The 72089-nt window shown below is 41.6% G+C and overlaps 2 protein-coding genes and 1 pseudogene across 2 annotated transcripts; 2 read left to right on the top strand and 1 right to left on the bottom strand.

Annotated features, from left to right (window-relative positions):
- The first annotated feature begins 13100 nt into the window (after positions 1-13100).
- On the top strand, positions 13101-22123 carry LOC140531375 (keratin, type II microfibrillar, component 7C). Its single transcript, XM_072650339.1, has 9 exons — positions 13101-13484; positions 17451-17659; positions 18149-18209; positions 18361-18456; positions 18755-18919; positions 19149-19274; positions 19586-19806; positions 21260-21291; positions 21883-22123. The coding sequence occupies exons 1-9, from the start codon at positions 13101-13103 to the stop codon at positions 22047-22049; spliced, it is 1461 nt and encodes a 486-aa protein (XP_072506440.1). The 3' UTR covers positions 22050-22123.
- A 17980-nt stretch (positions 22124-40103) lies between these two features.
- On the bottom strand, positions 40104-65706 carry LOC140534093 (keratin, type II cuticular Hb6-like). Its single transcript, XM_072654733.1, has 11 exons — positions 65499-65706; positions 63463-63690; positions 47052-47463; positions 45905-46113; positions 45138-45198; positions 44287-44382; positions 43312-43476; positions 42940-43065; positions 42564-42784; positions 41208-41239; positions 40104-41068 (listed from the first exon to the last, which is right to left on the bottom strand). Exons 3-11 carry the CDS (start codon positions 47421-47423, stop codon positions 40860-40862), a joined length of 1491 nt encoding a protein of 496 aa, XP_072510834.1. The 5' UTR covers positions 47424-47463; positions 63463-63690; positions 65499-65706; the 3' UTR covers positions 40104-40859.
- Positions 57089-65316, top strand: LOC140531971 (keratin, type II microfibrillar, component 7C-like; annotated as a pseudogene).
- Positions 65707-72089: the final 6383 nt, after the last annotated feature.

Below are 72089 nucleotides of genomic sequence, written 5' to 3'. Positions count from 1 at the left end.
CAGCCTTAGGGCTTTTGGCGGGGGCAGGGCTGCTATTCAGTGTGAGATTAAGTTCAGGTGGTCAGGTCGAGGCAGGGCCACCTCTCAGGCTCAGTTCCCTCAGGGGGTTTATGCACAGACCTTCCACAATGGATCCAGGCTCCTGCCCGCTTGGGGAGCCCCTGTCTGTAGCCACCTCTCAGCTTCTACCTCCCCGGGGGGGCCCGAATCATGGGGGCACCCCACTCCCCTCTCGACCCGCCAAAGAGACTCTCTCACCGACCCCCGTCACCTGTGGGCGGAGGGACTTGTGCGGCCGCTGGAGATCCCGTCCCTGAAGCCTGCTCAGGTCTGTTTCTCTTGGTGCCATGGCCGCAGCAGGTCTGGGCTGGGCTGGGCTCCGCATCTGCAGCGCAACGGACCTTTTGCGAGAGGTTTGCAGGTCCCTCTGTGGGTGGAGGGACCCACGTGGCCTCTGGAGATCCCGTCCCCAAAGCCTGCTCGGATCTTTTCCTCTCGGTGCCACGGCCGCTGCAGGGCTGCCCTCAGCTCCCAGTCCCGGCGCCCAGTCTGCAGCGCGAAGGACCCCCCGCGAGAGTTTTGCAGGTCCCTCCAGAACAGAAATCTCCCTCGCTCCAATATTCCGTGGCCTCTGGGTGCAGAATTCGCTGTGAGTTACTCCCCTGTAGCCGTTCTGTGGGTTGTGGGTTCGGAGCTATGTGTATGTGCGTCTTTCTACACCACCATCTTGGCTCCGCCCCCTAACATCCAAATTCTTAAAGAAGTTAAGCAACAGAAGGAAAAAGCAAAACTATACTAGTGGGGGGCTTCAACTTTCCCCTCTCAGAACTAGATAACTCTAACCACAAAATAAACAATAAAGAAGTTAAGGAGGTGAATAGAATTTTAGGAAAGTTACATATGACAGATCTTTGGAGAAAACTGAATGGAAATAGAAAAGAATATACCTTTTTCTCAGTGGTGCACTTCACCTACACAAAAATTAACTGTGTATTAGGGCATAAAAATCTCTAAATCAAATGTAGAAAGGCATAAATAATAAACGGAGTCTTTTCAGATAATAATGCAATAAAAATTACATTCAGTAAAGGCAATGGAAAGAGATGAAAAATAAACTGGAAACTAAATAATCTAATCCTAAAGAGTAAGTGGGTCAAAGAACAAATCATAAGAACAATAAACAATGTCATTAAAGAAAATTACAATGAGACAACATACCAAAATGTATGAGATACAGCCAAAGTAGTACTTAGGAGAAATGTTAATTATCTAAATTCTTACATCAATAAAATAGAGAAAGAACAGATCAATGAATTGGAATGGAACCAAAAAAACTTGGAAAAGAGCAAATTTTAAAATCCTCCATTAAGCCAAATTGGAAATCCTGTAAACCAAAGATGAGGTTAATAAAACTGAAAGTTAAAAAGAAAATCCTATGGATCTAATAAATAAAATTAAGATCTAGTTTTATGGGGAGAGGGAACCAGTAAGATAGATAAACCATTGGTTAAATAGATTTTTAAAAGAAGAAAGAAGAAAACCAAATTTCCATTATCAAAAAAGAAAAGAGTGAATTTACCACCAAAGAAGAGGAAATTAAAGAAATCATTAGTAAATATTTTTGCCCAATTATATGTCAATAAATCTGACAATCTAAGCAAAATAGATATTTATAAAAATATAAATTATCTAGATTAACAGAATTTAAATAACTTCATCTTAGAAAAGTAAACTGAATGAGCCATCAATGAACTCCCTAAGAAAAATCCCTAGGGTCAGATGGATTTACAAGTGAATTCTACAAAACATTTAAAAAACAATTAATTCCAATACTTTGTAAACTATATGAAAAAATAGGCAAAGAAGAAATCCTACCAAATTCCTTTTATGACACAAATATGGTGCTGATAACCTAAACCAGGAAGAGCTAAAACAGATAAAGAAAACTACAGATCAATTTCTGTTAATGAATATTGATGTAAACATTTTACATAAAATACTAGCAAGGAGATTACATCAATGTCTTACAAGGATCATACACTATGAACATATGGGATTAATACCAGGTATTCAGGACTGGTTCAATATTAGGAAAACCATGAGCATAATTGATCATATCAGTAACAAAACCAACAGAAATGATATAATTATCTCAACAGATGAAGACAAAGCTTTTGACAAAACACAATACCTATTCTTATTTAAAATACTGGAGAGCATAGGAATAAATGAAGCTTTCCTTAGAATGATAGGTAGTATCAATCTACCATCAACAAACATATCTGTGATGTGGATAAGCTAGAAACCTCCCCAATAAGGCCAGGGATGAAGCAAGATGCCCGTTATCAGCCCCATTGTCCAGTCTTATACTAGAAATGTTAGTTATAGCAGTAAGAGAAGGAAAAGAAATTGTAGGAATTAGAAAAAGCAATGAGGAAACAAAACTCTCACTCTTTGCAGATATGATTGTATACTTAGAGAATCAACTAAAAAACTACTTGAAATAGTTAACAATGTTAGCAAAGTTGCAGAATATAAAATAAATCCACATAAATAATCGGCATTTCTATATATTACCAACAAAGTCCAGCACTAAGAGACAGAAAGAGAAATTCCATTCAAAATAACAGTAGACAATGTAAAGTGCTTGATAGTCTACCTGCCAAGACAAAGCCAGGTACTGTATGAACACAAGTACAAAATAATTTTCATACAAGTAAAGTCATATCTAAACAACTAGGAAAATATCAACTGCTCCTGAGTAAGCCAAGTTAATATAAGAAAAATGATAATTCTGCCTAAATTAACTGACTATTTGGTACCAAACCAAACTAACTACAACCATTATTTTATAGAGCTAGAAAAAATAACAGCAAAATTCATCTGGAAAAACAAAAAGTCAAGAATATGAAGGGCATTAATGAAAAAAATGCAAAGAAAGATAGCCTAACTGTACCGGATCTCAAACTCTATTACAAAGTGATAATCATCAAAATTATCTGGTACTGGCTAAGAAACAGAGTGATGAATCAGTGGAATAGATTAGATACACAGGACACAATAAATAACCATAGCAACGAGATGTTTGATAAACCCAAAGACCCAGTTTTGGGGATAAGAGCTCACTATTTGACAAAAACTTCTGCGAAAACTGGAAAACAGTATGGCAGAAACCAAGCAGACCAACATCTTTATATTAAATACCAAGATAAGGTCAAAATTTGTAAGAATATATATATATACACACACACATATATATTTGTAAGAACAGATAGCAATGCACCATTATTGTCTAAGTATTGTACCCTGAAGGCAAATAGCAGCTTAAAGAGTTAATAACAATATAAACAAATAAAAGGAGCAGTACTGATGGGGATGGAAAACAACTGGCTGAAGGCAAGAAGTAAGCTTGCTGAGTTAGGGCTATAAAAGAAGAGAATAGGTCAGGAAGGAGGTCAAGAACTGAGAATGGAACCAGGTACTACGAGAGCCTTGGGCTTTCCCTATTATTATCCCCACTACAACCCTCAAAGGGGATGATTTCTTAGATGTTTTCACCAAAAAACGTGAGAGGCTGCATAAGTTTAAAGAAGAACCTGATGACTCGCTGGAGTAACACTGCAGTAGCCAACTCACTGTTGGCAAGGGCATGGTCCAGTAGGGTCAGTATGGAGTTTCTCCCAGCTGTGGAGTTCCATTGGCCTAGTGATATTACTTTTGTAAAGCCAGAAGAATTAACACTTAGAGGACCTAGATATGGGCTATCGTTTTTCTCTTTTAGTTGGCTATAATAGAGAGTTGTATATGCCTGGACCCATAAAAACAAGCTTCCTTTGCATCTGGCTTCCTGATGAAGGTTGACAAGGAATGGAGTGAAATTTCCTTGCGTTTGGTAGACTGAGTATTCTGCTCCATTATAGTCCCACCCCCACCCCACCCCGATGTGTTGACAAGTCTATATTGTATACAATCAGATGCTGCCTTCTAGACTGAACCCCCCTTAAATAGTGTCAGGCTTTAGCTATGGGCCTCCTATGCCATATCATCATTACAGAACTGGCCAGATCAACTGGTAAATATCGCTGTAGAGATTCAGACATGCCACCAGCTATATTAGGAAACAAGGCTATCCATGCAAATACTCACTCTGGGGAGGATGGGAGGAGGTGTTGTATGTGAGTCCCACTGAGTGAATGGAGCATGATAATACACTTTCCTGTAAGGTGTAATAAAGGTAAAGATGTGGGTGCTCCATGTGTAAGTAGGACAGAAGGGAGTGCCAGTGGGTAAAGGGAGTCTTTCACTCCATAAAAATCCTCCCTTGTTATTTTTAGCTAGAAGGAGAAATAAGGAGAACCTGAAGTAAGTTCTAGCAAGGAATCCAAAAAGGGATACAGATGACATGTGGAAGACATTTCCTTTCCCCCTCATTCAGAAGCCTTCAAGGGGCTCACTTCTACTAATCTGGAGGATTTTTAATTCATTTCATGTTATCAGTCTCTCTCTGCTGGCTAAGGAATACTCAAAGTTACACCAAAGTATTGTGATTTTCCCAGGAAAAATAATAATTACTCTTCCTTTTCTCATCCATCACTGTCTCTCCCACCCCCACCTTAATCTGGATGCTAGATGTGTTTTCCATTTTTCCCTAGACTGGCCCTTTCTCCCAACCATCATCAGTGTTGTTAATATTGGTCATATCACAAGGGCTGTTGATTTCTATCTATCTCCTGTCTATCTGTATATCTGTCTGTCCACCTATCTATCTACCTATTGTTGACCTGAAAGTTTGGTTAAAGAAAAGACAACAGGCTAAATGCACACATTTTTATTCTTGTTCTTCTCTTTAAAGTTAATGATACATGGATCCACCGCTGCTCAGAACAGGAATGGATTGGACTGGATCTGGCTGCTCAGAACAGGAATGATCAGGCTTCAGTACATTTTACCATGAGAAAGGAACTCTCTTAGTGGAACAAATTCTAAATTTAGTGGGACAAGACAATTAACAAAGCAGTGTCAATTGGAATTTATGATTCCAGGATGTGTAAATTTCCTCTCTGTAGCATATGTCTCTGTAACATACAATAAGGAGAAAATCCCACTTATCTGGTTGTAGGCATCCTGTCATAAACAGGTCTTCGAAATTGCTGGCACAGCAAAGAGTATTTTTAACAGAGTTGACAAAGGTTCAATTGAAATTACGACCCAGAATATCTGTGTTTTCTTTACCATTAACATGCTATAGGAAATGGAAAATGTCCCATTATTCAAGATAGTGTAAGGGTCTCCTAAGCAATGCTTAGTCAGCCCTATCTGGCTTTGTTGACATAGGAAGAGGCATTCTCTGAGTTTGCTTCAGAGAACAATGAGACTATTAGGTCCAGGCTCTTCTTAATTCAAGCTCTGGCCTTTATTAAAGCCCAAAATTTATATTAAATGATTATCACTATCTATCTATCTAATTTAATAAGCTGAACCACACCACCTGACAAGAAGCAACCAAGGAGTTTGGCATCGTAGAGGAGTCCAAATGCTTCCTCAAACATGTAACCAACTAGATCAGCAATTCTTCTCCAATTTAAGTCCTACTGAATTTCTGGGGGCCCAAGAAGTGACTTGCCCAGGGTTGTGCAATATCTATGTAAGAAGTGGGGTTTGAATCCAGGCCTCCCTGGATCCAAAACGGATTGTCTGTTCCATTTTCCATGCTGCCCCTTGTGTGGAGATGATTCTCATGCACATGCCATCTAGATGGGTAAACATGCATGATGAACAGAATTGTCAATGCTCTCTTAGTTGCATTGGGAGGCAGGGAGAAGGGGCCAAAAGGTCCTTCTACACCTTATTCTTTCTTCCAAATAGCTTGTGAGCTGATTCCTCAATGCCTTCTCAATGGTGTTGCCTCTGGCACATATCTCTTCCATATGCTTCATTTAATCCAGCTGGTTTTTTTTATTCTTGTTCTCTTTAGTGCTATGTCTGCCTCCTCCCTAAATGTATTCAGGATTGTGTTGACAGACTCCAAGTGTGACAGATCTACTGCTCTTGATAATGAGAAAAGTTTATTACTTTTTTATTCCAGATATTCCATCTCTCCCCCTCACCCCCAATTTATTGTCCTATCCTATTTATTACACTTAAATTCCATCTGAGTAGCTGGGCTTAGCTGGGTCTCTCACCAAACTTTATTCTGATTTTGCTCTCCACTTCTTTCTGCTTTATTCTGTGACTCTAGTTTATAAAACCTTTTTGTAAGATTGTGCATGCAAGTTAATATTCTAAACAGATGCTGTCTTTAGCTGTCATCTATTTACATTTGGCAAGTAAGCAAAGTATTTGACTGCTAAGGTACTTTTAAAATCCTCTTTTGAGATTAAATTGATTGACATAATAGTTGATTTACATCAGTATAAAATCATTATCACCAGTGCTATTATTTCTGCTGCTATCTATTTTAAATGATACGTAACCTGGTTAAAAAGGGCAGGACTGAGACATTTCAACTGCATGCCGTATCTCTTCCATTACTACTTTTTTCTTCTAGTTTTCTAATGATTTTGATCTTTATTCTAGCAAGGCTGTGGATTGATTATACAAAAATAACTCATTCAAGATTGACTCCCGCATTAATAATGATTCTACTAATATTCACTCAGTTTCATTTTTTGTGAGGTTATTTGACTCTCACCTTGTCCATTGTCTTCTCAAAAAAAAAGTTTTCACATTGTAAGGGTGTGAGGCTTCTGAGAAATCTCCAAACCTTGGCTCACTACCACTCCTTCCTCCTGACATATTTTCCAATGTAATGTTCAGCCTATCCGACTCTCCCTTACCTGATGGACCATGACACACCAGTCTCTTCTGTCCTCCACTATCTCTTGAAATCTATCGAAGTGCATGTTTGTTGTTTCCCTGACTCTATCTGTCCATCCCATCCTCTACCATCCCCTTTTCCTTTTGCCATCAATCTTTTCCAACACCATGGTCTTTTCCAATGAGTCCTGTTTTCTCATTATGTGGCCAAAATATTTTAGCTTCACTTCAGTATTTGACCTTCCAATGAATAGTCTGAATTAATTTCTTTAAATATTGACTGATTTAACCTGCTTTCTGTCCAAGTCACTGTACCATCTAACTACTTGTTTTCCAATGTATTTCTCACTAATTCTCACAATACTTGGCATTGAAATCACCAACTATCAAATGATCCATTCACTTAACTTTAGAAATTTGACAAGTACATATAATTCTTCTTCATCTTCATCTACTGCAACTGATATTGGTGCATAGACTGAAATTATTTTCTTTTTAAAACATAATTTAACATTTTCCCCAACTGCATGTAAAAACAATTTTAATATTCTTTTTTCAAATTTTGAGTTCTAAATTCTCTCTCTTCCTTCCTGCCCTCTCCATTGAGAAGACAAGCAATTTGACATAGATTATACATATGTAGTCATGCAGAACATATTTCCATGTCATGCTGTGAAAGAAAACACAGAAGAGGAAAAAAAATAAGAAAAGTAAAGAAAGTAAAGAAAAAATATCTTTGATCTGCATTCAGGCCTGAAGACAGATAGCACTTTTCATCATAAGTCCTTCAGAATTGTCTGGGTTCATTGTATTGCTGAGAATAGCTTAAGTTATTCACAGTAGATCATGACTCCAATTATTTTCAAGTGTTTATGTTTTTATTTTTATTTTTTGCAGATACTTATCATGAGTACTGCAATATCAGGTAACCAAATCTTCCACAAAAAGATGTTTCTTTTTACCTTTGGGTATATGATAAAACCAACTACTCCACTGCTTTCCTCTGCCTCTCCAAGGAGTACCTGTGAGACATCCTTCCATTCCCTCCTTCTGATGTTTAGGATGTTGAGATGGACATGATTCAGTTCACCCAGTAGTACGTCCATTCACTGATTGCTGGATAAGAAGCTCACATTTAGAGGAACAACAACTAAGGAAAAGCTTATCAGATGACCTAAAAGCTCTGTGATTCCTCTCCTCCTCAGTCTCCTTTTCTGTCATACTGCTACCATCACTGAAGAAACAAAAGGGTATTATAGGACTGTGGGCCATTTTGTATTTTGCTTTTCTTTTTTAATGAGATGCTTTGGCCAAAGAACATGTCCACCACACTGGTGATGACACTCTCCATATTTATCTCAGATGTTCCTCATAAAGCATATTTGAACTGCCACCAAAGTCCTACATAAAACCTTTCCAGCAAGGGATAACTATTCAGAGCTTACATTTTGCAGACATAGCCTTTGAGAACCCAAGCACTGAAGGAGGGTTTGGTGGAAGGGAAAGACATTTACAGAGTAATTAAGTAGAAAGGAGTGGTTCAAACACAAAAATGTCGAATCATCGAACAGACAACCTCACTGGCTAAGAAGAGTTAGTGGGACTGACTAATGAGTTGTGTACATTATACCATCCTAGGAGGATCCTAAACAGGTGTGTGAGAGTGGGGAGGGAAGAAAGGAGTTCAGGGAATTCCTAAATTCTTAGAAGGGCCATCTCCAGTTGTCCTGATGTGTATCTGACCACTGGGCTCAGATGGCTCTGGAGGAGAAATTGAGGCTGGTGACTTTGCACATCCTCCCTCACTTAAATCCAGTTCATTTGCATGTCATGGCATCACCTCCATGATGTCATGATCTTCTTCAAGAACAAAGGAAAAACAGCAGCAGTAACAACAAATTCTACGATCTTAAAGAGATCTTAGAATTCATCAAGTCCAAGCACCTCATTTGACAGATGAGGCAACTAAAATCAATTGATTGAATCCATCAGCCAATCAACTCTTACTAAACATTAGCACTGTGTTAATTAAAAACAATATTTGCCCTCAAGGACGTTGCATCTCAATCAATAAACATTTATTAAGTGTCTACTGTATGCCATGCACTGTGCTAAGCACCGGAGATACAAAAAGAAGCAAAAGGCAGCCCTTGCCCTCAAGTTGCTTCTAGTCTAATGACTTACAATTTCAATAACTGGCCCAAGATTGCACATCTAGTTAGTTAGTGGAAGACCTAGGGCGGATGTCCAGAACTCTAGTCTACGGCTATTTTCACTTTACAGCACTGCCACACCACTTTGGTTTGCTGGGTTTGTTGTTGTTTTGGTGGGGGACAAGGAAAGGAGACTAGAATACGTAATAAACAAGCACTCCAGGGCCCTAGAGAGAAATCATGGAAAGCTTAAGGATTTGGCTAGATGTAGATTGGGAGAGACTAGTAAAACCAGACTTCTGACTGTCTTACTCTTTTATTACAGAAGAGGTCTCTGAGGCTATGTACTCAGGTAGGAATTTATCTTCTCAATACCATCTAACAAGTAATCACCCAGTATCTATTTGAAGATCTCCAGGGATGAAGAGGATCCCCATGCCCTAAGGCAACCCCTGATACTTTTAGGCAACTCTAATTGTTAAAAAGTATTTCCTTCTGTCAAGATCAATCTACCTCTGTATCTTCAGCTTATCATGTCTAACACTTTCTAAGGGCAAGCAGAACAGGTCTGATTCCTTTGGCTTCTTTTTCATGTAGTTGAAGACAGCTATTATGGCCCATGGATATGATTCCTGGATTTGTATACTTTTTTCTGTGTACCAGCTGCCCTTGTTTCCTGGAGTGTGTGAAAACTGAAGGGAGAGGGAGAGAGAGACAGAGACAGACAGAGACACAGAAAGATTCAAAGACAGAGAGAGAGACAGACAGAGAGAGGGGGGAGGGAAAGGGAGGGGGGAGAAAAAGAGAGAGAGAGAATGTGTGTGTGTGTGTGTGTGTGTGTGTGTGTGTGTGTGTCTTCTAAGGCATGAAACCAAGGCGGAAGCAGCAGAAGAGATTCTGGAATCAGAGAATCAGTGCTTTAGAACAGAAAATCAGGTAAGGAAAAGAACCAAACAGACTTAGGGATCAAGAAGGACTGCCACCAGGTAAAGTTTCAGGAGCTGTGACACATAGGTTCTCATCATTTCCACCACATCAACCAGCTGTTACTTGCTGATAAGAATTAGATACATAATATATAATACATAATACATAAGAATTAGATACATAATAGAAATTTACTTCATCTATTCTTCTACCTTTTAAAATATGAAATGACCATGAAGACAAATCAAGATATTATTAGTTCCTCTGCTCTGGAAAGAGAGTGAGCTTCAGCAAATGTTCAGATAATTGAAGTCTCCCATCATCACTATATCGTGTCTCTATGACAGAATCCTGATATCTATCTCTCAGACATTTTTTTCTATTTCTGTGTCTATTAATTTTCAACCAAGTATGATCTACCATGTATCATTCCTCTGGTTCCTATATTTCCTTTCATAAGCATACGATATATGTGGAAACATATTCACACACATAGCCATGGTAGAAACAAAATCCTATTAGAATAGTAATTTTCTCTGAAGTTTTTTATCTAATTTGAATGAGAAACTCTTACCTGTCTTTCTTTAACTATCAGTTCTCAAAATATCTTAGTCTGAAATATTTTTAAATATCCTTTTCCAATGCTAACCTACTTCTGAAAGTACATCAGGGTTTCTGAGCTGTCGTACTTATCAAATATCCTCAAAAAGTCTGGCACCAATAGGATAAGCCCCCGTTAGATGTGGATGGGGGTGGAGAGGTGCACTTGGCTGCCTAAGGCAGCATAAATTGACCTAGATTGAAAACCAGGTCGGTAAAGCCAATGAGTATCAGAGGCTGCATCTTTAGCCTGGGAAAGATAGGAAAACCCAGCCTAAAAACAATTATTTAGAGAAGTCCGTAGGCTTCACCAGACTGTCAATGGTAACCATCATATATAAATATATTAAGAACTCCCGTTTAGGAGGCCACAAAGATATTTTAAGTGACAACTCTGTTTTTTAATGGATTCTATTATCACCTAAAGTCTATCACTATGTTATATCTTATTGTGAAATTTTGTCTTTATTTGTAAACACTATAAATAGCAACTCCAAAATGTTTGGCAACTGAGAAATGTTCAAAGGCAAGGGGAAATTGTGCCCTCTTGGACTTCTCCCTAGACAGAGATGCTTAGAATTAGAAGAATTGACTTAATAAAAATTGTCTTTGGCAGGCTTGTGAACAAAAGCATAGGGTTTTTTTTAATTTTATACAATGCTACTTAACCTCCACCTTGGTCCATCCCACTCCTACCTATCCTGAGCTTTTGAATAAGGCCTGCTCTACTGGAGCTACATTCTAGGCCTTGTTCTCATCCTACCAAATCTCAGTGATAGCCATGATATAAGAAACACCTCCTTGGATTGTTATCTGTAGTTCATCTTGCTTGTTACCCATACTTGGTGTGTTTGTGTATGGATATTATGCAGGGTCCTTTCTTGAATTTTGAGTCCTGTGAGTTGTAGAGCATATTTACATTCTACTCCCCAATTAATCCCAGAAAGAACTGGGAACTCAAGCAATCTAAAACCCTATACCCATTCTCCCTTAGAATAATTCTCCAAAATGAGGGCAGATACAAAATCCTATTTAGTTGTTCAGTTGGCATTACTGTGAATCCACATTCCCATTTGACACATCTTTCCCCTTGCTTCTTGTTCCCTAACTACTTCTCCAAACTTCCATCTACAGATCCTGAAGGACCCTAACTCAAAACCCTTGAGAGGTCTGGGGAAACTCCATCCCTCATAGGTTTGCTGCCCCATTTCATTAAAGTCGCTGCCTGATGTCTTTAAGTTTACATCTAAAGCCTTTCTGGTTCCACAGAACAGTATGGAGGGCTTGTCTCTCCCAAGCCTCTCACTCACTTCCCCCTTCATCTGGAGAAACTCTCATCACAAGAGGGAAGACAGAGAGCCAAAGCTCAGAGACCAGACCAGATGGCTGCCAGTAGCCAAACAGGATCCATTGTAGAGAAATATTTTCAGTCCAAAAGACATTTGGAATGTGACAGTGACTTATCCAGGAAATCCAGCAGTCAGCAATATCTCAAAATGTACAGGAGGCAATAGAGACATAAACCAGAAGAGATTTGTTGGGGAGGAATTTATTGGCTCAGCCACTCAAAACAGAGAAGCTCTGATGACAAAAGAAAAACTCAAGGCACGCTTCCAGTGTCTGTATATCAAAGCTGGCTTCTCCCCTGGGCCCATAAAAATAATTGGATGTAGAGGACCAGTTGACATTGAGGGCAAAAGAAGAGGCCATGGAAAATAATTCTGAGTATCTCTACCTATATTTGAGTTCAAATCTGCTGCTTAACTATGTATATGCCTTTAGTCAAGTTATTGAAGTCCTCTGAGCTGCCATTTTGTCCGCTAAAAAATTGAGCTGCTGGACTAAGCAAATTCTAAGGTTTGTTTCATCACTATATCCTATTATCTGTGACTCCTCATCCTATTTTTCCCTCAAGTGGAGGAGGGGGAAGAGGAATAATCAGTTCCTCAAGGCCCTTAAGTTCCTCACCCTTCTACTCCATCTAAGGCTTTGATAACCCAACTTCACCCTCACATGAGCCAACGGAGCAAGGTTTTAGCAGAGAAGGATAAACTTGTGTTTTAGACGAAGGGCCTAATCAAGGAGGGACACTTTCCTCAAAGAAGTCTGGGCCTCTCCCTAGGAGGTTAGGACACTGTTTGCATTTTCTCCTACCCGAGAAGAACAAAATTATACATTTTTTCCCCTCATGGGTCTTATCCCTGGATGGAGGTGGGACTGATTCTAGTAATGGAGGGGAGAGAGAAGAAGGGGGAAGGGTGTGGGGAGCCAACTCCTAGGAAGTCCTTTGTCTTTTTCACTTGAGTAGAAGGGAAAGTGTGACTGGGGAGGGGGGAAGCTTATAAAGGCTTTGAAGATGAAATGAGATCTGTGGGTCCATGAACAGTGATTGTTGACACAACCATACCAGAGAGGCAAGCTAAGTTGGTTTTTAAGAAGACAGGCGTGATGCCAAGCCAATAAAATGCACCTCTCATCACCTTTCTGCTGCCCCCTTTAATGCAGCTCTCCCTGGCAAATATAAAGGCAGAAGCACTGCCTGGATCTCAGAAACATTTGCTGGATTCTCATCCTTCTGCATCAGGACCTCCTGCCACCTTCGCTATGACTTGTGGAATTAGCAACGTGGGCTGTGGATTCCGTCCCAGAAACTTTAGCTGTGTTTCAGCCTTCGTACCTAGGTTGGGTGATCGATGCTGCATCAGCGCCGCTCCCTACCGTGGAGTGTCCTGCTACAGGGGACTGACTGGCTTTGGCAGCCGCAGCATCTGTGGGGGCTACAGGGCTGGCTCCTGCGGCCGGAGCTTCGGTTATCGCTCTGGGGGCGTGTGCGGGCCCAGCACCCCCTGCATCACCACTGTGTCCATCAATGAGAGCCTCCTGACCCCCCTCAACCTGGAGATCGACCCCAACGCCCAATGTGTGAAGCATGAGGAGAAGGAGCAGATTAAGTGTCTCAACAGCAAGTTTGCTGCCTTCATCGACAAGGTCAGTGTCGTAGTCCTTTGGGTTCCCAAGCTCCCTATATACCAGACATTAAGGGGAGACCCAGATCAAGAAGGGAAAATGATTGCTACCACTGGGATACTTTTAGTGTGGCTGCAGAAGAGTTGAGAGCGGAAAACAACTGAGCAAGTAGCATGGCCTAGTGCATAGAGTCTTGGGTTTAAATCAGGAAAACCTGAATTCAACTCTTTGTCTCAGAAACTTAGGAGCTGTGTGCTGCTGGAAAAGATACTCACCCTCTCTGTGCCCATTTCTCCATCTATCAAATGAGTCAATTGCCTCAATGCCTTCTAAGGTCCACCCCAACACTAAATCTATGATTCTAAAACACAAACAGAGATGAGAGAGCAGGACAGAATTAGGCCTGGCTGGACAGAGTTCTAGATCTCAGTGCCTTACGTGGAGACAGAGAAAGAGGGGAATAGAGTAAAGATATTAAGAAGCCTGGAAGTATGGAGAACATGCTCTTTGAGTTTGGGTTGGAAATCGAAAATATCTAGTGTGAAGAAAAGAATGGATGGGAGTGAACTGAGATGGTGTGTGACTGGAAAAGTCACTGAACTCCTGTGGAACTCAGATTCCTCATATGTAAAAATTAGTGAGTTGTATCAGCCACCCTCTGAAATTCTAGGTTTATGAGCCTATGAACATAATTAGAGATTGACACGGGAAAGAAGGATGAAAGGTGTTTTGCTTGACTCCAGAAAGCAGAATGAGGACTAATGGGTGGAAGCTGATGAAGAACATATTTCCACTATGAAAAACTTCCCAGGAGCAAATGTGTTCCACAACTGAATTATTGGCCTTTGGGAGATAGTGAGTTTCCCATTTCTGGAGCTCTTCACAGAGAAACTGAATGACCACCTATAAAGGAAGAGGGTATTGTAGAAGGTACTCTGAACCAGATATAAAGTAGACAAAATCTCTAAGGCCCTTCTATACTTCTTTGTCTACTGTGTTATGCTTCAGGCTTCCTTGTCATGGTCATTTTCATCCTGGAGTTTAAACTTGGTATTTTCATCCTTATGTAAATCAGTAAGTGGAGTTTAGTGGCCACCTAGCAGTCAGCTAAGGTGGCTCAGTGGATAGTCAAGATCTAAGTTTAAATCTGACCTCAGATACTGTCCAACTGTGTGTCCCTGGGCAAGTCACTTAACCTCTGCCTCAGTTTCCTCATCTGTAAAATGAGCTGGAGAAGGAAATGGCAAACTCCTCTAGTATCTTTGCTAAGAAAACCCCATGGACAGAATTGGCATGCTATGGTCTATGGGCTCATAAAAAGTTGAACATGGCTGAACAAGAACAAAACAAGTGGCCATAGTATTCCTGTGGAAAAGAGCTTTGGTTCATGACCTTGAGATGATCCACAAGGTTCTCTTTAAGAAACATGCCACTCACCCTGACCATAAGAATGTGGGTCAAAAAAAGTTCAGTCTAAGTATCTTTAAGTCAAATCAGAATGATGACAGAATGGGGAGGAGATCTATCCCTAAAGAAATCAGATATCAAGAAGCCTAGAAACTGAGCGTTGGAGGAAACCTCAGAGATCATCTGTCTTCATTTTATAGCTAAGGAAATGAGTCCTAGAAAAGTGGGATAATAGATAACATTTATAGAGGACTTTAAGATTTACAGTGCTATTATCTCATTTGTTTCTCCCAACAATCCTAGGAAGTAAATGCTTTTATTACTCCCTGTTTTACAGATTAGGAAACAGAGATAGCAGAGGTCAGGTGACTTGCTCAGAGTCACACAGCTAGGATATGTCTGGGGCTGGATTTGAACTCAGGTTGTCCTGACTCCAAATCCAGCTTTCAAACTACTGTACCTTCTAGCTGGGAATGACTTGCCCACACAGCCAATTAGGTGGTCGAGTAGAGGTTCAAACCCAGATCTTCTCTCCTACACGGTTCAGTACTTATTCTGCTAATACAGAGCATTCTTTCCCCTATACCTTAACTTCCTTGATTGCCTTTGGCCAGAACCATATTGAATTTCACTCTAGAGAGAGATTGTCATCTTTTATTTCTATTGAGGAGCAAAAAAAAAAGCCTGAAACTGCTACATGAGGGCTTTAGGCCAGACAAAAGGACAGAAAAATTTACCAAAAGGGAGGGTCATTAGATAAGGCGACAAGTCACTGTGAATCCCCTTCTCTAAAACAAGAGAGATTGTATGTATCCCAAGACTTACGTGGAATTCCATCTGAAACCAGGGCAGAAGGTGGAAATAGCTACTTTCAGACTTTTCAGTCTATGGTTATTAAATGTAGTGGACTGGGAGTCTGAAGAACTGAGTTGGAGTTCTTTTTTCATTAAGGTGCTGTGTGACCTAAGGCAAATTACTCAACCCCTCTGAGACTCACTTTCCAGCTCTGTCAAACGAAGGGGTTGGACTGAATGATCTTTGATGTCCGTTTCAACTCACATTCAATGGCTGCTGATTCTAATTGCATTATTATGAAACATCTGGATGTTTTGTTCATTATTCAGCCTTATTATTCACCTTCTTTAGGCATGGGTATGGCAGGAAGTTCACTCTGGTTTAATTGAACAGCATTTTGTCAGCTCTGTGCTGGATGCTGGACATGCAAAGATGAAAAAAACCCGGCAGAGTTCTTCCTCCTCCTCCGTCCCCTCCCTCCACCCAGCTCTGTTTGGTTAGTATGTCTTGGTGATTCTGTCTTAATAATAAATCCCATTTAATAGAGCTTTGCAACATACACCAAATGGGATACCACAAATCATCTTCTTCATGACAAACCAGTGAGGTAATCTGTACAGCAAGCCCTGTTGTGCCCATTTTACAGATGAACAAACTAAGGCACAGGAAGCAATCTGCCCAGGATCAGACATTTAAAATCAGACCTTTTAGAGGCAGAGTTTTCTCAAACCCAGGTCTTCTGACTCCACCATATGCTTTCCATTGCTCTAGGCTGCCTCCTTCCTTGTCAAATTCCTCTCTGCCTTTCTACTCATATTGGTGCATCTTAGCTCAAGCCCTTGTTGAGAGCCCCTGATTAGTGTGATCATAGTCTCCTAACAGTTTTCTCTCCAACAGTTTCTCCCTTCTCCGAGTCAAGTCAATAAGCAATTATTAATCACCTGTTATGTAATAGGTACTCTGCTAAGCACTAGGGATCCAAAGACATGGAAAAAAAAATCCTTGCTCTCAAGACGCTTGTAGATTAATGGGGGAAGACAACATGCAAACAACTAACTGTATGAATAAGATGCATGTAGAATGAATTGGAGATCTGAGATGGAAAGCAATGGCATCTGAAGACCTGCATTCGAATCTTGCCTCAGATACTTTCTGGCTGAATGGTTCTGGACCAGGGACTTCCCTCCTCTCAGCTTCAATATCCTCATCTATAAAATAGAGATAGTGATAGCAGCTACCCCATATGCTTGTTATGCGAATCAAATGAGATACAAAGCATTTTGCAGACCTTAAAATGCTATATAAATGTTTGCTATTATTAAACTCTAAGGGCCATAGACTTTAGATACAGATTTCTTGTTTGAAGCAGCTGATACCCTGAGACACTAAAAAGAGTTACCCAGAAATAAGATGTATAGGCAATGAGATATAGAAATAGGTATAGAAATCTATCTTGCCCTACAAGAAAATGAGGGGGAGGGGGACAGGAGGCGAGGAGAGCAGACTGGGGGAAGGGGTAAACAGAATGCATGCCCTTTTGGAGTTGGGGGAGGGGAAAGATGGGTAGAAAATTTGCAACTCAAAATCTTGTAGAAATAAATGTTGAAAACTAAAATATATAATAATAAAAAAGAGTTACCTAGGACTACCAAGGCAAAAAGAATTGCAACCCAGATTCTGTGACTCCAGATCCAGTGCATTTTCCATGAGTTTTAACCCTGATGCAATTGTACAGATCAGCTCCCCAGAGGGAGATACTCAGACTTTTTGCTGTTGGCATCACAGGTACGATTCCTAGAGCAGCAGAATAAACTTCTAGAGACCAAGTGGCAATTCTATCAGAGCCGGAAATGCTGTGAGAGCAACTTGGAACCCCTGTTCAATGGGTACATCGAGACCCTGAGGAGGGAACTGGAGTGCGTGGAGGCTGACAGTGGGCGCCTGGCATCTGAGCTCAACCACGTGCAGGAGGTGCTGGAGGGCTACAAGAAGAAGTGAGTGATTCATGGGGGTGGAAAAGGTTCCTGGGATCTGATAGGAATGCTCCCCTAAATCAGACTTGTACTCCAGGCTTTACTAGGACTGAGGCAATATGGGAGTATCTTAGAATTATCTTTGCTTCCAGAGAAGCAACTCCCTGGAGAATGAAAAAGAGCCAACTTTTGTGATGTGCCCAGGTCTGGACGAAGGGCTGTGGTCCCTATGTCTGTTCCGCCTTGGTCTCCTGCTTCTTTCTCTCCCTTATAAACCACTCTCTGATTCTATGGGTCATCCAAAGGAAAAGCTATTTTGGGAATGAATGGATTTGAATCATCATCCAGGCTCAGTGATTCCTTATAAGCCACAATTCTGGGAATGGACAGAGGTATCCTGAAAGATTGGGGCAACAGTCTTCTGAGAACTGGTCTTATCTGTCTATATGATTTAAAGGCATTTTTTGAGATTTGTTCAGATAGACCTGAACCTCTTCTCTCTCACCTCAGGTACGAGGAAGAAGTCGCTCTTCGAGCTACAGCTGAGAATGATTTTGTGGCTCTAAAGAAGGTGAGTGACAGAGAACCAGGCACCAGAACCTGATCCCTCCTGATCCCACCCTATATCAGCCTCTATGGGCCAGGGGCCTGCATCCATCTTTTTGCTCTTCAAAAAAATGGATAGACTTTGCTCAGTTGTCTGCCCTGAAATCTCTCAACAGGAGGTGGACTGTGCCTACCTACGGAAGTCAGACCTGGAAGCCAATGCTGAGGCATTGACGGAAGAGATCAACTTCTTAAGAGCCCTGTATGAAGAGGTGAGGGAGGCTGGGCATTGAGGGTCAGGGTACCCAGAGCATCATTGTGGCAGAAGGGTTGGCAATCCAAGAGAATGGCTTGCTCTTTGGGTGATAGGCATCCCACTGCTCCCCATGGTTTTCCTTACTGATCTTCTCCTCAGCCCCATGATCTCTCTCAATCTCTACCTCTTTCCTCTCTCTTCCTCTCTTATTCTCTCTGTTTCTCCATGTCCCTAGCTTCCACGTCTTTCTTCCCTTCCCTCTCTTTCCTCCCAAATGAATGATTTGTCCTCTTCTCTCCCAATCCACTTTACAGGAGATCCGAGTCCTCCACACCCACATCTCAGACACCTCCGTTGTGGTGAAGATGGACAACAGCCGAGAACTCAACATGGACTGTGTCATTGCAGAGATCAAGGCTCAGTACGACGACATTGCCAGCCGCAGTCGGGCTGAAGCCGAGTCCTGGTACCGCAGCAAGGTGAATTGATTCGGCTCTCTCGCATCCTAGAAAATGCAGTGGAGGGAATGTGATGCATAGGGAGTAGATGTCAGGATGGACTACCCCTCTGTAGACGCATCCATAGACTGGTTTGTAGTCTTCTCCTCTGAGGGTATTTGAAGGAGGCACAGATACCTTCTCTAGCTGGGATAACACAGAGGCAAAAACATGAAAGAGATGACACTCAGAACCTCCCTGCTTCCCACAGTGTGAGGAGATGAAGGCCACGGTGATCCGCCATGGAGAGAGTCTGCGCAGGACGAAGGAGGAGATCAATGAGCTGAACCGCATGATCCAGAGGCTGACCGCTGAGGTGGAGAATGCCAAGTGCCAGGTATGGACACAACATGCCCCTTCTGTCCTCCCTCCCACCAGAAATGGATCCAATTGAAGCCAGAGGCATTCAAATCAGGTGCCATAAAGCTTTTTCCAAAAAATAGGGATGGACTCTGTATGGATTGTACTAAGACAGGTGATAGCCCACCAGACACTATGAAACCTTCTTTCTTAGAGTAGTCCTATGTGGACAGCCCAGAGGGTTGGGAGAATAATTGGGTTGTCTCTGCTGGCATCATAGAATCTAGGTGTCCATGAGTGCAAGACAGTTCAATAATTCTCTTTTCACACCCAACACCCACCCACCAGAATTGTAAGCTGGAGGCTGCTGTAACCCAGTCTGAACAACAAGGCGAGACTGCCCTCAATGATGCCCGCTGCAAGCTGGCAGGGCTGGAGGAGGCTCTGCAGAAGGCCAAGCAGGACATGGCTTGTCTGCTGAAGGAGTACCAGGAGGTCATGAACTCCAAGCTGGGGCTGGACATCGAGATCGCCACCTACAAACGACTGCTGGAGGGCGAGGAATACAGGTAGGGACCCCCAGACCAAGTTCCAAGTGGAATTCCAAGGAATTCCTAAGTGTTAGCAATAAGGAAATTTCCTTACTAATAATTAATTAGTTATTAATACTAATATAATTAATAATAAGATTAAATTACATTTACCATTATTAAAGTAGCACACCCTTAAAAAGAGAGGAGTGAAGGGAGAGGGAGATAGTAAATAGTCAAGTTAAAAATGGAGCCAGGTGAAGGAGACAAGTCTCTGATCACCCTTCTCTGTGACCTTAAGGAGTAAAAAGCACTTTCCTCACAATAACTCTGTGCACATCACAGCATCTTCATTTTTCCAGATGAAACTAAAAAGTCAGAGACTGTGACTTTCCAAGGGTCAGACAGTTAGTAAATGTCACTGACAGCGTTTGAACCCAGGTTTCTCTTACTTCTAAGTCTAGCACTGTCTGGGCATGTTGAGTATAAGGAGCTGGTAGGATATCTAAGAAGAGATGTACGGAGAGGATGTACAGGCCTGTCCCCACAGTGAAGGTGATCCCCTTCCAGAAGAACATGGACTTTGATAGCCCTTTGCTTGAAACATCAGAGTCAGGATTGCAGCCCAGGTCCTGAATTCAAATCCTGTGTTCTGCCTACTAAACCACAGTGTTTCCCCACTGAAAATGGAATTATTTTTATGAGCTATTTAAGGGAAAAGATTGCCAGGACTCAAAACTAGGCTTCCAATATCAGTGCTCTTTGGACTACATTGGCCTGCCTCACTTGAAGATAGGGCCTTATATCAGACTTCAGAGTGGTCCACAGTCCTGGGGACAGGGGACATTAAAGCAAGATATACCAGCAATTGGGGCAGGTAGATTAGAGTGGTTTATTGCAGCTAATTTGACTCCTAGAATTACATCTTCTCCCCACCTCAGGCAGAAATCAGAAGATACAGAGTCAGTGCTAGGGAAAGGGAGAAGAGAGAAAACCCAGGTCCCTAGAATATCCTAGTGAGGTCTTAACCATGCATTAAAATGACCCCCTAACCCACATCAACCAGAAAACACTCATCTGGAAAGTAATCAGAGAGGAAAGCAGGGTTTCAAACATACCAGACATCAGCAGAGTGAATCAATCAATAAACATTTATTAAGTGCCTACTATGTGCCAGGCACTGGGGATAAAAAAAAAAGGGACAAAGACATTCCCTACCTTCAAGGACCTCACAGTCTAATAAGGGTAAGCGATTTATTTGCCCAAGGTCTCACAGGTAGTAAAAAGCAGTGTCAAAATTTGATCCCAGGACTTCTGACCCACAGATCCAGGGCTCTTTTCACTGTAAGTACCCAGGTATCCTACCCCCCAGCCCCATCTCTCTAGTTTCATCCATTCACTTCCTCATTCCTGGAAATTTGTCAACTGAAACTGAATGAGTTGGGATCCTATTCTAACATCTCTTTTCTCTTCTTTACTCTCCCCTCTTCAGGCTATGTGAAGGTGTTGGTGCTGTGAATGTCTGTAAGTAATTTTGACTTTGAAAAGGGGGATCGAGGTTAGATAGCAGGGAGAACTTGCTTGGGAAGGTAGAGAGATCCTCTAAGAGGTGTTTCCCCTAAGAACATGGCAAGAGGGCGGGGGAGCCAACTCCAGTCATCCTGTTCTGTATCTGGCCACTGGACCCAGATGGCTCCAGAGAAGAAAGTGAGGCTGGTGACTTTTCACAGCCCTCCATCACTTAAATCCAGTTACTTGTAAATCATGGCATGACCTTTCTGATGTCATGGTCCTCTTCAAGAACCAAAGGACAAGCAACAAAAATGACAAGAAGAAATGCTCTGATTTGTCATAGGAAACCAAGCAAGCCATGGGAGGGACTAGGGCTAGCCTCAGGAAGGATGTCCCAGATGGGAAAATAGTGAAGCAAGGAAACAGCTACCATTTTCTCCCTACAAAGTTGGGTCAAGTTAGAGAGACCCTTCCCAAGATGGACTGAGCCAAGAAATGACTGATCTTGCCTGGAGTTGGGAGCTTGAAAATGTTGGTTTTGCAAGCAGGAAATCTGACCTTGCCCTGACCCCTCATCTTTCTCCTCCTCTCTTACTTCTGCAGGTGTGAGTAGCTCCCGGGGCGGTGTCTCTTGTGGTGATCTTTGCCAGTCCGGCTCCCGACCCGTCACTGGCAGCGTCTGTAGTGCCCCTTGCAGTGGGAACCTGGTGGTGAGCACCGGAACCTGTGCTCCCTGTGGACCCCTCAACACCAGTTGTGGAAGATGCTAGAAGGAGCCAAAGAACCAGAGGCACCCTTTCCATCATCTCCAGATGTGCCCTATTCCCTACCCCCAATCCCTAGATCTCAGCCTCCTAAAACAGCTGTTTTCCTACCTCGTGGTCTGAGAATACACCAAACACCCCACCTTTGATCTGGAGACATACTTCTGATGGTAGGGAAAGAGATTCCATTTAGAGCCCCTTCTTGGATCCTGGATTCAAAAGGGCGTTGCTAATCTGCCTCAGATCCTTCACAATGCATATTGTCTTACCTTTATCCAATAAACTTGAGAAGCCTTTTTGGCACTGGAATCTATGGCTTTCTTGTGGTTTCTCATCCAGGTGATGCCCATTGGGAATGGCACATTCCCACAGGAATAGCAAGTCCTGGAGAACAAGACAGAGCAGAGGGTGTCACTGGTATGAGCACCAGTGTGGGTTTTAGGGCTATACGTTTCAATAACAGAGAACTTAGAAATCATCTAGTCAGACTTTCTCAAAGATGAAGAAACTGAGGAACAGAAAAATGAGGTGACCTGCCCAACACCACATTTAATCAGGGGCAAAGCTCAGATTCAACATCAGGTTCTCTGACTCCAGATTCAGAATCATGTCCGCTGCACTCCTTCTGGATAAAAAGCAGCCTAAATATCAAGACGAGAGCTTAAGTATCTTGTCCCAATAGTCTCAGGACCTTTAAAATCTGAGACAAAAGCCACTATACAAGGGTTGCACCATATATACAAGTGTTCTTGAGGGGTGAGAGAGGGAGGAGGATGGGCTCAGAGTGGCAAACTGATATTGAAAGGCAACACAGCTCTTTAAAAAGTCTTTTTATTTATTCAACAAAAATTTGCTACGGGTTTACTATGTACAGATTGTGTAAGGTGCTAGGGAAAATAAAGCCATTTTTGTAAAATGCAACCCTTGCTGTTAGGGAGCAAAAGAACAAGAGACATAAGATACCAAGACAGGTCATGGCAACTTACAAAGGTTTGAGCCCTAATCCTCTGGACCAGTTATGTGGGAAGGAGAGCTTTCTCTTCTTATAAGGAAAAACTATGTCAGCCTATCACATCTCACCCCTTGGTGAGAGGGTCCTAATGGTTTTCTAAAGGACTTTCTGCCACCTAAATAGATTTAGGATCCTTACTGGATAGCCCTGACTTTAGGGATTTAAGAAACCTGTCTTAGATAGCACTGAAGGAAGAACTTAGTGCAGGATCATGTAACTGGGGGTTGAAGGGAGCATTGTAGGGATGCAATTTCTTATCTTACCTCATAACTTGACACTGAAGGACTTGCCCTTTGAAATAAATAAGCAATCTTTTCATTGGGTACTGAGAAGGAAGCAGTGATGACTCAGTAGGTCTTTAAAAGGACAGGGACTTCACCTCTGGCTCTCTCTCTCTCTCTTCCCTTCCCAGCTATGGGGCCATTTTGAGACAGTTTATCATATGCCTAACCCCAGTCACCATGAGGTTGTGAGCAGCTGACAGCTCCAAACCCAGGATCCAGTTCTTGTCAGAAGGATGGGAGCTTTAATGAACAATGCTAAGTGAACCATCTAAGTAATTCTTTCTACCATGTTCAGGCCCCTGTTCTGGGAATACAAAAATAAATGTTTATAGTCTAGTAAAGAGATCAAATATGAATGCCAACAACAAGGTAGAAAATGAAAAATGCTAAGGAGAGATACACACCAAGTGCTATGTAATCCCTCAAGAGACAGTAATTTCCAGTAATCTTTAGAGTTAACTCCACTGCCTGGACTTCTGAGCCCTCTATCCTCCTAAAACTTATTCTTCTCATCTCCTTGATTTCCCAACTCAGACTCTCAGCGCTATCCAAGGAACTTGGACCCTTCCTCCTACCACCATCACTGCAACATGCCTGCCTCTTCTGAATCTTCACGCAGGCTGCTCTCCCCTTGCCAGGTCTAGGACATTCTTCTCATCTGATCCAAATTCTAGGAAGCCCTCCCTTATTAACCTACACCTAGTTCAGCTTTCACGCTATTTCCCCATTACTGAGGTTCACCTTCTCCCAGGTCTATCTTTGTTTCTCTATGACTTATATGTAGTAAGACCTTAATAAATTGTTGGATTGTTTTGTTTTTTGTTTTTCCTGGATTCCAGATGGAGAATTTTTTGAGGACATGGACTGACCTTTCTCCTTACAGATTTCCCTCCCTCCCCAGTCTATCTCATTTTCCTCTGTCAGTTCTTATTTCTTTATCTCTATCTCTGTTCTTACCTCCTTCACATGCTCTCCCACCTCAGATGAGATTATTAAGAACACTTTCTTCTTGACCTTGCTGTCCATAGAGCTATGTGTCAGAAACTATGACTCCCTGAACATCTTTTCCATTTCCCACTGTCCTGAACCTTGTGGTTTGGGATAATCCAGAGAATTTGGGATAATCTAGAGAATTTAGGTGGTGGGACCTGAATCTTGCATTCAGTTTAGATAAGAGAGTGATCACAGAATATTCAAGATGAAAGAAATTTTATAGATCATCCAATCCAATCTAATCATTTTACAGATGAGGAAAGTAAGGTCAACTGTCCTTCCCAGGTCACATAGGTAGTAGACAGCAGAGGTGAAATACAAATCCAGGTCCTCTGACTACAAACACAGTTCTCTTCCAACAGTCCCATATTGTTTTGTTTCGTTTTGCTTGCAACAATTTGGTCAAATTCCATAGTCACTAAGTGGTAGATGGTTAGTAAGTAGTAAAATTGGGATTTGGGGATGAGATCTCCCCAGCCCTAGTCCACTACTATGTTATGCCAGATAAGTAGACTCCAAGGCAGGGAGAAAGATTGTAGAAGTTAAAAAGATTAGAAACATCATGGAATTGAGTTATCCACTAGGTTCTCCAAAGGAGGGGCCACTCAGAATGTTGTAGAATGGAGACTGGAGAGAAGGTATCTGCCCACAATTGGCAGTGTTGTCTTTTTCTTCTTGTACCCTCCCCTCAATTATCCACCTCTCTGGGAGTTAGAGGAGATGGTGGTGGGAAAAGCAGAGCAGTCAAAGTCAACAAGCTCCATCTCAGTCATGGACTCTCTTCAGAATCTTCCTCCTTCTTGTTTACCACATTTTCCCTATACTGGGAAATGGTTCCTCTCCCCCACCCCCATTCCTTTTCAGTTCTGTTTTATGTTTTGTCTTCTACCCTTAGAATATAAGCATTTTGAGGGAAGACACAATCTTACTTTCTTGTTTTTATATCCCCGGTGGTCAGTGGTCAGAACATGTAAGTGCTTAATAAAGAGTTTCTCTATCTCTCTATCTCTCTCATCCATTCATCCATCCTTCCATCCATCCATCCATCTCTATATATCTACTATCTATCTATCTGGATGTCAAAGGGTCTTTCTATCCATCTTCATCAGAATGGACCTGAATCTTGCATTTAAGTCCCTGATGCATGAGCTAACAGTAAACTTCTTTTTCTGAACCCTTATCACTAGGTCCAGCCATACAAACTCATTCTCCAGACTCTGGTGGGAATTCGTGTGAGTACTTTTGTTCCTCACTGGTGAATAATTCAGGTGAATTGTATAGATAATTGGTGGCTTAAGGAAAAGAAGTAAGTCATTGGAATGCTGTAAACACAGCTTCAGAGGACCCATCTTCTGGCCTCCATCATGAGGTCACCATGCAATATCAGCTCTTTGCCATTCTAGCAGCTCCTAAAATTCAACCTCACCCTCCCTCTTTCTTCCAGGATATCATTACAGATTTGTTAAAAGAATGCTGACTCAGGTTGTCTTTTGCCTAACCTATGATGGTAGGACTCTCCTTTACTTCAGTGATGCCTTCTCCTCTGGCCTTTCTATGATTCCCTGTCCTCTCTAACATTGACAGTTAATTTTGTCTGGAAGTCAAGCATGTATAGCCTTCAGGAAACAAGACTTGGTGGAAGAAGTATCAATGGATCATTTAAAAAATAAACAGAAGAGCACAGAAGTTCATTCAGAGGGGAACAGGCAATCAGAGTAGTGTTGGAATTAGCACACTAAATTTGTATATTATCAGAAAAAAAAACACAACTAAGCTGTACTTAATGAAAAAAAATCTGTACATAGTAGTTCAGTTTTTATCCTTTTTTTTTGCTATGCTTTGCATATTAAAATGTTCCTGTTAGTTGATAATTATTAAGTTCATTTTTTAAAAATGCAATAAACTAAAAATTAAAATAAACAGACATAGGGCATATCTTAATGTCTTCCAATATCCGAAGGGTCATCACAAGAAAGAGTAATTAAGTTTGCCTCAGAGTAAACCCAAAAGGCAGGGGCAGAAGATGCAGAAAGCCAGATTTAGTCTTAAGGTAAGAAAGCTAACAATTGGAATTTACATAAAGGAGTATGGACTGCTTTGAAGGACAGTGAGTTCCTCAAATTGGAGGTCTACAAGTAGGGATATTGTAGGTAATTTGGGTTGATTTGTGTTCAGGTTAAGGTTGATCTAAGTGACTTTTAAGATCGCTCTTAACTCTGAGATTCTGGTTCTGTGTCCCTCCCACATCTTCCCGTGACCATATGTCTGTGTCTTCTTAGACTGGGTGATTCTAAAGGAAAGCATCCCTGAATGTATAAATAGGTCCAGCCATGGATGATATTTTAAAGCAGGCTAAGTTTATTCCCACTGTGATTCACCACCACATCTAACATCAATGCTCTAATCAGTCTTATCAATGAAGAGACTCTTTCTGATAACGAAAATCACAGTCCCCAGTGCCTTCTTATTCTTTATCTAGTGGCACAAGTCCACTCCATTACGAAGGACAGGAGATCTTCTTTTGACATTTCCTGGATACCATTGACGCACCGGGCCATCCATCAGTTACACTCTCATTCTCTCTATATAGCCAGCATGGCTCAATTTCTGACTAGAAATCTGTTTAGTGGCATCCTTCCTGCCACTTTCATGGCAAAAATATTCTTTGGCAACATTCTGGAGGCTACTCACCTCAACTATGTGTTTCCTCATTGGCCTTTAGGTGACACATGTAACTTTAATTCCCTAGAGAATGGCATATGACTCACAGCCGCATAGCATCACTGTAAAAAAATGTGTATTAAAAGAAGAGTCCCTTTGTTTCAGAGAGAAACTTGAGCTCGTTAAAACATTGAGTAATTTCCAAAATATAATCAAGCTTGATTTCCTCCTTGAATTCAACTCTTAAGAAGGCATGCCTCAGAGATATTGCAGGATGGGTTCCAGACCACCACAATAAGGTGAATTCATAATAAAGCAAGTGACATAAATCTTTTGGTTTCCCAGTGCATATAAAAGTTAGGTTTGTGCTACATTGCAGCCTATTAAGTGTGTAATAATATTATATCTTTTAAAAAAAGCAATGTTCATGCCTTAATTAAAAAATACTTCATTGCTTAAAAAATGCCAACCACCATCTGAACCTTCAGTGAGTTGTGATCATTTTCCTGATGGAGGACCTTGCTTCAGTGTTGATGGCTACTGACTGATCAGGGTGGGGATTGCTGAAGGCTAGGGTGGCTGTGGAAATTTCTTAAAATAAGACAACAATGAAGTTTGTCATATCGATGGACTCTTCCCTTCATTTGAATCTTAGAGGTCATTGTAGGGTTATTAATTAGCCTAATTTCAATATTGTTATGTCTCAAGGAATAGGAAGGCCAGAAGAGAGGGAAAGAGACATTGTGGGAAAAGAGACCAGATAGTGGACCATTCAGAACACACACACAGTATTTGTTGGATAAGTTCTCCATCTTTTATGGGCATGACTTGTAGCACCCCAAAACAATTATAATGGTAACATCAAAGATCACTGATCACAAATTACCTTAACAGATATAATAGTAATAAAAAAAAAAAGCTTGAAACACTGCAAGAATTACCAAAATGGGACATATAGACAGGATGTAAGCACATGCTATTGGGGAAAAAAAATGGCACTGATAGACTTGCTTGGAATAGAGTTGCCACAAGCCTTCAATTTATTAAAAAAAGAAAAGAAAGAGACAGGAAGGAAGGAAAAGAAAGGAAAGGGAAAGGAAAAGAAAAAGAAAAGAAGAGGAAAGAAAAGAAAAGAAAAGAAAAGAAAAGAAAAGAAATTGCAATATCCACAAAGTGCAATAAAGTGAAGTGCAATAAAATGAAGTGTGCCTATCGTGGATAGAGTGCTTATTGACCTTGAAAGAAAATCTGAATTTGTCTCACCTCTGACACATAATTGGCTTTGTTCCCTATACCAGTGAAACCATAGGTCCAGTCCCTCTCCCTCTTAATATACAGTATCTGTCCTCAATATGTCCTTTAAATAAGCAAATGAAAGAACATGGATAAAACACTCCCCAAATTTTAGGCACTGCGTAAATGCCAGCTGCTATTGTTATCACTACTGATGGAGTAGATCTACAGACAGACTCGTCATAAGCTAGAGAGCAAACCAGACGTTTTTCATCCACTGTTTTGTGCTGTGCTGATAGTTAGATCAAACTCTTTTGAGTCGCCCTGGACCTTTTTTAGGATGTTATGAACAGTTTCAGGACTTGATGCAGTCAGCACATTGTCATCTCTAAACAGAGTCTGAAAAGCCTCACTCTCTATAGAGAAACCCCCCTTCATATAATTATGGCCCTACCCAAGCCCTGGACTTCTAATAGTAGCATACTTCCTAAAAGTAGAGTACACTTCTGGCCAATATGTATCTCCCTGTTTTATACTTCACTTGAAATCTCTTTGTCCTAGAAGATTCCTTCCACCCTGGAGTTCACACCATGTGAACCTTAGCTCTTAGCCCCAGAACCCAGTCCTCTAAGTGGATGGCTCCTCCCAGAACTTTTACTTGAAGAAGACCAACAATGTTTTCATTTCTCACCAGGCTGCACTCTGGACTTTTCTATTATGCTCTTACACTGGGTACCTTGCCCCCTCCTCTTTCAAATTCCTTTCATGTGTTGTCTACTCCCATTAGGATGTAAGCTCTTTGAGGGTAGGGATTGTTTTTTGGTTTTTATTATAACCCTAGCACTTAGCATAGTGTCTGACATCTAATGTATTTCATGAATGTGTGTTGACTTATTTATAACATATTCATCAGACAAAGCTATGTTGCCATATCTTTCAATGAATCTTGTATAATTTTGACATAAGCAGGGGAAATACCTTGCTGGAGGAGAGTATTTAAAGCGGCAGCATTGTCTTTATAATTAGATGTGGAAGTTTTTTAAGTCAATAAACCATAATCACAGTAGGTTCTTGTACTCCCTATGCTTATCAGTAAATTGTATAACTATATATGATCGTTTGTGTTGTGGTTCAGTCATTCAATTATTTCTGATTCTTTGCGACCACAGCATATGAGGACTTTCTGTCTTCCGATATCTTCCCAGGTCTGTCCAAGCTCATGCTTATTACTTCCGTAACACTATCTATCCCTCTCATCATCTTCCATCCCCTTCTCCTCTTGCCTTCCATCTTTCTCAGTATCAGATTATTTTCTAATGAGTCCTGTCTTCTCCTTATGTGGCCAAAGTATTTAAGTTTCAGCTTCCATATTTATCCTTCCAAAGAATAGTCTGAATGAATTTATTCAAGTACTGACAGATTTGACCTCCTTGCTATCCAAGGGACTCTCAAAAGTCTTCTCCAGAATCATAATTTGAAAGCATCAGTTTTGTGGCACTCAGCTTTCCTTATGTTCCAACTCTCACAATCATGCATTGCTGTTGGAAAAGTCATAGCTTTGATTATACAAACCCTTAGCAAGGTGATGTCCATATCTGCCATAGCCTTTCTTCCAAGGAGCAAGCATCTTTTCATTTCATGGCTGTAGTCACCATCTGCAGTGATCTTTGAGCCCCCAAAATATAAAATCTGACACTACATCCATTTCTTCTCCCTCTATATGCCAGGAATTGATGGGACCAGTCGCCAGTATCTTAGTTTTTTATGTTTTGCTTCAAGCGAGATTTTACATTCTCCTTTTTCACCCGTATCAAGAGGCTTCTTAACTCTTTTTCACTTTCTGCCCTCAAAATGGTATCATCTGCATATCTGAAATTGTTGGTATTTCTCCTGGCAAACTGAATTCCAGCTTTTGATTCATCTAGCCTGGCATTTTGCGTGATGTACTCTGCATATAAGTTAAGTAAATAAGGTGACAATATACTCCTTGTCATACTCCTTTTCCAGTCTTAAACCAATCAATTGTTCCCTGTTCAGTTCACGTTTGCCCATGTAAAAATTCCTCAGGAGACAAGATGATCTGTTACTCTCATCTTTCTGAGGACTTGACACTTTTTGTTGTGATCCACACAGTCAAAAGCTTTAGTGTAGATTAGAAGAAGCCTATTTTTTTTAGGAGTAGATGATACTTTTTTTTTCTCCTGGAACTCCCTTGCATACTTTTTAACCTAGTGAATGCCTGGCAATTTGGTCTCTAGTTCCTCTACATTTTCAAAAGCCAGTCTGTTCTTCTGGTATTTCTGGGCACATATTGCCGAATCCTTTGTTCAGTAATTTGAACATTCTTTGGAAATGGCTTTCTTTAGGATTGTCATATAAACTCATCTTTTTCAATCTAGTAACCACTGTTGAATTTTCCAAATTTGGTAGAACATTAAGAGAAGCACTTTAACAGCATCATCTTTCAGGATTTTAAATAGCTCGGCTGAAATTTTGTCACCTTCACCAGCTTTATTGTTAGCAATGCTTGTTAAGGTCCACTTGATTTCATTCTCCAATATGTCTGACTCTAGATCAGTAACCACATTGTGGTTATCAGTGATGTTAAAATCTTTCTTGTTTAGTTCTTCTGTATATTCCTGCCACCCCTTCTTAAACTCTTCTACTTCTGTCAAGTCCCTATCTTTTATCATGCCCATTTTTGCATGAAACTTTCCATTGATATCTCTAGTTTTCTTGAAGCAATCTCTTGTCTTTCCCATTATGTTGGTTTCTTCTATTTCTTTGCATTGGTCATTGAAGAAAATCTTATCTCTCCTTGCTATTCTCTGGAATTCTGCATTCATCTGGGTATATCTTTCACTTTCTCTTTTATCTTTTACTTTTCTTTTTTCCTCAGATACTTATACAGCTTCATCAGACAGATATTTTGCTTTCTTGCTTTTTTTTTTCCTTTGGAGTGTTTTTTGTTGCTGCTTCCTGTATAATATGTTGAACCTCTGTCCATGGTTCTTCAGGCACTCTATCTACTAGATCTAATCCCTTAAATCTATCCATCACTACTTTATTTTCATAAGAGATGTTACTTAGATCATACCTATCCATACGGTTTTCCCTACTTTCTTTAATTTAATTCTGAATTTTGAAATAAGAAGCTCATGGTCTGAACTAGAGTTAGCTTCAGGTCTTGTTTTAACCAACTGTATAGAGCTTCTCCATCTTTGGCTGCAAAATGTATAATCAATGTGATTTCAGTATTGACCATCTGCTGCTATCTATGTGTAGAGTCATATTTTAGGTTGTTGAAAAAGAGTGTTTGCTATGTATGTCTAGTGACTTATCTTGACAAAACTCTAATAGTCTCTGTCCTGAGTCTTTTTGTACTTCAAGCAAAACTTCCTTGTTATTCCAATTATCTTTTGATTTCCTTCTTTATCATTCCAGTCTCAATGTTGAATATCACATCTTATTTGGTGTTATTTCTAGAAGATCTAGGACTTCATAGACCTGATCTACTTTGGCCTCTTTGGTATCAGTGGCTGGAACATAGGCTTATATTACTGTGATATTGAATGGTGTACCTTGGATATGCTATAGAATGTCATTTTTGATAACCTGTCTCCTTTTTTCTCATATCTTATTGAAGCATATTTTCCATATGTTGAATGTTTTCAACATCATAAAGATGCTTTCTGGATCATCTTTTTTTCAGTAGTAATGAGGTCCTCAATTTTCCCTCCAAGCATTTGACATCTTCCTTTCTCAAATATTTGAGAATCAATCCCTCAAAGTCCCCAAGATTGTGTTGCCTCAAGTATGGAACTCTGCTATGCATACTTTGTCTCCTCCAGTTCCTTTTCTCATTTTTATTTTATTTATTGCAATTTTTACTTCCTCAATCAGTACATCAGTGATCATTAGAATCAACGCATGATGACTCCACTATCAAAGACAGAAATCTAAACAGATCTTTTCCATTTTTAAAAATCTTTTCATTGTCTTCCAGGTTCTTGGGTTCAATTTTTTATTGGTTTATTAATTGTCTTATGTCTGTCACTTCCTAATGGCCTCCCTCTTTTCTTGTAACAAACAAGTGTAGTCAATGCATATACCTGACAAGGTATAACTCATTCTTTATTTTTAGTCCATCTTGCTAAGAGCACGGGAGTCTGTTTCATCATCAGTCCTCTAAAGTCATAATTAGTCATTGATCAAAGTTTTGATGTCTTGCAAAATTGTTTTCATTATATTATTGATAATTATGTAAATCGCTTTCTTGATTCAGCTTACTTCCCTTTGTATGAACTCAAGAAAATACTCGCAAGCATCTCTGAATTCCTCATATTTGTCATTTCTTAAGGCATAGGAATGTTCCATTACATTAGTAGATTGTAATTTCTTCAGACATTCTGCTGTCGTTGAGAATCCACTCCATTTCCAGGTTATTGGTTATTTTTTTTTCTTAGATCACCATATTATGATAGTGTTGTTATGGGAAGGAGAGGTAAGATTTGTACTTTTCCTTCTCACTTTGACCTCCTCATAGTAGCTGCTTATTAATGATGTCACTGGGTCAAAGGGTATGGGCAGTCTAGTGATTTTTCTAGTATAATTCTAAATTGTTTTACCAAAGGGTTGGACCATTTCACAGTGTCACAGTTAGTTCAACTGCTTCTCAGTTATCTACTTCGTTGTTTTACTCAATTTAACCAAATGTTTTTTTTTAATAATTATGACTTTATAATATAGTTTGAGTTCTGGTAATGCTATACCCTCTTCCCATGGAATTCTTGACCCTATGTTCTTTCAGATGGATTTTATTATAATTTTGTCTTGTCTATAAAATGACCTTTGGTAGCTTGATGGTTATGGCACTGAAGGGGTGGTGTGATACAGTTGAAAATATGCTGAATTTGGAGACTGAGAACCTCAGTGCTGCCATTTTACTACCTATGTGACCATGGTCATGTCACTTGACCTGTTGGGTACTTGATATCTTATCTGTAAAATAAAACTGTTGGACTAGATGACTTCTCAGATCCTATGCAACTCTAAATCTGATCTGAAGTCTGTAAACTCTTTTAGGAAGTATTAAACTCTTTATTATATTGAGGCAGCTAGGTAGCATTAGACCTATAATCAGTAAGACCTGAGTTCAAATTCTATCTCTGACACTCTCTGGCTGTGTGACCCTATTTGACCTCTCTCACCTTCAATTTCCTCATCTGTAAAGAGAGATAGTAATAACACATACCTCATAGCATTGTTATATTAAGTGAGACAATATACGTAAAGCACTTTGCCAACTTTAAAACATTATATAAAAACTAACTATTATTATTATTACTGTTGTTATTGTTGAGGCCCAGCCATGAACAATGAATATCCCTCCAATCACGTCTTGCTTTATTTCTTCAAAGACTATTTTCCTCTAAGTTCTGCGTATGTTTTAGTAGACTAAATCTGAGACGTTTGTGCTTTTTTGTTATTTTGAATGGAATCTTTCTATCTCTGTCTTTCTCCCCTAGTCAGATTTTCTAGGTAGTATCATAAAAGGGCGATTATTTTTGTAGGCTTTTTAATATTCTGAAATTGATTTATCAAAACTAATAGCAGCGTACAAAATAAATCCTTCTCGTTCCCTTAAATGTTCTCGAGATGATCTGGCTTAATACATCTCTCACCAAACTCCCTATAATTTTTAGCCACTTTTTGTTCTTTTATAAGATGATATTCTCATAATCCTTCCCCATGTCCCTATACTTTTACAAGATCGATGTTGCCTTGGCAATCATTTATCACCTTTTCTCAAATCTTCATGCTCTTTGACCTTTCTTCAGTCCTTGACACTCTTGATCACTCTCTCCTTCTTGATATTCTCTTTTCTCTAGATTTTGAAGACACTACTCTCTCCTGATTCTGTCTGATCTATCTGATCACCCCTCTATCTCCTTTGCTGGATATTTATGTAGGTCATGCCTACTAATTATGGATGTCCACAGCGATCTGTCCTGGGTCCCCTCCTCTTCTCCATCTATTCTTTTTATCTTATCCACTCCCACAGATTCAATAGTTATCTCTGTCCTGATGATTCTCAGATCTATTTATTCAGCCTTAATCTCTGCTGACCTCCAGTTTGGCATCTCTAAATACTTATTAGATATTTAAACTGGATATTCCATAGACATTTTACATTCAATATGTCCAAAATTCAAGGCATTATCTTTCCCAAAAAATTCTCCTTTCTAATTTTCCTGTTACTGACAAGGGCACCTTCATCCTCCCACTCTGCCAAGCTCACAATCTAGGTGTCATACTTGATTCTCCATCCTTGTCCCCTATAGGCAAACTGTTGACAAAGCCTTTCAATTTCACCTTTGTGATTAATATCCATCAAATTTACTCCCTTCTCTCCTTCAATATCACTACCACCCTGGTACAAGCCTGCATCTCCTCACACCTGAACCACTGCAATAGCCTACTGATTGATTAGTCTGTCTGCTACAAGTCTGTCCCCATTATAGTCCATTTTTCACTCACCACCTAAAGCAAAGGCCAACTATGTCATTCTCCCTTCTCAGTAACCTCCAGTGACTCCTTATCACACCCAGGATCAAAGTTACAATCCTCTGTCATTCAAAGTCATTCGTGACCTAACCCCCTCCTTATTTTTCCAGTCTTCTTAGACCTTGTAGATATACTCCTATTCCTAAAACAAAACACTCAGTCTCCAAAACCTAGGTAATCTTACTAACAATGCTTGATGCCTGGAATGTTCTGCCTTCTCACCTCTACCTCCTAGATTCTGTGGCTTCCTTCAAGTCTCAGCTAAAGTCTCATCTTCTGTAGGAAGCCTCTCCCAATCCCACTTCATTTTAGTGCTCTCCTTCTGTTGATTATTTCTTTATTTCCTGCCTATAGCTTGTTTGTACATAATTGTTTGCATGTTCCCTCCTTCATTAGAATTCTTCTAGGGCAGTGATGGTCTCTTATCTTTATCTCCCTGGGCAGCTAGGTGGTACAGTGGATAGAGTGCAGACCCTAGAGTCAGGAAGATCTGAGTTCAAATCCAGCCTCGGACACTTATGAGCTGTGTGGTCTTGGGCACATCACTTAACCCTATTTGTCTCAGTTTCCTCATCTGTAAAATGAGCTAGAGAAGGAAATAGCAAATCAATCAGTCCAGTGTCTTTGCCACAAAACCCCAACTGGGGTCGTGAAGAATTGGACAGAACTGAAAAATAACCAAACAACAACTGATATCCCCAGCCCTTAGCATAATGTCGGATGCGTATTAATGCTTATTGACTGACTGACTTGGAAATATCAAGTGTTTTCTTCCTAAGGAAGATTCTTGGCTCTCTTAGCTCGCTTTTCAGTAATTAATTTAGTCATGTAAATTTACTTAGAAAATGGTAATTGGTTGCATTTGTATCTATCTATTTTCCTTTTTAATTTTTTTTTTTGCATCAATGGTTTATTTAAATATTTCAGTTTGGAGTTGTTTTAATTGCACACCATATAATCCTATTTTTGTTCTCCTAATTTGGCGTAGATTTTAATCCTCATTCTACCAAGCCAATGGTCGGATGATCCATAATAGCTTCCACATTGGTAACCAGCTATTTCCTGTTTGAAATCATAGACTTCATCTTTTTTGTAAAACTATTTAGGGTTTTCCATTTTCAATATCTCTCAGTTTTCTTCCTGAATAAAAGATTCATGATATAAAAGGAGTTCCCAAAATCTAAGGCTAAGACTCTTGGGACATCTTGTAGAGAAATGAAATTTCCGAGTAGCGTCTAAGGTTTTGGCCCCTTTTACTCATTATTCCTGAACCTGTTCCCCAACATGCTTTATAACTTCTTCTTCTTTGCCCATCTTTGCACTGAAGTCACTGAATATTAAAGTATGTGTTGATTTACTTTGGAAGGTCCCATTTATTTCTTCACACAATTTCTCTTACCCTTTATCCCCTGCAACAAATGTCACGTAAGCTATAATTATCTTCACAGCAATCCTTTTATAAAAGCTCATCATAAATAATACAATACAAAATGACAAAGCATCCCATGAAATGATATTTCATGTTGCAATTGGATGCACAATAAAAAACCAACTCTGCCAACTCCTTTGTTTACCTATCTAAAGAGAGAACTTGTGAGCCAACCTTCTAGTTAGCTGTGACTCCTACAGCAAGAATGCCCATATTAAAATTGTTCAGTTTCTCTATTAGAATCCTTTCTTTGGTCATTGAGCAAAGGTGTCACATTTAGAGTATCCATGGTTGAGTCAATATTTATATACAACTTAACAATAGTATGGTTCTTAAGCACCTTCTTTCCCTTCCTTATCTGCCATCTACCCTTCTGCCACCATCACTACAAAAGCCAAAAAAAGGGAAGGATAGGACTAAGGCCTGTGTTTTTTCTCTGTTTTACAGGTTGCCATGATCAAAAAACTCTTGACCAAGTGGCCAGTCTACTGGTGATTAGCCTCTGGGAAAGGAGTCCTTACCTGAAGCTTTTCCAACCTGGTAGAATCTATAGCCTGTATTGTAATAATCTTTGAAAATTCAAAGTCACTTTTATGTCATGATTCAACAATAGAACAGTATTATCTAGAGGACTGCCACCATCATTACTAACAAAATTTTCATTGAAAGAATTGAATTTGAGTTAATGTGCTAGGCATGAGAATTACAATGAGTCAAAAATTCATGGACCCTCTCTCACAAAGTTCATATTCTATATCTTGTTTCAGAAATCTCCCTTACTCCTTTTAGGGAGACCTCCTGCCCTCCCACCCCCATCAAAAAGATGAGGTCTGTTCTTCCTCAGATTTTTCAACAAAAGTAGCTAAGATACCACTTGGCATCTAGGTAAGGTATTCTCTGTTGCTGACAAAGCAAGTGATTTGTGACTTTGAATACATCTCATTAAATGTTTTTTTCTTTCATTGCCTTTCCCACCATGGGCTTTCATTTCTCAGTCCCAGGATAGTCCTTATCCCACAGTGCACACACATACACACATATACATATATACATACACACACACACATTCTTTCTGCCACACACACTCCTTGAGACCCTCCTAAACACTGGACACAAGGGACCAAAGCAGAGTAAGCAACTTTTGAGCCCTTTTCTAGCCTTTCTACATCTTCCCTGTATTGGGAGCTCCCCATGATAATGAAGTCACAGGTCTCAGCCCTCTCCCTGTCTCAAGATCTTCCTGTTTCTACCTTCATCTGACTCTGGATGGTTTGTTGCAACCACCAAAAAATAGAGTATCTCAAAAGTTTTAGAGCTCTTTGAAGTTTTAATAGCTTAAGACTGCGCTGAGGTATTAAGCCCATTTTGTCTCCAGGGCGTTCTGAACATTTTTCTGGGATTCTTCTCCTTCAGCCTCTTGATCTCCCCCTTGAAACCAAGGTTGGCCTTCAGCTATGAGGCTGAAATGTAAATATAACGATACTAGATCACGTTTATCTAATGCTTCAAGCATTACAAAAAATTTCCTCAAACCACCCCTTGAGGTAACTAGGAGACGTATTATCTTTGCATTTTATGGATGAGAAAACTGGGGCTTCGTGAAATGACTTATTCCTGGTCTCATAGATAGAAGGGAGATAGGAAAGCAGGTCTTCTGAATCCTGGGCCACAATGATTTTCTAGAATCCTGTTTTTCTCCATAGGGTTAGAATTGGTCCCAATTCTATCTATGCCCCTGCCCCATGTCATCCCCTGCTTCCTCTTCCTACAGCCATCTTCCTAGACTGTCTCCACAGCCTCGCTCTGTAGGCTTTTGGGTTTGTGGTGCCCCTAGACAAGCCATCTTCCATACCACTGCCTGAATTATTAACCTTATGCATGGATTTGGTGGTGCTGCTCCATTGGACAAAGATTTTCAGTGATTCTCTGTTACTTATGGGGTAAAGGACAAATTTCCTTGCCCTTCCAATCTGATAGCACCCCCCTTTTCCTTCCAGTTGTTATTACCTTTCCAACCTTAGCTCATATTATGCCTCTCTATGCCCCAGTTAAGCTGGTATAATCTTCTCTTTCCCCAAATACATCCTTTACTTTCCCATCTCTCTGATTCTGCTCATACTGCTTGTTCTTAGGCCTTAAAGATCCTTCCTCCCCTTCAATTGTGGAATTTCTACCCATTCTTTAAAACTTAATTTAAAAGTCACATTCCCCTGGAATACTTTCATTCCCCAAGTACTAATAATAATAGCTAGGATTTATACAACACTTTAAAGTTTGCGAATATTATTGTATTTGATCTTCACAATAATTCTGGGAGGTAGACTCTGTTGTCTTCATTTTATAGATGAGGAAATTGAGGCAGACTTGCCCAGTAAGTGTCAGAGACCAGATTTGAACTCAAGTCTTCCTGACTCCAAGTCCAGGGTGCTATTCACTGAACCACCTAGCTGTATCACACATCAAGAATCAGAAGACCTGAGCTCCAGTTCTAACTTTCCTACTTAATTGGCTGTGTAATCTTGAGGGAATCAGTTCCTCTCCCTCAGAGCCAAAGTTTCCTCCGCTGTTAAATGAAGAGACCATTGTAAGGCCTCCAAAGTCCTATCTGATGTCTGAGAATTCTATAGTTCTAGGACTCCAAGATTCTAGAATTCTGTGATTCGACGTCTGTGTAGATCTATAGGACATAACACTGGCCTGAAGGAAATGTGCTTCAATTTCAAGGAAAGGAATTGTTGTGACATCTAAAAAGTTTTGTAAATGATCAGGAAAACTTAGAAACTTTCATTCCAGGTCAATTTTACTTGGGGGGGGGGATGGGAACATAATTTAAAAGATGCAGCCAGGTGGCCCAAATCACTCAGTGTTGGTGAAAGGGGCTTATTAAAACATACAGTCCTAGAGCTATAAAAAGCCCAGAAGGATAAAGAGACTGACCATCCTCATAGGAATCAATGATAAAGCCAGCAATCCAGGTCCCCTACGTCTCTTTAGATCTATATCTGCAATCCTATGATTCTCACTTCTGTGTGGCCATGGCCCCAAAGATTCTTAGCTCTTTTGTGGGATGAGGTTTAAAAGAAGGAGAAATCAAGTTCTGAGTCCCAGAACCTTCTATAACTATGACCCGACTACCTGGGCATGGGGTTGCTAATCATGTTTGGTATTTCAAGAAACATAGACCAAGTTTTATGTGAAGATGCACTAACTGTTGGAAAATATACAAACCATGTGGACATGCTTATACAAGAAGAAAACCTATCCATATGCATGTTATTGTCCTTAAAGGTCAGATCTATCCATTAAAAAAAAACAAAACCCAGTGCCCAAATGGCCTCCTGTCTCAGGGTTGTCCAGTTTTACACTACATGTAATCAGGGAAACCCTGATCTCTTGGACCTCCAATGGATTTGCAAATAAATATTTTGGCTCCATGGGGAGAGATATAACCAACAGAATGGAGTGGGAGGGAGTTTCCTTTTCAACCCTATTATATAAACAAAGGGAAATGGAGTTTCTTAAATGTAGCAAACTTGAGTTGGTCAGGTACAGCAGAACACAGGGGTTGCTCGAATTCCTTTGGAGTTAGGGGTTATCCTCATGGATGTTGATTAGTCACTGTTTTTATGTATGTGTCCATTCTCCACCATTGGGAAGGAGATAGATCTAATCAGCCTGTGTTATTGAGGGAGAATATCCTCTTTGAAAATCATCTCACCCAGAGACAGATAATTAGATTTGAGTTGACTACCAAATGGAGAATTTCTCAATTTGCTCCAGTCCTGGAGTATTTGATAAGCCTGTAAGGAGTTCTATGAATCTCCTTACTCACATATGTCAGTCAAGATCGCTGATACATTTAAGACCCTTAGCCACCAGACTTGATTCACTACATTGAGTTTATTGGAGATACAGAATGAAACAAAGACAAACATACAAGAAATTGAATTATTGGCTTCCAGGGAACTTTTAGGAACAGACAAGGGAAAGAAATTAGGTGGGGTGTAAATACCATAGAGTCAACTGAAAACAAAATACAGCAATGCTTTTCATCTCCCCATTCCAGAGGCAGCAGCCACAATGACAGCACAGACAGGGTGACTGACTGTTGGCACAACCAAAGATCATCACCTAAAGCTACTGGGAAACCCCCTGATCCCAGATGGGGTTTCTCCTCCACCCTCCACAGACCTTGGTGTTGCTATAGTAACAGACCCACCAAAGCCAAATAATCCAGCAGAAGACAGACAGACAGTTGAAAAAGAAGAATGTGAACCCATAACAGAGTGAGATAACTACTAGGAATTAACTGCCTGGAATGAGCAACAGATTCAGAAAGGGGAGCCATCCACCCATCCGAAAAATAGATCTGATTGGGTATAATCAGGCCATCCAACAGCTACTGAGGTCTGGGTTAAACAAGGCCATCAGAGAGTAGAAGAAGATGGAAATCCCTGGGAAATTTTATTTGGGGGTATAAAATGTGCAAGTTCTCCTGCTCTGTTGGAACTGTGGCTAGGCCAGTGGAGAGAGGATGGGATTGGTGAATGCATTGCTGTCCAAGAGCAGTAAGGGGATGTGATCAGATTCCAGTGACATTTCTGGGGTGAAGTTCAGTTCTGTTTCCTCCTGACCTCCTAACATCTCTTGATCCCACAAGAGCTGGTGCCACAAGAGCGGACACTATAGCCTGAACCGACCCCGCAGGGGGCACAGGCGTTAGGTGCACTGACCACCACACTGCCACCGGAGGGGACGCTGCTACCGGTGTTGAGAACACGGGCACCACCGGAAGTGCTGGTGCAGAGATCGCCACAGACGACGCCACCTCGGCTGCTGCTGACGCCTGTGGAGAAGATAGACAGGAGAACAGGGTCAAACCCAGGCTCACCTTGGTCCACTTCATAGCATCCAGAAAGCAACCACCACAAGAGACACTCTAGCAACCCCAAGATGAACAAAGAGGGAAAGCTGAAATTACTTACAGACATTCACGGCACCAACACCCTCACACAACCTGTGTTGGGGAAGAAAAGGAAGACAGGTCAGTCTAATACCAATAAAGCCCCTCAGTCCACTCAATTAAGGTGAAATAAATCTCAAAGTCATTCAACAGGCCCAGAATTTAGAATCAGAAAACCTGTATTTAAATTCTAAAACTGCTGCTTCTAAATTCTGGGGCCCTAACTTCCACATTAGACTGGAAGCTGGCTGAGGCAGAAGTCAAGTCTCTCTTGACTTCCGCTCCCAATGCTCATATAAAAGAGATGCCCAACTAACTGACTAACTTGACTGACTGGCTGAAAGACCCAAGAGGCATGGACTGTACTTGGTTTAAATTTCTCTGTCTCATCTCCTAGTGACTGACCCAGCCCCAGAGACACTAGAATCATCTAGTCCATTTCCCTGCCTTCCATGAGGCAGTATTACACCATCACTAACAGAGTTATCACTTCCTTTTTTAAAGTTCTATCCAGAAGGAGACACAACCTTTGAGTATCTCAACAGAAAGTTCTTCTTAGTGCCTGGTTCCAATCCTTGCTTCCTTTATTGATGTCGATTTTGGGAACTCAAGAAATCAGAGTGGCAGTGGACAAGCCAATGAAAGCTTCCCATCAAAGTCCTCAAGTATAAAAGACAATTAAAGGGATGGAAAGCTGGCACTGGATTTACCAGGAAAGACAGAGTCAGATCAATGTGGTTAAAGCCCTAGAGCACCTATGGGGACAGAGAGAACCAGGGATTAAGGGTAAAGTGTCAGGGATGGGATAGACACTAAATGCCAGGGCTAGAGGGTTAAATATGAGGGAAGGACAGTCCAGCTAAGTGCCATTGGTGGGGGTGGAATGGGGATAGAAAAAGTGTTAGGGATAGGAAGTTAAGAGCCTTGAGTGTGCTAACCATCAGGAAGAGGGAGGACTAAGTACCACATTAAAGGGGTGGTAGAATCCTAGGAATAGGAAGTGATTAAGTACCAGCAATGGAGGTGGGGAAGAGGTCTGGGGAGGAAGTGAAGGTTATTGTTACCAGGTGCAAAGGTTCAAGGTTCAAGAATTTGACTCTGCTACTTTGCTCAGAAAGCTACAGGAAAAGCTCTGAGCTGAGGACCCACACCCACAGCCAGTGAGTCCAACTGAAGACCCCACTCAAAAGCTTAAAAGAGGTGGGAAGAGCACTCATAGGACTAAGTTCAAATTACCTGTCCAATGCAGGATGGGGTAAGATTGTAAAGGAGAGTCGAGTGATTGTTTCCTCTGCCCTAGTTCGGAATGCTTAGGGACAGAGCAACCTGGGAGACCTGGCTGGATTGGGAAGAAGGAAAGACTGTCCTAGGCACCCACCTTTGCTCCTCTCCCTCCAACAGCCTTTTGTAGGTGGCGATCTCGATGTCCAGCCCCAGCTTGGAGTTCATGACCTCCTGGTACTCCTTCAGCAGACAAGCCATGTCCTGCTTGGCCTTCTGCAGAGCCTCCTCCAGTCCTGCCAGCTTGCAGCGGGCATCATTGAGGGCAGCCTCACCCTGCTGCTCAGACTGGGTCACAGCAGCCTCCAGCTTGGAATTCTGAGAGGAGACAGGAGCCAGGGTGGAGAAGGCAAATTAGCAAAGTGTTCTAGAATCATGTTTCTCAGATGAGACCAACTCAACCTTTTCTCTGCCTTCACCCATCCATCCCTTAACCTAATTCTTTTCTATCCAAATGTGATCTGTATCCATACCTGGCACTTGGCATTCTCCACCTCGGCGGTCAGCCTCTGGATCATACGGTTCAGCTCATTGATCTCCTCCTTGGTCCTGCGTAGACTCTCTCCATGGCGGATCACTGTAGCCTTCATCTCCTCACACTATAAGGAGAAGAAGAGGAAGAGGGGATATACATACTAGAGAAAGGCAAAAAATCACAAACTTATCCATCCCCTTGCCTCAACCTTCTGTTCCTTCTTTAAACCATACTGGGAAAGGAGCCTCCATGGCAGCCCTGAAAAATGGGGGTCTCCAGATAAAAGGCAAGTCCTTCCTAAAGCCTACCCACCAACCTTCCCACTGCAGTTCCAGGTAAGAGAAAAGGGAATGAATTCATGCCCACTCACCTTGCTGCGGTACCAAGACTCAGCCTCAGCCCGACTGCGACTGGCAATGTCATCATACTGAGACTTGATCTCGGCAATGACACAGTCCATGTTGAGGTCTCTGCTGTTGTCCATCTTTACCACGACAGAGGTGTCTGAGATTTGAGACTGGAGAATTCGGATCTCCTACAAAGTCAGAGAAGGGGAAAGAAAGAGATGATCAAACGTTGGTGAAGAATGGAATTCTATCTCTGTATAACTCCTTCCCAGGAGTCCCCCATTTCAGACACACAGTTCCAGGAAAGTCACATAGAGAGGCAGGAACCATCCAGGGAGTTTCCATTTCAATGGATTCCACTTCCTGATTTCTAATCACACCTATAGATTCCTGCTTTATCCTGATATATCCAACAGACCTGCTATCTGATTTCCCAGTTAGATCCACTATCTTCAGAGCTAGCTCATTCCTCTCTCCCAGACTGACCTGGGCAGATGGATTCTTTTGTCTCTAAACCTTCTAAACTAGAGCAGGAGAAAAAAATTGCAAAATTTAGATCTGCAAAGGGATTTTAGAGACCATTTTACAGATGAAATTTTCTTCCCATCTTTCACTAGACAAATCATCTTTACTTAGTCCTATGAACACTTTCTCAGATACATCTTACCAATTCCTGTAGAGGATAAGGCATCTCTAGCTAAGGGTTTTGCCTCTAGTTTCCTGAGCCAGGAATGGGGGCTGAATTCCTAAGTAAAACTGGCTCTTATACCTTAGTCTCTCTCTCTCCTCACTCCAATACCTCCTGTCCTGGGGAAATAATGTTTATTCTATGGTGTTCAGAAGAAGAGTCTGAGTCAAGAGAAAAGTTGCTGCCTCAGCCTACCATGAATGAGTCATTCCCCACAGACCCCACAGGCCCTGGCTGCCTTCTCCTGCCCCTGGCCTTTCCTATCCTCCATAAGCTGTGCATCTCTGGGAGTCCCCTCTCAGCCTCTCACCTCCTCATACAAGGCCCTCAGGAAGTTGATCTCCTCTGTCAGAGCCTCAGCATTGGCTTCCAGATCAGATTTCCTCAAGTAGGCGCAGTCCACATCCTATTGAGAAATTGAGAAGGAAGACTGAATTCATAGAAATGAAAGCTTAGAAGTTATGTATTCCTTATCTTATAGTTGAGGGACCTGAGGGTCAAATAGAGAGCAAGATACAAAGGTGGGACATAAATCTAGGTCTCCTTGGTAAGTATATTTCATTCTCAGTTTCAAAATGTGCTCTTCCCCATCTTGAAGATTTCCCATAGGTTGTTTCCCAGTCTGGAGCAATATCTTTAGATCTGCTCTTCCTTTTCTTTTCAACCAAACATTCACCTCCTCCTTAACTCCCTTCCCATCTCCTAAGCCCTGATGTTTATGTTATGTCCTACTACTCCTAGTCATATCTTTCCTTATGTGTCTGATTGGGCAGGACCTTTTAGGTTCCACCTCAAGGAACAAAGACGAAATTCAGGATAGGAAAAGATGAAGATGTATAGATGTTTTTTTTTTTTCCTCCAAGACTTGGCAGAACCTCCACCCCTTTGGGAGAGATCACAAAATCCAAAGCAAGAAGGCTCCCCCACAGGTCATTTCATACCTGTCCCTTCCTTGGAGCTGGCTACCACTCCCTGATCAAACATTACCTCTCAGCTTCCAGTTGTGTTGCTCAGTAGCCTGGTTTGCTTTGGAAACATCATATTACCCTCTTCTGAAGATAACAGATATCTATACCCTGAAGGAAGCTTTGTGTGTACACATTTCCAGGCATTCTTCCTTCTCTCTCTTTCAAGTCAAGTCCTATGTCCAATGTCACTCACCTTCTTCAAAGCAACGAATTCATTCTCAGCTGTGGCTCTCAGGGAGACCTCCTCCTCATACCTGAAATAGAATAAAGGAGAGGACAACCAGGTGAGTGGGAGTCAGACTGCAGTCCCTCTGAAGGAAGGGGGGTCATATACACTGGGAGAAATCCCCTGTATTAGACCAGTATCAAAAAATGGAGACCTAACTCTTGGTTCTCCATATCAAAGAAGGGTCCACCAGCAATGAAGGATTTCAAGTAACTGATCATTTAAAAGCCATCCTCTGTTTGAATCTGAACATGTTTTTGTCTTCATGTGTGACCATTGGCCATGATCTGGGAATCCATAGCACTTCAGAAAGCTTCCCTATATAACTCTTGAGAGGAATTAAAATGCTGCCCATCTTCCTCAGTTAATCCATGGCTTCGTTTCTCTCTTTCTCCACTTTTATATTAGGGAGAGGAAGAGCATCCATCATCAGCAGTCTGTGTTGAGTTGCCTTCTCTCTCTGAACTGGCTAGCTGATTCATGCCTTTCCTGAGCTATAAGGGTAGATAATAAAGCAGTGAAGGCCTGCCTTTCTTCCCTTTAAGCCCCAACACTGAGGGGGTCTAAAACACCCTTCTTTCCCCATTAACAAGTGCATTCATTGTATTCGTATCCCATGTAGCTGAGTCTTCCTTCTGTTGAAAGCCTCCCTCCCGCTATGTTTCTGTCTCTAACACCTTTTATTATTGGGAGAATCTTTAATGGAAACCTATTTCCTTTCTTTTGCCACTCACTTCTTCTTGTAGCCCTCCAGCACTTCCTGCACGTGGTTGAGCTCAGATGCCAGGCGCCCACTGTCGGCCTCCACGCACTCCAGCTCCCGCTTCAGGGTCTCAATGTAACCCTGGAACAGGGGCTCCAAGTTGCTCTCACAGCATTTCCGGCTCTGGTAGAATTGCCACTTGGTCTCCAGAAGCTTGTTCTGCTGCTCCAGGAACCTCACCTGCAGTCCAGGGAGGGAGGCAAATGGTCAGGGTAGTTCCTGGTTATTCTCATGTCCCATAGAGGGTACTTCAGAGGGAGTAAGTCCAGCCAGGAACTCAATAGGGGAAAATGAAAAAAAAAAATCTCGGGGAGAGGAGGGCATGAGAAGTGAAAGGAAGGAAGGCAGAGGAAAAGAGGGAAGGCAAGGGAGGGAAGAAGACAGCCAAGAGGAGACTGTTCCTATGAACATGTGTCCTGTCAACTGGTCCTAGGAACATGTGTCCTGTACAGATCACAGGACAACTAATGAAAAATCAAATCCCTGAATGTTATCACCCAGAATGGTAGGCAAAGCTCTAGATTTTGTAATTCCAAGGATGGCTAGTGGGAGACATCATGCTTTTCTAATCCAGAAAGTATTTAAAGAGTTATTGAACATCTGGATTTTCTAACATAGAGAGGACTCACGAATAGAAGAGGAAAAAAAACAAAATCTAGATCCAGCAGGCACCTTCAAGATCATCTCATCCAACCTTGTCATTTTGTAGATGAGAAAACTGGAATCCCCAAATAGAAATATCTGATTCTCTGAATTTTAATGAGAAAATTGCTCTAGTCCAAAGGTCCAGTTTTATAATTTTTTTTTTTTTTTTTGCAGAAGAGGATAAGCTCCTAGTCTCAGATGGGACTCCCTGGTTCCCTTATGCTCACCCCACAAAGGACAGATTATAGGAGAAGCTTGGGGCTTCTAGAGATACCTGTGCTGATTGGCATCTCTTGGGGCAGTACGGAAGGGCAAGCTAGGTAGCAGTCCTTGTCCCCCTTTGCACTGGCTCAGAAAGAGCCTCATCCTACACTGGATTCCAAGACTTCTCCCTCTGTCTGCATTCTTCTCCATCACCACTAGCACCCCAGGGCATTCCCCACAGAGAAGGACCCAATTCTCCTGTCACTGACCTTGTCGATGAAGGCAGCGAACTTGCTGTTGAGACACTTAATCTGCTCCTTCTCCTCATGCTTCACACACTGGGCATTGGGGTCGATCTCCAGGTTGAGGGGGGTCAGGAGGCTCTCATTGATGGACACGGTGGTGATGCAGGGGGTGCTGGGTCCGCACACTCCCCCAGAGCGATAGCCGAAGCTCCGGCCGCAGGAGCCAGCCCTGTAGCCCCCACAGTAGCTGCGGCTGCCAAAGCCAGTCAATCCCCTGTAGCAGGACACTCCACGGTAGGGAGCGGCGGTGATGCAGCAGCGGCCAGGCCGGGGCCCACAGGCTGAGGCACAGCTGAAAGCTCTCACAGAGCCTCCGCAATAAGATCCACAAGTCATGCTGCTGCTTCTAGGCACGGTTGTCAGATGAGGAGAGGAACTGTAACAAGATGTCAGCCTGTGGGTCCCATGGTCCTTTTATACCTGTGGAAGCCAGGCTTGGCCTCCGTCACTGGGTCAAGAGCAATTAACAGCCTTTATGGGCTTGGGACGTTTTGCTGTTTCAGCTCCTCCCTTAATTTGCTTAATTGGGGACCAGATGCAGCACAGATGTTTATGAATCTTCACCCCAAAATGCCCACTTTTCATCTTCAAAGGCCCAAACACCACCCCCTCCCATTATGCAGGTGTGGAAACTGGGAGATTGGAGTGACTCAGGCCAGGGGACTGAGGCAGGGCCAGTAAGTGTGACTGAGGTTTCTTTTTTCCCTCCCTCCCTTCTCTTCCTTTCATGGATCCAGAATCTCTGAGGACAGGGGTCCCCTCTCCTAGAAGTATTTTCTGTGCTAAGTTGGGAAATCAGGGTTGAAGCAGAGAATCCTGAATCAGACATTATTTGGGGACACAGGAGAGAATATTAGATCTTTTTTCATGGTTCTCTGTGATGGCTCCTTTAGCGGCACATAGGTGTCACACACACGCAAATGTATATGCCAGCACACTACCTTCCATGCCCACTCCCACGTAAGATCACACACAACACACGCACACAGCATATTTACAAATGGCCTACATATGCCTGTGAATACATTCATGACCACCCACATACACACAATCATAGGATTTAAAACTGGAAAGGACCCTAGAAATCCTCTAAACCCCTCACTTTTTCAGATGAGGAAACTGAAGTCCAAAGAAGCAAGATGACCTGCCAATGTCACTCAGATTCTAAAACACAGAACTGGCAACTGAATCAGAGCCTTCTGGCTCCAAGTCCAGTGCTCTTTCTGCTATACCAAATATTTCCTGCTCCCCAAAGTTTTAGGATGAAGCTCCCCCCAAAAATATAAAATCAGATCCTGTTCCTAGCAGTAAAGTTTTCCAGAGACTGGACAGTTCAGCATCATCCTTTCAATTCCCCTGAGCACCTAGAGACCAATAGCTGCCTTCTCCTCAAGGAGTCAATGACCCCTCCAAACCATCTCACAGCTGTAGCTTCCCTGTCCTACGGAGGGCGGGGAGGGAGGGTTCCGAAGTGTCCCAGCTGAAGGATCCTGTCGACAACCAAACTGAAGAACTTCATTCTTACCCCTCCCCCCACAACCACTCCCTTTTGCTGATGGGACTGCTCCTTTGTTGTTTCAAAGCCCCTCTAAGAATGGAAGCAGTGTGGACCCTAGGATCATGGACTGAGGACCTGAAGGCTCCTTCAAAGTTATTGGGTTCTAACTCCCTTGCCTTACAGTATAAAAGAACGAACCCTAGAACTCCTCCAAGCCTCCAACTGAAATTTTCAGTGTGAATACTTACACCTCAGAAATTAGCATAGCTTTAGATGAATGTTTGACTTTCATTTTGTTGAAGGTCCAGCCTTAAGAAAGTGAAGACGAAAATGTTAATAATGCCACTTTAAGCTTTTGGAAAGCTGATTGTTAAATATTTATCAGCACCCGCCTGTATTAGATGATCTTTCATCTTCTCTCTAACTCAGAATCCTATAGTCTCTCCACCTTCTCTCAGAACTCTCTTGCTGTCCTGTATTTTCCATCAGCAACTAAAATGCTTGTTATTCCTATATCCAAAGCGTCCCCAGACACACTACATGGCTAAATCCGCCTTTATGCTGTTCTCCAGAAAGCCTTCCCTGGAGATAGTTATTCCTAAATAATAACCAACTAATCTACAAACATTTGTAAACTGCTGGGAACTCTGGGTAACAGATGCAAAGGCAAAACAGAACCTGCCCTTGAGAATCTTAAATTCTGTTGGAAAGATTCAACATGTTCACAGATAAATAGATGCTGGATATAGATAGATGGAGAGATGGTGGAGGGGGGGAGGGAAGGGAAGAGAGGGAGAGGGAGGAGAGAAAGAAAGAATGACAGAAAGAGAGAAAGTAAGAGAAGAAGAGAGGAAGGGAGGGAGGGAAGGAAGAGAATAAAGGAAGAGAATCATGCCAGAGCAAGGTCATGAAAACCCAAGAGTGTCAAGGATTGGGGGGTTAATAGTGACACACTCCACAGAGATGTCAAAAAAAGAATGGGAAGTCTTTAAAAAGGTCATTATGTTTAACAATAAAGAAAAATCAATGACATCGGAGAAAGCAGTTTTAGCTGAATGGTGGGAACAGAAACTGCGTCAAGGAGTTAAGCAGTGAATGTGAGGAGAGAAAGGGAAGGCTTTGAATGCAGACCCCTTTGCCTAGTTTGGCTATAAAAGGAAGGGGAGGGGGCGGGATAGCTAACACATTGAATGACAGAGTCAGGATCCAAAAAAATCTTGATAGGCAAGAGCATTGAACTCAGTCCGATAAGATGAAATATGAGAGCAATAAACGTAAGATCTTACGCTTAAGTTCAAAAAATCAACTTCACAAGCACCAAATGGGAGAGATGTGGTTAGACAGCAGTTTGTCTGAAAAAGATACAGAGGTCTTAGTGGACTGAAGGCTCAGGATGAATTAACAATGTGATGTGGCAGCTAAAAAGTTAATGTGATCTTGGGATGCATTGAGAGGCTTGGCCCCCAGAGATAAGGAGGTGGTAGCTCTTCTAGGGGGAAAAAAGACATCCCATCACTGGATGTACACTCTCCTCCAACTTAAAAATACTTTCTTTCATTCAAGACCTTCTACATACAACATTTTCTGATCCCCACTATACCCCCAGCTCCCAGAGCTCTCCTTCACAAAATAACCTTGTCATTACTTTTTATATTTTCTGTATACACATTTCTGTATGAGCTTAGAATTCAAGTTCCTTCTGAAGGCACTGTTTCATTTTTGTCTCTGTATCTCCATGAAGTAGAATGATGCCTGGAACATAGTAGGTCCTTAGTATATGCATATTGATTTATTAATTGATAGCTTGATGACAGTAAGCCCAAGTAAAGGCTGTTTTAAGGATAGGGAAAATCTGAACATGTTTATAAGCAGTCGGATAAGAGCCAATTGATAACAGAGTCTGTAGTTGAGGCAGAGAGGCTTCCCCCAACCCATTTTTATTCAGACTTGAAGTACCCTGGACAAGTCCCTTAAGCCAACCCTGCTCTTACACAGCTTTTCAAGATGTCTTCACAACCCTTCTCTCCAGCTCCCATTTTCTACTCGATCAAACATCAGTTGGATGCAAATATATTTTTATTACTCTGGTTCCAACAAGGCTGAAATTTTGGGAAGCACAGTTTTTGCCAGAACAGGCCATTGTACCATGAGCCAGCCCAACTGATCTCTGTATAAAACATCTCATCTCCAACCGCCATGACTTTGCACAGGCTAACCACCATGTGTAGAATGTTCTTCCTCCTTACTCATATCTCTTGGAACCCCCAAGTCAATTCTAGGCTCAGTTCAAGTGCTATCTCCAACAAAAGGCACTAATTCCCACAGCTCCTCCCCTCTCCTTCAAATTACTTTATACTACTTTTTGTATGTATTTATACTAACTTTTCTGAATAGGGGTTGTTTCCCCTCCTTGATGTAATAATCTTCTTGATAGGGACTTTTGCATTTGCTTCCTCTTGGTCTAGCACAATGCTGGGCATGCGGTGGGTGATCTAAATGCTTGCTGAATTGAATGACCTCATATTACTCTACAAAGGATTCTTTCTTCTGCCCCCAACCAAAAAATTCTAGGCTTTGTAAACAAAGGGATGAGTGTCTGAAAGTAAGCATGAACCTGCGCTTCCCAGTTCACTAGGGTAAGGAAGGCTGGAGATAGTCATTTCTTCTTCCAGAAAACCAGGCCTCAGATTCTCTCTCTCTCTCTCTCTCTCTCTCTCTGTCTCTCTCTCTGTCTCTCTCTGTCTCTCTCTGTCTCTCTGTCTCTCTGTCTCTCTCTCTCTCTCTCTCTCTCTCTCTCTCTCTCTCTCTCTCTCTCTCTGTCAATATGGGAGGAGGAAAAGGAAGAAAGGAAACATATTTATTAAGCACCTACTGTGTACTTTATGTCAGGCACTGCACTAAGCACTTTGCAAATGTTATCTTATTTGATCCTCACAACAATCCTAGGAGGTAGATACTATTATTATTTTACAGCTGAGGAAATTGAGGCAGGTAGCAGTTAAGTGACTTGCTCAGGATCACATAGTAAGTATTTGAGGCCAGATTTGAACTCATTTCTTATTGACTCCAAGGCCAGGGTTTTATCATATAATGCCTAGCTTCCTGGAAAGTGCAGCAGGCAAATTCTCCCCCGTCGACAGGCTCCTGATGCCTTAGGAAAGGCCTCATTTGACCTCTTTTTGGTTCATGGAAAATGCTGCTAATGGCATTACTGGAAAGGAGCTGAAGCATGAATAATCCAAGCATTCTAGATATTTCAAAACAATGGATGATTCATAAATAACTATTATTTGGCTTTAAAATACAATCAGAAATAGTCAAATAGATTAGTAAGTAATGAGTTGTCCATCAAAAGAGGTCTTCTCAGACTGGATGATCACATTTAGGAAATGTTACAGCTACTAGGAGTCCTGTTCATTGAACCGAATGACTTCTAAGATCTCCAGTTCTGAGATTCTATCATAGATACCCTCAAATACACTCATCCTCTTTCCCCTCCTTAGCACCTTATCCTGGCTATCAACCAGCATATTAGCAGCCCAGGATCTAGCTGAACATATAGAGGGAAGGATGCTAAAGATAATTTCAAATGAGGTGATTCTTTCATGGATAATCAGGAGCACAACTCAGTCCAACTGAAGGTAAATAAGGCACAGTACTTTTCACCTCTCAATAAAGAAATTGTGTTATATCAGATTGTTTACCATGTTGGGAAGTGGGGAGGGAAGGGAAGCAGGGAGAAAAATTTAGAACTCAAAATCTTATAAAAAATGAATATTGAAAATTCTTTAGCATAATTGGAAAAATAAAATACCATTTTAAAAATTAAACAAAAAGAAATTGTGATAAACCTACAAGGTTTTCCTTCCTTTACAGAGATGAGCTCCAAAGTAGGAGAAGAGAAGGATGAACTCAGGGCATAAGAGAATGGAAGAGGTTTGACTGAAATGGGAGTCTACTCAGAACTCTGAAAATCAGTCATTTCCCTACCCGGCTAAGTCACATTTTAAGGAATACATCCAACAATGTTTTGTTTTGTTTTTTGCTGGCCCACTGTATGCAGAAACCTTTCCTGGACACTGCAGGGGAGGGGGATGCAGAGGAGAATCAGGAGCCTTTCTGACACTGGGGAACCCCTAGTCCAGTAGAGGAAACAGGACACACTGAAAAGTGAAGACCACTCACTGAGTAAATGACAACCAAATGCAAAAATCAAGCAGAGTTGGTCATGAGTTTTGAGGGGATGCTGAGGGATAGTTTTATATAATTGGATGGGCTTTCTCCCCTCTCAAGTCAGGGAAGACTTCCTGGAGGAATCTGGGGTGGTATTTTTAGTTATAAGAGGGAAATAGGGCTTTGAAGAGGGCCTCCCACGTGAGTAAGAATTTATGATGAAAATGACAAGTGAGGAGAAAGTATAAGGCCTTTGCACTCGATTAGAAATACATGAACCCAGCAAGAGTGAAGGGTCTGGGTAAGTCAGATAAAGGAATGGAGGGAGGCAGTGGCTACAATTTTTGGAGAGGTTTTGCAGAACCCCATCTCACACCTCCCACATCCCCATTGGAGCCAATGTATTCATTGGAGACCTATAAGCTTTACCAGAATTATTTCCATCCTTGAGAATAGAAAGGGCCATCAATGCACCTGTATCTGAATGATGGTCAAAGATCTCCATGCTGGGCACACAGGGGCTAACAGGGCTTTGCCATTGCTCTAACTCTGAGATGTGACTTCCAAGTCCAAAAATCTAGCTGCTGAAACATGGCAATTAGAAGTGGGGCCAAAGAGGGGAGTGTAGCCAGGCCTACGTTGGGAGGAGGGAAGGATTGTAAGCATTACTACATAGTCAGAAGTAACACTTGGACTTTTAAGAAGGAACTACAAGTCCTAACCCATTGGCCAATGGATGATTCAGGCTGTGAGACCCTGGGGCCCTTAGGGATCAACTGGGAAGCCCCCTTCTTCCCCTACCAAATACATTCAACCAATCAGTTAGATAATCAAAGGATAGGAGAAGCCCCATTAAGCCAGTGAGGTGGATGAGAACTAAAGGCCACAGGTGGGGAACCTTGGGCAAAGAACCCTGACTCAGAAATCCTGCTCTCCCCACCTTTCCTCCTACAAATACACCGGCAGCAGCAGCACCACCACCACCACCACTCAGTCAAGCTATAAACTTCCCAACAAAAGCTGGGGCCACTGTAATAGCTGGGGATGGGCCCACCCCACCCTTAGCCACTGTTTTACACTTTGGCCAAAGGAGGGATCATAATCACAAAAGGAGGAACCTCAAAGTAAATCCTGCCTCATTTTTCCCCAAGATAAACAATGTTCCTTTTAGGTCACTGAGCCAGGAAGCATATCTGACCCTATGTTGCAAGAACCTTCTTCTCCCATTCTCTCTCTGAGTCTGTCTTCCTCTCCCCACCTATTCCACAGTGTAGAGCTGGACTTGAAATGAGGAAGATTTGATTTGAATCCTAGTTATGACATTTATTAGCAGGTCCTGTCACCTCTCTGAACCTCTGTTTCCTCATCTGTAAAATGTGAGAGTTGGCCTCTGAAATCCATTCCACCTCTAAATCTATGGTCCCATGACTTTTGCTGCCTACTTCACTTCAAGAAAAACTAACAAAAGAATGTTGAAATGTGGGCTATTATTCCCCCTTGACCCTTGAGTTCGTAGGATCCCAGACTGGATTAAATGTTCACAGAAACTTGAAACTTCACAAAACAAATTCTCTTGATAAAAGGATTTGTTCTGTAAAACTTGGACTCAGTCAAAAGGCCACACTCAAGGATCTAGAAAGCCACATATGGCCTCAAGGGCCCATGTTCCCCACCCCTGGATTATCCTATCATTCAACAAATCAGTTGACCACTCCCAAGCTAGGAAATGAATGACAGTGACCTCAGCTGGGAAATTAATAACAGTGACCTCTTCTAAATTTATCGAATAATAAATTGGAACCATTTTGGCACAAAGGAGAAAATCTCATGTGAAAATTTTTGTTTAGAAGTAGCAATTATTAGCAGCAACGTGTATTTACTGAATTAGTGGCAATAGTATTTACTGAATAGTAGTGCTTTCCGAGCTCAGGCAAGCTTTGTCAAATGGAAGTAGAAAGGTGGAAAGGAAATAGCAGGTGAATGAACATGTACAACAAGGAAAGGAAAAAGTCTTCTGTATTTGGGGTCAGAAAATTTGGGTTTGGACCATCATTCTGCCCTGGCAAGCTGTATGATTTATTTGCCTCTCTGAACCTAATCTATAAAAAGGGGGAAGGAGACAGTAAGCCCTCCCTTGCCTACCTAGCAGGATTACTTTGACTATTTAGTGAGATGATGAATATAAAACAGTTTAGAACCATAAAGTCTATAAAAATATTCACCATAGATTTGCCTAGCTATAAAATGACTGAATTATATAGTATCTCTAAATGTGATCCCCTGATTGATTGACTAACTGATGAGAATTGAAGGTAACGCTGAGAAATGATTGGGAGTATTTCAGAGCTAATGCCTTCTTTGAGAAAATGTAAGCCCCTTTGATGATGAAATTCCCTTGAAGTCCTGGAATAAGGGACATGGGGTAGTGTTTCTGTATCCAGAAGACTGAGTTTCAAGGAAAGATTCCAAGTAAGCTTTCTTTTTAGGCTAGGAATAATGTCAGAGTTTGCTTAAGCAGTCATTGATAATAGTTGATGTTTACTGAGAAAGGAATGAAATGAATGAATGAATGACTATGTATATATAGAAAGTACTTACTATGTGCAAAGGATCACACCAAGCATTGTGGATAGAAATGGATGAGACAGCTCCTCCCCTCAAGGAACTCACATTGTAATAGTAGGCAGTAATAAACATGTAGGAGATTTCAACCCCAAGTATATGGTAATGCATTTTCTTTAATGACATTTCCATTGATAAAATCTTTGATGGTACCAAGTGCTTTGTGGTAAACACCTGTTTCCCTTTCTTCAGTAGATGTGGCTGCTTGAGGGAGGAAGGTGGGATACAGTATCAGTTGAGACAACTGTCTCCCAGGTCTGGAATTCTCTCTCCCTTCATCCCGCCTACTAGATTCCCTGACTCCTTTCAAGTTCCAACTAAAATCCTATCTTCTATAAGAAGCTTTTCCCAACCCTTCTTAGTTCTAGATCTTTCCATCCCTTCTTTATTTCCTATCTATCCTGTATATAGCTTGTTCACATATATTTGTTTGCTAATTGTCTCTCCCATTAGATTGTGAGCTCCTTGAGGTCAGGCAGCTTCTTTTGTCCCTTTTTGTATCCCCACTTCTTACCGTCTGGCACATAGTGCTTAATAAATGTTTCCTGACTGACTTATTGACTGAACTGCCAAGGCATATTTCCACAAGATTCCCTGGAAGATGGCTTCAGGGGATGACCTAAATGGAGGACCAGTGGTCTGGGTGAGATTAGTGGTGGTGATACTGGTGGTAGTGACAGTCAAGCCACAAACAGGGTGATCTGGGGGGGGTGCTGCTGTTCCCAGGGTTTATGGCTTAAACTTGTACTTAACATTTATATTTCTTTAAAGTTTGTTCTTAATTGTTTTTTTCTTTCAAATTGTTAGGGAAATGTTAGTAATGAATGATTATATAAGAGTTATTCTTATTATAGCTTCATTGTATCCTAGAGGTGACCTTGGGTTGTCAACTGACCCTTGTCACAGAAGCCATCTACTACATGGTAACAGGGTTGTCATTTGAATTGGTTGGGAGAGTATCCTCACTGACAAAAGCTTAGGTCCTTGAAGTATTGAAACACTTTAATAAGGATTGGTAGAAAGAATTGAATTGACTGAAATATGCTTGACTCAATTATCCAAGCCATCAAAGTTCACTTTTCAGCAGCTCCCTGAATTGTAAGTGCGGTTCAGGAGAAATAAATAGACTCTAAAATGCTAGTCTGGCATGTCCAAACCTATAAAATGATGGCAAATGTCACCCTCCCTCAACCACCAGATGACCCACATAATTCTTATTCTTAACTTCCCATCTTGACAATCTGTTTTCCCAAATGTACCCCCAACTAGTATGTATCTCCTCAGCTTCTAGGTTACTTCTCCTTCCATCATTCCTGTCCTCCACAGAATCCTCTCCACTCTTCAGCTGTAGCTCTGAACTTCCTACCACCTTTGCCCTCAGAGAATCAAAGATATCCTGAGCCAGCAAGGAGTAATCACAGCCTTAAAAATACTTAGGTTTACCTCTCTACCCAGAGACCTCCAATGTTTGAGCTAAGCCTAAAATTTGAAATAGCCAAAAGAATGTCAAGGCTCAACCTATCCTTTTTCCTGATTGGTCATCTTATCTCTGGCCACACCCATCACTCTTTTGGTTTCACCTACTATTCAAAGTCTGGGCAGCCCCCTGCCCCTGACCAATTGCTTTGGGGTCCCCTTGACTCTAGTGTCTCTCTTCCTCTATCAAGATTGGAACAGGGTCTCCCCCCACACACACATACATTCATCCATGCACCATTCTCTGAAGCATGGCCAACCTGCTATGATGCCCCTAGTATCCCTGCTGTCCCCCGTGCAGGGCAATAGCTGGGTGTGTGCCCTGCTAGGGAAGCACTTTGAAGATGAAACATGCTAACTATTTATTTGCACCTGGCTGTGGTGCCTGGGTGGGTCCCACACACTCAGGCAAGAGCGGTAGAGCTAACCGCCAAGCTCATAAAGGACCAAATTGTCTCATCACCATATGCATAACCAAGCCTTGGGTGGGGGAATAAATAGGAAGCTCGAGGAGCTGAGGAGGCCCCTCAAATTGATCCCTGGGATCCCCAAATCTCCCCAATTCTCTTCTTCTTTTCCTCCAGCATTTTATAGCCCTGCAGTTTCCAAGCACCATAACTTGCAGATTAGGATTTGGGGGCCAGGCATTTAGCTGCATTTCAGCCTGTGAGTCCCCTCCTGGCTGCTGGTGCATCAGGGCTGCTTTCTACCGAGGAGTGTCCTGCTACAGGGGACTGACCGACTTTGGTAGCCGCAGCATCTGTGGGGCTTACAGGGCTGGGTCCTGTGGCCAGAGCTTCAGCTATCGCTCTGGGGGAGGGATCTTACATCACCACTGTGTCTGTCAATGAGAGCCTCCTGAGCCCCCTCAACCTGGAGATCGACCCCAATGCCCAGTGTGTGAAGCATGAGGAGAAGGAGCAGATTAAGTGTCTCAAAAGCAAGTTTGCCGCCTTCATTGACAAAGGTCAGTTTCAATCCTTCCTGACCAGTTCCTGAGTTTTGCCCAGCTACTAGGTGCAGAGCCATGTCTGTCTTTCAGAGGGAGGAGGAAGAGGCCTGGGCCTTGTCCTGTGGGAATGCCCACTCTGATGGGAAAGATAGGACACATACACACACACACACACACACACACACACACACACACACACCCCTGTAACACAGAGAGACACAGGGAGAATTTTGAGAATCTAGTGATAATTAGGAGAAGGAACCCACCAGGAAAGTTTATCAGGAGTTTGGGAAAACTGGGGGAAATGGAGCTCATGCATACAAGGCCCAAATAAAAGGGCAGCTTAGGGCAATGTTGCTTCCTAAACAATAACAAAAGAAGATAAGTAGATAGACCAGGGAGAGTAGGAAAGTCTAATGTTCACCCTCTCCCCCAACCCTAGTGATTGATATCCCATCAGCACCAATGCTTGCAAAGTCGCACCTTCCTGGAATCTCCTCTAAATGAGTTGATTCCAGAGCTTTCATCCCTCCCTGGAAAAGACTATTCCATTTAGGACAGGCACCTGTCACCTTCTGTCCTTAGAATGAAGATTAGGGGACCTTTGGAAAGGGCTGGTTTCACCAGCATCAGCCTGTAAAATTTTACCTAGTCTGGAACCTACTAACTTGTACAAAGAGAAGGAGAATTAGATTAATGGTTCTAAATGTTGGATCTATGAACTTGTGATAGATAAATGATAGATTAACAGAGATATATACATACTTATGGCTATATATATGTATATATGTATATGTGTGTATGAGTATCTGCATTTAACACAGAATGCACATATACATATATGTGCAGATATAAAACCATTTCAATAGATCTGTTTTCCTTTTTACTCCTATGTGTTTTATTTTATATGTTTAAGAACATTATTCTGAGAAGGGATCCATAGATTTTACCAGGCTACTAAAGGGATCTGGTCCACACCTGGACTAAATGACTTCTAAGGTCTCTCCTTGATTTAAATCTTGTAACATCAACTAGAGAACACTGAGTTTCCTGTCTTCTTCACTGACTTTTCTTCTGGGTTGCAACATCCAGATGTTCAGTAGCTCATTAAATACTTTTTTAGATGATGAAACAAATCCTACCTCTGGCTGGCAGCCCTCTGAATTACAAGTTTCATTTGTTCTTCAATAGTCTGTGGTAGACCTTTAGCTGACATCCAAGATCAGAGAGGTCAGACGTTCAATTAGGTACTCTTTGAATTGGGCAGGGGAGATGTTGCTATGCCTTCTCCAGAGAGCCTTTGCTCCCATGTGAGTTCTGAGACCCTAAGAGGAATAACCACCCTGGGAACTATCTGACCTATTTTCTTCCCTGGGCTGTAGTTGTGGTTTCTAGAGCAACAGAAAATGTTTCTGGAGAGCAAGAGTCAAATCTACCAGAATAGGAAATTCAATGAAACTGACTTGTAGACCATGTTCCAGGAGTACATCAGTTACCTGAAGCTAGACCTTGAAAGTGCGGAGGTCCAGTGTCCTAGGAGCTCAACCACATGCAGGAATTGGTAGAGGTGAGTGCTGGGGGGCAGGAGGAGCAATGATATCTGACAGGAATGTTCCCCGGAATCAGGCTGATTATATGCAAATAATGTCTGCCTGCTCGCGTTAGACTAGGGGCCATGGAAGTCAGGAAACTCCAGAAGAAGTCCCTAATTGTCTTTGTGCCCCTGAGTAGTTCTCTGGGGAAGAGAAATACCATAGTCTTTTGTGATGTGTTTTCTGTGTCCAGCCATGATCTGGACAGACAGAAAAACGTTAACCTAAGGCTAAAGTTCCTACATAAAAATTGTCTAGACCTATTCCTCTCTATCCTTGTCCCTATTTGTCTCTATCTTTCTATCTTTCTCTGTCTTTTTCTATCCCTGTCTCTATCTCTACCTCTTTCTGTCTCTGTTTCCCTCTATCACTCTGTCTCTCTTTCAGTCTCTTTTTGTCTCCATCTTTTTTTCTGCCTATCTCTGTCTCTATTGTCCTCTGTCTCTCTGGCTCTGGCTCTGACTCTCTCTACCCCAAACCACTTGTGATTCCGAATGGAGGTGCTTGTCTGAAATCTTTACTCCAGGCTTTATGGGCCTGTATGAGCCACCTCACTTCCAAATTTCTGGTAGTGGAGCAAAGTGGAAGCTAGTGGTTAAAATGAAAGACCTTGGTTTATTTGGGGATATCTATTATACAGATTCCCTGTAACTTGAGTAACTCAAGGGAGCTGTGCTAAATACTAAGCAGATTTACACTCCCCAGTGGAGGAAAGGGGAGCCTCCTCTTTGTATAGCTGAGTACCCAGTTCTTCCGACCCTGACCTGGTTTACAGAGTAAGAGCCTGGTCCACTTTTGGGGACATTTTCTCTTTCTGAGCCCCTCACTTTCCTCCCCAGTGAGCTTTGGAGAAAGGAGGAAAATCTAATGAGGACTTCTCCCCTGATCTTGTGGTAGCTATGAGGAGGAGGCAGCCCTCAGAGAAAAACTGAGAATGAATCTGTGGTTCTGAAAAAAGTGAGTGCCCATCTCTCCAGTCATATGGGATTACTGGGGGATCTAAAGGAAGAAAACACAGGGAGTTCCTGCCTTTTAGAAGTCCCAAGTCTGAGACATTGAAACATAAACTCTGGACATAGATTGGAATACAGAGAAAAAGCAGAAACTAGGAAGACCCAGATAGCTGGAATATGAATGGGGACAATGGAACTATAAGTAGATTCAAGAGGACTTCCATGAAGCAAGGAAATAGATAGGCAGGTGTGTATGTATGTATGTAGATAGATAGAGAATAGATAGATAGATAGATAGATAGATAGATAGATAGATAGATAGATAGATAGATAGACAGAGAAAATTGTAAGGAGGATTGGGGCAGATGGAGAAATTGAGAATGGAGATATTTTTGCCGTCAATTTGACATTCAATCAAGAATTTAAGTATACTCCAGAGGACCATTTTTCTCTAGATGGTATGTATGACTTGAAAATTTCAGTCCACTATAGACTACTGAAGTCGAAGAAAAAGGATAATGTCCTTATATGATCATTTTAAGGGTTTGGCTTCCAGAAAAACTAAAAAATAAAAATAAAATGGTCTCAGATCAGGATATAGACTATAGTATGATCCATATGTCTGGTTTATAGAATTCCTAGAGGAAGTAGGATGGATGAGATGACCTTCCTTGGTTGCTCTTTGAATTTGAATGTATGATTCTCTGTTGTCCCTACAGGAAATGGATTATGCCTATCTTGAGAAATCAAGTCTGGAGGCTGATGAAAGCCCTGATGAAAGATTCCAAATTCCATTGGGAACTACATGAAGAGGTAAAGGATAGGATCTTATAAAGAGAAAAGAGAGAAAGAAAGATTGAGAGGGCAGAAAAGGAGTTGATAGTGATCATGAGGTCAATTTCTACAGTCTCAGCTAAACAAAAAGCCAAAGTACGTGCAGGAGACATGAGATGTATTGCAAAGAGGATTTTAGTCATCACATTAGACTAGTTGTGATCATTTGGGCAATTTATCTCACTTCTGGGCCTCAGTTTCCCCATTTGTAAAATTGGAAGAGGAAAGGAATTAGATGATTGTTAAGGTCCTTTCCAGCATGGAATCCTATGATTCTGTGATCTGAGATGGCTCTGGAAATTCACCAAAGGCCAGATACTACCAGATAACTGAGCCAAAACCAAAGATAAAAAATGCTCCCTGGCCAGGTTGATGACTCTACCTATTCCTCTCTTCATGCTGAAAAATGAAAGAAACCATAATGTATTCTCAGTGATCCATAAGGAATAGTGATATCCAGGTCCTTTAACCCCCCTCAACCCCTTCCACAAAGGAAAAATGGAAAGGAACAACCTACTAGTGGGAGGGGATGATGCTCTGTGAGAGCAGTTGATGGGGAAGTCTGAGAATTGCATTTTCTGCATGTCTGGGGATATCCATGTACCCTCAACAAGGGAGAAAAGCTCTGCCTGTTTGACCCTAGGACTACCTTGAACAAAATTCACAAGATGTAGAGCTGTCATTGGTCTAGATATCTGGGAGATTGGGAACATGAAATCAAGGTTGAGTTAGACCCTGTATAACACCAAGGAAACACTCAAAGCACTATCCTTTTTAGCATTCTCAGATAGCTAGAGGAGTAGCCTAAGGATGCTTGGTGGTGATGCAGTGAAAAGAGACATGGATTTGATGTCCAAAGACTTGGGTTCAAATTCTGTCTCTGCCATGTGCTACCTAGGACAAGCCATTTGACTCTGGCAGTGCTGGACATGAAAGCAGAAGACCTTGGTTCAATTCATGGTTTGCTTGCTTACTTCACTTCACGTCTCTAGTCTGGAACTGTTAAATGAAGGGATGGGACTAGATGAGTTTGAAGTTATCATCCATTTCTAAAATCTAGATTACTATAGGATGAAGGGATTGCTTTAAAGTCCCTTCTGTCTCTAAATCCTACAATCCAATTATTAATCAGACCTCACAGCACCGCTATGTAGCCATAAGCCCAGGGACCAGACTCTGACTATGTATATGGGTTCTTTCCTTTTATCCAACAGGAGATCCAAATCCTCAAAGGCCAAATATGAGACCCCTCTGTCATGGTGAAGATGGACAAGAGAAGAGAGTTCAACATGCACTTTGTCACCGCAGAGATCAAGGCTCGGTATGATGACATCACCAGCAGCAACTAAGTTTTGGTATCATAGCCAAGTGAGTGAGTCTGGTTACCTGAATTCCCAGAAAATGATCAGGAAAACCTTTTCTCTCCGAAGAACCTAACCCCAAAAGAGTTGCAGAGTGTCCCTCCCTGAAGATATTTCGTGGAAAGAAGATGGCTCTTGGATAGATGTGTTATGGAGACAAAGGAATGGACCATTCCTGTGGCCTTGCATGAGTGACTAATGCTACTTCTTTGCTTCTTACAGTTTGAGTAGATGGCCACAGTGATGCAACATCGGAAGAATCTATGCAGCAGCAAAGAGGAGATCACTGAACTGAACTGTATGATCCAGAGGTTGATCACTGAGTTGGAGAATGACAAGTGCCAAGTATAAGACCTTGAAGACTTAAGCATTAGAGCATCCCCAGTGGGAACTGATACAACGGACATCAGACAGAAGTCAGCTTTGATTGATATTCAACATTATGGAACTCCAATTTCTAGCCTACCCTCAATTACCTATCTCTGGATTTGAATTGCTAAAAAAAAAATTGAAGATTGGACTAGGTGAGTTTATATGTGATCAGTTTATTCTCCAGGGTTATACCTACCACCCACTCCACCCCAAAGACTTTCTGGTGCATTCTCAGAGAATACCAAGCTTTGTTCTCATTCCATAAAACCCAAATCAGAATCAATCAGGCCTGTTTGGGTTCTAAAACTGGAGCTTTGAATCATCCATATTTTGAAATAGTTTACCCATTTGGGATCTTTTCTTCTCCATTAGCATGAAGGATTGGGAGGAATTTAAGGATTTAAAAAGGATTTTAAGTTTCTATAGTAAGATAGCAAAAGATGTATGACTGAGCCCTTTCTGTCTCCCAAATATACTTCCTCTTGTCCTCTGGCAATCATTCTTACTCATTTCTTCACTAAGCAAACCAACAATACCTGTACCTGAGTTCTGGTATAGGAGAGCAGAGGCAAATCCAGATGAAAGGAGCCCAGCAGGTAGAACTTCTTAGACCAAGGATCCAGGCCACAAAGATGATAATATTTTCTTCTTTTCCCCAATTGTTATGCCTCTAGAGTTCCAAGCTGAAGGCTTCTGTATCCCAATCTGAATGGTGAGGTGAGGCTGCCCTCAGTGATGCCCACTGTGAACTGGCTGAGCTGGAGGGTGTACTGCAGAAAACCAAGGAGAATATGACATGTCTACTGAAAGAGTACCAGGAGGTCATGAACTCCAAGTTGGAGTTGGATATTGAGGTTGCCATCTATAAACAGCTGCTGGAGGGTGAAGAACACAGGTAGGAATCTCCTACTTCCATACTTCACCTCAACCTAAACCACATAGATTCAGTTTAGATTTCAGATTTCATCCCTTCTACACCACTGTCTATTGCCCTAAGATATTCAATCATGATGAAGTCCATTGTCTGATTTTGTTTAAGGTTGGTTCCTCAAGGGACAATGATAATTCACCCAATTCCACAGATAGAAAAACTGAGTTTCAGAAGTTGTGACTGTCTCAAGGTTGCTCAATGAGTGAGTCAGGAAAGGAGATGAGAAAGGAAACAAAAGATCCTAACTCCATGTGACCAAGAGATAGGAGATTATTGCTAGGACATAGATTCTGACAGGTAACCAGACACATATATCAATGAGCTCTCACTTTGCCCAGGTAGAGAGAGCAGTCACTGCCCCAGAGTAGAGGACAGGTGAATTGGGAGGCAAAGAAGCTGAGGGAACAGAGAGGAATCTTCTCCTTTGTATCATTTTAAGGTTAGAAGTTAGTTTTGCCATAAACCCTCAGTTAATAGCAGCTGTGCCATAAAAACCCAGACCAATAAGCCCTTGGTCAAACTAACATGTGTGGGTGCAGCTTGCTCAGATTTTTTTCAAGCCAAGTACCCCTGGTACATTTTTCCAGGACCCCAGGGGAACTGATACCCAATCTCTAAGGTCCTTTCCTCCTCCCTTTACTCCCTCGGTGTTGTGAGTGTCTGTAAGTAATCAAGGTCCTAAAAAAGAGAAATTTAAGTCTGGCAGCAGGAAGATCTTCCTTCATGGGAGAATGGAAAACCCACAAATAAGATACTAACATCTCAACAGAAAGAGCTTAAGTTAGTCTTTGGAAAGAACTTTCCAACTGTGAGGTAAAAGGATCCTAGACCAGGACAGGCCCCTGATGAACAACTTAAGCTAGGAGGAAGGGCTTTCTGATGATAACCTTCTTTAGTACAGTGCCTGACACATAGTAGGTGCTTAATGTTGATTGATTGATTGAATGAATGTTAGAGCTAGAATAAAACTTAGCGATCACTGAGTCCAATCCCCTTCATTTTAGACATAAGGAAAAATGAGGTCTAGGGAGGTGAGGAGTGAGTGGCAGAGCTGAGACTCAAAAAGTCTTGGACCTCCAATTTCATTGTTCTTTTCTATCACTGTTCCTGCCCACTGGATCTCTTACTGCCTAGCATAGTCATCTGTATATAGTAAGTCCTTAAGACATTAAATGGGAGATTCAGTCGACTCTTCAGGGATCTTGACATTCTCTTTATTTTTCTTTTCCCCTTTCAGGAGTCAGTACCTCCAGGAGAGATGTGGTCTATGGACCCTGAAGCCCAGTATATCAGGGACCCTGCACTCTGTCCAACATCTCCCAGACCCGGAAGGTGTGGGAAGCCTTTGCAAAATCACTTGATTCGCATTTTGAAACTCTAGTTCTGACCTCTGTGAGGCATGAGAGTCTCCCTCTTCCTAGACTCCAGCCTCCTTTTGGCTGACAAAGATGCCCAGGGGAAGTAATGCCTATCTGTAAGTCCCCATGGTAAAGAGAGGCTTAGCTGTCCAGCATTCAGGGCCTGATGTTAAACTGGCCAACTTCCACTCTCTCCCACCTCGACCCCTTCCCATCTCTTCCCTTCTTTTTCTGTCTTAGATATCTTTTGCTCAATCTATGTTTCCAATAAATTAATGAAGCTACTCACAGAAGCTGTCTGTATCCTTATTCACTGGAGCCACGATGGGGAAGTTCTCTTTTATGTCAGACCTGAAACAGGATTAGATTCCTAACTCTCTGCCAATGTTTGTATGTGCAGGGTACATACAAACACACACACACACACACACATACTCACACTCACACACACAAACAGCTTACCCTTCTTTCCATTTCTGGTATTTAGCCCTCCCCATACCCAGAGCAGGGCTGAGAATATTGGAAAAGTCTTTCAATAGAGCCATAAATCCTGGCCACATTTGGATAAGCTAAAGGAATCTATTATAAAGTTGAGTCACCAAACTCATAAGCAATCATGACCTATTTTCTCCTTGCTAAGGTGAAATCACTTGAGAAGAATGCACAGAGTTCTTTGTGGGCATACAGAGGTATGTGGACAAAAGCAGACACAATTTATTTAGACTTTCAAAGGACTTCTAACAAGGTACCTTACCAAAAGCTAAACCTGAGTCACTCTTGGCTTAGAAGGAATGCTTTGTCATCGTAAGAAACTGACCTGAACCCAAGAAGCAAAAGGCAGGGAGGACCTCTCCCTTCTCTGCCTAGAAGAGTATAAATGGTGGGGTCTTCACAGATCAGGCCCGGGACCAGTTTCAGTTCCTTTTTTTTTAAATAAATGAACTTAAGGACAATGAATTTTCAAATCTTCAAGTGACGATAAGCTCCTTTGGGCATTGATATTTCAAGTGTACAGGAGGGAAAAGATGTTGTGAGATGGGGCTGGAGTGGAGTGGGTGTGGGTGGAATAATATCAGAGTGATGTCACTGTAGATAAAATAATGTCTTTCAGGGGAAATAATCCAAATAGTCAACCAATCAATCAACATGCACTTATTAAATGCCTACCATGAGTTAAAATTACGTGTATATAATATATAATAATATAAATAAATATATAGATCTTTATGTCTCTGTGTCTCTGCCCCTCTCTCTGTCTCTCTCTCCCTTTCTGTCTCTCTATACAGCTATATCTATATAATCTATCTATACACACACACACACACACACACACACACACACACACATATATATATATATATATATATATATATAAAATATCCCATACCCAGAGACAGTAATATTGAAAAATATTTTCAAAAGAGTTCCTGAACATATTTGGATAAGGATCAAAAAAAAAAGATTTTCTCAAAGTGACACACTGTCGTGGAAAAAACTGTAGCTCACAATTTAGGACGTGGATCAAAGGAAGCTTTATTCAGACACATGTAGGGATAGAGGAATTCAGAAGAAATAGTCTGTTTTTGGAAGATACGAATTTTTTCTAAGCTGCAGTAAGACTGGCACCTATTTCTAAATAGACTGAGAAGGTTTTCCTTTATTGACTCAAAGAGGATGTCCCAGGGATGGGGTTGGTCCAGGGAACTGGGGCTTGAACAGTTGGCATTGCTGTCTTGGCACTAGAGTTATAAAATGTCTGAACTATGGGGAGCCAGCACCTCAGAGGATTAGCAGAATTCCTGCTCTCCTGTGGTTTGTATTCTTGATCCAACATTAACTGCTCTGGATAAGGGGTTGCAGTGTCCATTTGAATTAGGAAATGGTATCCTTTTAACTTTGTAAGTAAATATATTACTTGAAAATAATTTTTTATAATCATAGTTTCTCTCCAGTATTTCTTCCCCTTCCTAAGAACCATCCTATATTTAAAGACAAAAAAGAAAAGGGGAAAAGGGGAAAAATCAGTACAACTGATCAATATATCAGAACAGGATGAAAATATATACAGTATACAAAGCTTATAGATTTCCTAAGTCATGCCTCTTGCTTTTTTATAATTTTGCAACTTCCCTTCTGACGTGTGTAGTAGTTCTTTCCATTTACATTGTTATAATCACTGTGTACATTGCCTTCTTGGCTAAAATGAACAGCCAAGATTTCTTGACCTGAATCACTGGCCTGGCCTGAGCTAGGCCGAGCTGAAAACATTTGGCGTTAGTTGTCAGTGTTGGATCCAAATGACCTCATGGTTCATTCAGTGGTTGTATTGGGTGGGAGGTGGGGGAGAGCAGCACATGCTGTAATTGGATGGCCAAATATGTGAGTCTGGTATCTGGGGTTGCCATGCTTTCAGCTGAATATGAAGAGTCCTCTCAATAGGAGAAAGGAGAGGGGCCTACTGGCCCCTTAGGATTAGCCTAATGGAGGCTTACTGTCCTTAAGGAGGAAGATAGGGAGCAAAAGGAGTATTACAGACGGGAATATCCTCTGACCCTTGCTTAACTAAAGTAGGTTAGGGGCAGCTAGGTGGTGCAGTGGATAGAGCACCAGTGCAGGAATCAGGAAGACCTGAGTTCAAATCTCACCTCAGACACTTGACACTCACTAGCTGTGTGACACTTAGCCCCAACTGCCTCATCCTGCGTCATCTCCAGTCATCCTGACGAATATCTGGTCACTGGATTCAGATGGCTCTGGAGGAGAAGTGAGGCTGCTGACCTGCACAGTCCTCCCTCACTCAAAACAAAGTCAAGTGCAAGTCATGTCATAATCATGGTCTTCTTTGGCAACGAAGGACGAACACACACAGAACTAAAGTAGATAGAGATTAAGTGACTTGCCCAGAGTCAGACGCAAATGAGAATCTGGGGCTATATTTGAATTCGGCCCTTCCTAGACTCCAAGTCTTGCCTGCTAGTATGCTGCCCCTCAATTCCTCTGCTAGGACTTGACCACCTTTCCACAGACTGACTGTCCATATCCTATATTCCACCTGCCAAGTCCTCCTCTCTCCCAGCCCTTTTCTCTTTTCTATCTCCTCTACACTTTCTTCCTCCAAGAAGTCTTCCCTGACTAGAGTAATAATAGTAATAATAAAATAGTAATAATAAATAATAAAATAGTAATAGCTAACGTTTATCTGGTTCTTTATAATTATCTCATTTCATCCTCACAACAACCCTGGGAGATAGGCGTTATTATTATGTCTATTCCACACTGTAAAATAATAAGGCCTCAAATATCAGTAGCATTTCTATACAATAACAGAACACAAGAAATGATAATAGAGAGGAAAATTTCATTTCAAACAAGCACAAAATGCAAAAAAGAAAAAATCTGCGGGTTAAGCTCCCAAAGAAAACAAATGGCATGTATAGATTCAATTACAAAGTGCTCCTTAAAGAAATAAGGAACTTAAATAGCTGGAGGAATATTCAGTGCTCATGTCTGGACTGTGCTAACATAATAAAAAGGCAATACTGCCAAAGTTAATTTATAATTTTAATGCTATGTAATCAAATTACCAAGGAGATACTTCATAGAATTTGATAAAATATTAACAAATTTCATTTGGAAAAAACAGAAGATCTCTAGACTCAAACTATATAATACGGCAGGAGTCATCAAAACCATCTGGTGTTGGTTAAAGAGTAGACATAGATCAATAGAACAGACTAGATAAGGGATATTCAGAAACAAGAGGACTCAATAACCTAGTGTTTGATAAAGTGGAAAACAAATTATCTAGGGAAGAACTCCCTATTTGATTAAAAAAAACTGTTGGGAAAACTAGAAAGCACTCTGGCAAATATTAGACTTGGACCAGCACCTTACACCATATTCCACAATACATTCTAAATGTCTGCATGACCTTGATATTAAAAAGCAAATTGCAAAAAAAAATTGGAAGAGAAATAAATTATGTACCTCTCATAGCTACGAGTAGGATATATATTCTTAGCCAAACAAGAGATAAAGGTAATTACAAAGCAAAATAAATTACTTTGATTACTTGAATCTGAAAAGCTTCTGCAGAGAAAACATAATGCATCTAGGATAAAAAGAGAAAAAGACTTTGTTTCAAATTTCCTTTAATAGGATTTGGTATCTAAGATATATCAAATGGTGTGTGCGTGTGTGTGCGTGTGTGTGCGTGTGTGTGTGTGTGTGTGTGTGTGTGTGTAACTAATAGTCGTTCTTCGACAGATGAATACTCTCAAAAGATATGAATAAACGATTCTCAAAAGAATCACAAAATATTCATAATGATATGAAAAAAGTACCAAATCACCAGTAATAAGAGAAACGTAAATCAAAACAACCTTGAGGTTTTACCTCATACCCTGCAAATAGCCAAAAATGACAACAGTCAATATTGAAGGGGCTGTGGAAAGATAAGCATTTTCTGTCTCCTCCTCCTCCTCCTCCTTCTTCTTCTCCTTCTTCTTCTTCTCTCTCCCTTCCCCTCTCTTCCTCTTGCTGTCTCTGTGTGTTTCTCTCTGTCTCTTTCTTTGTCTCTCTATCTCTGTCTCTGCATCTGTCTGTCTGTCTCTCTCCTCACCCAAGGTCAAAGTACAGCAGCCACTCGCAACCTAATCCCACTACTGATCAGCATGGAAATCTTGACCTGCTCCATTTCACTCTTCCCTAGGCAGCCTGATGACCCCTTTTCCTACAAGCTCACCATACTGAAGTCAGATGTCGTGTCGACATCTGATTGATTTTAGCCCTAGTGCCACTGGGAACTCCTGAGCTTAAGAGATGTCCCAGGCTCACCCTCCCCCAAGTAGCATGACCTCAGGTGCCACCACACCTAGTGACAGTTTATATAGCTATTTTGCTTCAAGGTTTGCACAATGCTTTCCTCCCAACAACTCAATGACATAAACACTGCAAATAGAGCTAAGTATTGTGATTAAGAACGGATTCATCCAGATTACTCGGCTCTAACTCCAGTCAGAACTCTTTCCACAAAATTCCACTGCCTCACATATACCTAAAGGAAAACAAGACAGTAACTGAAAGAAATAGCCCCAGACTCTCCTCCATTTCTCTAGGTCCTCTCTATGTGGATGTCCCTGGGACTCTCTCTTGGGGAGGGTGAAGAAAGGATGTGAGCCACAAGAAACTCTAAATAGGAGCTCAAAGAGGGGAAATGAAGGTTAGATGTGGGTAGAAAGTGAGTCAAAGGAGCTTTCATTAGAGTCAGTGAGTGAGTTCTCCCCTACACTGAGCAGGGATGCTGTTGAATGGATTCTTGTTGAGGTCTAAGTTGGACCAACTGGTTTCTGATGTGCCTTCCAACTCTGAGACTCTGGGAGAGAGAAAATACCCATTTCCCTACCCCAACAGCTACCTTGTCTTGGCTTCTGTAGGAGCTGATGGTCTCAGCAATCAATGTCCAGACTTGAAGAAAATTTTGATCTACCAGGGAAGTATATTTGGAAGTTTCTTGGAGGAAGGAAGGCAAAGAGGAAAAGAAGAGCTGTGAGGGACAGGTGACCAGACATGGAATCTGATTAACAATGTGACCACCAGGAACCAGATGACAAAGGAAGAGCATCCTGTTACCTGGAACAACCTTGAACATTCCAGTATCAATCAGTGGTGGGGAGCAATTCTCCTGCTATTCAATAAGCTAAATTCTAAGCATCATGGGGAGAGAAAAAAGGGCTGCATAGATAGAACAAGAATGTGGCAATATGGTGCATATGGCAGAGAGTGGGTATGGGAGTTAAGGTGAGTTCACGAGGATGGTCAAAGGGTGATTGCTCCTTGGCACAGGGAGGGACCTGGAGGCCACAAAGAGGAGAAAAGGAGTTCATGGGGGCAGGGTTGAGCTTATATGACATTTTTTCCAGCATCTCCAGATACTGCTGCAGCTGAGGCCACAGGGCAGCCAAAGAAGCTGCAGAGGGTATGGGAGGTTGAGGTCATGGAACTGGATTCCTGATTGCTGGCCTGAGGCAGGAAGCTTGTCTCACCCTTTGGGGAGCTCTTCTGAACTCAGTGGGAAAAGAACACAGGTCATGAGGCAGAAAGAACTCTCCAAGGTTCTGTTCACAAAGACACTCAAACCCAGAAGGGTCCAGACACACAGAGCCTCCTGAGACAATCTCCCTCTCAGTCCATTCCCCCCACAAAAGACTCACAGATCCCCTTAGAGAATCTCAAGAGGCCAGAAGCATGACATCTCCAAAGTTCTAGAGTCACAGATTCACTCTCATTCGCCTGTTCCACTAGAGGAAGCCTTCACATGCTTGGTGTAGACACTCCCCTAACTCACCAATGGGTTTAAGAACTCTTGGTTGCCCTCAACCTAGCTTGGCCCATCTGCCAAAACAGTTTACCAGGGTGTGGCCGCTGTGCATGCTGCAGCTTCTTGGATAAACAGATGAGTTAGGTGAAACAGGAGGATACCAAAGGTGGAAAAAATCCCAAAAAGGGCTTGGCAGCCATCACACCAAAGGTATTGGTCCTCCCTGAACACAACCTACATCCCAAGACACAAATGTACATGTATGCACATATTCATATACCTGGACCTATGCACACACAAGCAAATTCATAGTATGCAAGCATTCAGAAATATGTGCAGAATGCATGTTCAAAGAGCATATGTCCATGCATGTGTTTGCATAGATAAAGAAAGTATATATGAAGCGCTTACTATGAGCTGGGCACTGTACTTAGCAATGGAGATGCAAATGTAAGCCAGCAAATACATGTGTTTGCATTATACAAATATGCAACACAAATACCCAGGTATGTGATTGCACACACACACACACACACACACACACCTCTATACATTTGCATT

Source organism: Notamacropus eugenii, chromosome 3 (assembly GCF_028372415.1).
Source record: "Notamacropus eugenii isolate mMacEug1 chromosome 3, mMacEug1.pri_v2, whole genome shotgun sequence".
Lineage (NCBI taxonomy): Eukaryota > Metazoa > Chordata > Mammalia > Diprotodontia > Macropodidae > Notamacropus > Notamacropus eugenii.
The sequence above is the reverse complement of the archived record's forward strand: the minus strand, read 5'-3'. Positions and strand labels throughout refer to the sequence as shown.

Coding starts and splice junctions, on each gene's coding strand:
- LOC140531375 (XM_072650339.1), top strand. CDS start 13,101: ATGACTTGTGGAATTAGCAACGTGGGCTGTGGATTCCGTCCCAGAAAC. Junction 17,660..18,148: donor CTGGAGGGCTACAAGAAGAA/GTGAGTGATTCA, acceptor CTCTCACCTCAG/GTACGAGGAAGAAGTCGCTC. Junction 19,275..19,585: donor TGGAGAATGCCAAGTGCCAG/GTATGGACACAA, acceptor CCCACCCACCAG/AATTGTAAGCTGGAGGCTGC.
- LOC140534093 (XM_072654733.1), bottom strand. CDS start 47,423: ATGACTTGTGGATCTTATTGCGGAGGCTCTGTGAGAGCTTTCAGCTGT. Junction 45,199..45,904: donor CTGGAGGGCTACAAGAAGAA/GTGAGTGGCAAA, acceptor ATTCTATTTCAG/GTATGAGGAGGAGGTCTCCC. Junction 42,785..42,939: donor TGGAGAATGCCAAGTGCCAG/GTATGGATACAG, acceptor GTCTCCTCTCAG/AATTCCAAGCTGGAGGCTGC.